The sequence below is a fragment of the Ostrinia nubilalis genome, chromosome 4 (assembly GCF_963855985.1).
Source record: "Ostrinia nubilalis chromosome 4, ilOstNubi1.1, whole genome shotgun sequence".
Taxonomy (NCBI): domain Eukaryota; kingdom Metazoa; phylum Arthropoda; class Insecta; order Lepidoptera; family Crambidae; genus Ostrinia; species Ostrinia nubilalis.
This window is the reverse complement of record NC_087091.1, coordinates 4,415,302-4,484,705: the sequence shown is the minus strand read 5'-3', so window position 1 is coordinate 4,484,705 and position 69,404 is coordinate 4,415,302. Positions and strand designations below refer to the sequence as shown.

General features: G+C 37.1%; 6 protein-coding genes across 8 annotated transcripts; 4 read left to right on the top strand and 2 right to left on the bottom strand.

The window, feature by feature from the left end:
• Positions 1–27,734: 27,734 nt before the first annotated feature.
• Positions 27,735–31,149, bottom strand: LOC135071442 (mucin-2-like). The gene is made up of 5 exons (XM_063965234.1): positions 31,038–31,149; positions 29,702–30,577; positions 28,277–29,587; positions 27,971–28,189; positions 27,735–27,886 (listed from the first exon to the last, which is right to left on the bottom strand). The coding sequence occupies exons 1-5, from the start codon at positions 31,093–31,095 to the stop codon at positions 27,834–27,836; spliced, it is 2,517 nt and encodes an 838-aa protein (XP_063821304.1). The 5' UTR covers positions 31,096–31,149; the 3' UTR covers positions 27,735–27,833.
• Positions 31,150–34,260: 3,111 nt separating this feature from the next.
• LOC135071441 (late cornified envelope-like proline-rich protein 1) lies at positions 34,261–36,554 on the top strand. The gene is made up of 3 exons (XM_063965233.1): positions 34,261–34,404; positions 35,117–35,305; positions 35,955–36,554. The coding sequence occupies exons 1-3, from the start codon at positions 34,347–34,349 to the stop codon at positions 36,170–36,172; spliced, it is 465 nt and encodes a 154-aa protein (XP_063821303.1). The 5' UTR covers positions 34,261–34,346; the 3' UTR covers positions 36,173–36,554.
• Positions 36,555–37,468: 914 nt separating this feature from the next.
• On the top strand, positions 37,469–42,003 carry LOC135071440 (SCO-spondin-like). Its single transcript, XM_063965232.1, has 5 exons — positions 37,469–37,577; positions 39,832–40,032; positions 40,347–40,550; positions 41,002–41,247; positions 41,656–42,003. The coding sequence occupies exons 1-5, from the start codon at positions 37,520–37,522 to the stop codon at positions 41,874–41,876; spliced, it is 930 nt and encodes a 309-aa protein (XP_063821302.1). The 5' UTR covers positions 37,469–37,519; the 3' UTR covers positions 41,877–42,003.
• Positions 42,004–44,995: 2,992 nt separating this feature from the next.
• Positions 44,996–49,456, top strand: LOC135071439 (uncharacterized). Its single transcript, XM_063965231.1, has 5 exons — positions 44,996–45,096; positions 46,106–46,306; positions 47,112–47,318; positions 47,792–48,003; positions 49,280–49,456. The coding sequence occupies exons 1-4, from the start codon at positions 45,003–45,005 to the stop codon at positions 47,977–47,979; spliced, it is 690 nt and encodes a 229-aa protein (XP_063821301.1). The 5' UTR covers positions 44,996–45,002; the 3' UTR covers positions 47,980–48,003; positions 49,280–49,456.
• A 757-nt stretch (positions 49,457–50,213) lies between these two features.
• On the top strand, positions 50,214–54,464 carry LOC135088528 (inducible metalloproteinase inhibitor protein-like). Of its 3 annotated transcripts, none has more exons than XM_063983368.1 (5): positions 50,214–50,320; positions 51,661–51,849; positions 52,351–52,536; positions 52,892–52,930; positions 54,193–54,464. In XM_063983368.1, the coding sequence occupies exons 1-5, from the start codon at positions 50,266–50,268 to the stop codon at positions 54,405–54,407; spliced, it is 684 nt and encodes a 227-aa protein (XP_063839438.1). In that variant the 5' UTR covers positions 50,214–50,265; the 3' UTR covers positions 54,408–54,464. The 3 variants fall into 3 exon arrangements, with proteins under 3 accessions (XP_063839438.1, XP_063839437.1, XP_063839439.1); XM_063983367.1 differs by lacking the exon at positions 54,193–54,464 and adding an exon at positions 53,488–53,782; XM_063983369.1 differs by lacking the exon at positions 52,892–52,930.
• An 81-nt stretch (positions 54,465–54,545) lies between these two features.
• On the bottom strand, positions 54,546–56,850 carry LOC135088520 (aspartate--tRNA ligase, mitochondrial). Its single transcript, XM_063983357.1, has one exon. The coding sequence runs from the start codon at positions 56,706–56,708 to the stop codon at positions 54,774–54,776; it is 1,935 nt and encodes a 644-aa protein (XP_063839427.1). The 5' UTR covers positions 56,709–56,850; the 3' UTR covers positions 54,546–54,773.
• Between the last annotated feature and the right edge of the window lie 12,554 nt (positions 56,851–69,404).

Sequence of the window (69,404 nt, the reverse complement as noted above, 5' to 3'; positions counted from 1 at the left end):
AATATGATCTTACTACTCTAGACAGATATCTTTAGCTACCACTCACGCACTCATTTCAACCATCTCCAATGACATATCAGTAAAGGCACCGTTATTTCTGGACATTTATTGACACTGAGATATCATCAATAAAAAGGCATTAGCGAAAGTACGGTTTATTGTCCAAGAGACAAAGTGCTAATACATCTCGCAAGGAGCAATAAAACTTTTTAAATGGTGACCAAGCGCCAGTATCAGACTTGCAACAATTTAAAGAAAGCCCCAAAGATAACTTTAGGTGACTGAATTTATGGCCCGATGCGGGTAAGGAGAAGAAACTGCGATTACAATGTTTGTGACAGACAGAAAAGTCTGGAAAAGACGAAGAAAATGGTTTTGGTTGAAACTAGGCGATTGAAGCGAGAAGTAAGCAGTTATTATTTAGGTCGAAGCTGTAAAAGCCTTATGAAATAATTTATTTATTTATTTTAAACTTACATGCACAAAGAACGGTGTACATAAGGTGGACTTAATGCCTTTCGACATTTTCCTCCATTCAATGTAGGTAAATTAACAGGGTGCAGGGTAGTGAACTTGCCTATGATGTTAGTCTCGAAGCTCAGGGTCACTTCATCACTTGTAAATGGATTTTTTCACCTTTTGCTAAGTTCATGCTAATGTATAAACGCTAAAGATGGAATGATAGATAGAGTTTGTCAGGTACTTTCTTAATAGCTACTGGATGGATATTGATTAAACATGCAATAGCACAGCAAACAGGCTATAATATCGACATCTAAACTGATGAAGCCGCAGGCTATAATGTGATAATTATATGTACTACCCGTTCGCGCTACCCGTTTGCCGGTCCGTGGATTGCGCGTCCCCTCCCCCAATCGCGACTAAACGCAATTAGTTAGTGATAAACGCAATTAATGTGTCTTATTTTACGCAAATACACAATTTTTATCAATAATAATAAATAAAAAAGATTTTAAATACAGTTTGTTATAGTTATAGACGCTTCCCTTCGAGTGACGTCATATCGCCAGAAGCAAACTTAAAGCATGTAAATCCACCTGAAAATTAATTAAATACGCATATTTCATCAAAATGCTTTTGCTGTCGTATTTTCCTAGTAAAAGCATTTTTAATTATGTCGCACAAATTCCGCGTATGCGTGCAGTGCAATTTATTTCTCAGGGTGACAAAATTAACCAAATTATTTATTTTCTGTCAACAAGGGGGAAGGAGGAAGGTACTCGTAAGTACCCACTCATTTTTGTCATTCTTTCCACTTCATTAACCGTTTAAATTAAATGAGATTAATTAAAATTCAGGTAGCGCCCCAAAATTGGAGGCACTTAAGATTTTTCCTTGATCCTCGTGTTATAATGCATTTGACAGTTATTCGAAGACGAGGGAATATTCTAATTAAATTCCGCCGAAATTAATTTGGGACGTTCTCTAATATTTTAATTGATTGTTAACTTGGGCTTTGGGTAATTTTAATTTGTTGAAACAAACATAGCGGAAAATAGCAGCAATATTTTTTTTATTTATCGGACTCGAGAGGATTTTTCTTACCTCGTTTGCATTTATTGTAATGAAATAAAGTAAATTTAGTAATGATTTTGAATTTACTTAATTAACCATCTGATTAGGAAAACATATTAAGATATATTTACACGTCATGCTCATTACTAGCACGATAACATGCCACTATTGAGTAATTGCTACTTAGTAGCTTGTGTATCGAAGCATTGCTAATAATAAGCATGCTCATTTCGAGCTGTTCGAGCACTCTTTTTTAAGCATGCCATTTTAAGAGCACGTTTAAGAAGACTAAAATAAAGTTGAGCATAAGGTGCCCTCTATATTCAGTTTTCCACTAACACTGTTTCCTGGAACACCCTGTATCACCTGCTTTTGTTATACCCCGTTTTACTACGGTAATCTAATAAATATATCTTCTAAAATTAACAGCACTTGTCTCCTGACTAATGCGCCAGTGTCTATTACACGTAATAAATTACGGGGTAATTAACGCCTTGGAGCCCCTTGAGGCGCTTATGCAGTAATTCGAGTGAGAGGGTGTTATTAAACATTTTTTGTTCTGTTTTGTGAGAAATGGAACGTTTACTTCTTACTCACTCTTGCCTCTTGACGTGTGTCATCTGTGATTAGCGCCAATTTTGATGGCATTAAAGATTTAATAAATAAATCATTAAAGATTTAATAAATAAATCTTTAATGCCATGAAAATTGGTACATAAGACGAACTTAATGCTGTGAGTAATTCTCTGCCAGCTATCTTTGAGCTACGTAGAAAAAAAAACAATAAAATTAAATATTGTTATGTTACATCAATCAACTGTGAGTTTTAATTGATATTAGTATATTGTATTCTAAATACTTTTCGAGCACTTAATATAGGAAGACCCATTCGAAACAACCGAATTAGCCTAAGGCTTCATAATTTAGAAGTAAAAGGATACTTTTTATTAAGTATGTGAATTAAAACACATGTTGATGAATCCCGCCTAAAACTTGCTAAACGCTTTCGTAACATGGGATTTCTTCTTCTGAAGTTTCATTCGATATGCAGATACGCAGGCAGTGTCATAACAGGGTACATTTTAAGAAGCATGTTTGGTTCCTTAACCAAGATCTGTAAAACGGTGACAAGTCACCTTATCGTGGAACAGTCTATTATTGACATTAACCTACCTCCAAGTCAGAAACGATTATTTTAATAAATCAAAATTTAGGTCATTTAAGCCCGTTAACCATCAGTCCCTAATTTTTAAGTGACCCTTACATACAAAATCTGTATTAGTTAATTACTAGAGTTTACTGGACGAACTAAGAGGAGCAGAGTGCACTACAACGCCAACTGCAGTAATTGATTTAAATCCCACTAGGGACAAAAGTTTGAACGAGCACTGCCACCTATTCGTATATTATATTTACCACCTACGTTTATTGCTTAGTGCATAATACGTTATCTACGTAGTCAGTGATGTACTTGTATAATACGTAGGTATAATTTTTTTACAAGTAGGTAGGTATATTAAAAGATAGTTCATAATATTTACTAATGTTATTCAATTATTTGTCAAAAATAGATTAATAGGTGCCTCCTATACAAACGCAAGTGGCAGGCACACAATACATTCCAACAAAAACCTTTGTCTTAAACCCAATTGCTTAATACCTAATGTGCGTAAAGGAAACGCAAACACAGATGTTTAGAAAAACAATGAGCACTTACATAGCATATTTGGGAATTAAATAAAATGTATAACACCTATTGTTTAACGTGACATAAAAACAATTTATTGACGGCAGTAATATACAGGGTGTTGATTGAAATGTACGAACGAATACTCTTCCTGCTTTGCCCACGTCAATTTCAGCCTTCAGTCTTAGAAAGACTTGCAAACGTAAACCAAACGAAATCACGCGCTCCTTCATTCTAATTTTTTCTAAAAACTCATTGTTCAGAAAACTTTTCACTGTTTTGGAAACTCCAGTTCACATTGATTGGAATTTTTAAAGCACGGCGGATTTGATGGTTTTCGGCATGGAAAATGGAAGGAAATAATCAAACCGGGGGCGGGCTAAAGCCACCTTTTAGCCTGACGAGTATGAATTTTATTACATTTTTCCCACGGTTCCGTTGCCGTGGTTATCGATTCATCAAAAAATACAACCTGTCCATCTCTCTAAGGGTCTGTGTTGAATAATTTACAGGACGTTTTTGAGAAAAAATAGACTAAACTTTGGGCGTGCTCAGAATAGTAATTTGTATGTACATTAAACTAAATACGATGGCATCTTATGCCCTTATAATAGGGCCGCCTTTGCTACAGAAAATGCAACATTCAATGTCGAGCCAAGATTGTAATCGCTTTCCAAGATTTGAAGGCTTAAAAAGCGCTTTTACGATATTATATCATCCTCGAATAAAAACCTGAAGAACCGAATTAATTGTCCAAGTTCTTACCTACCCTGTATTATGTAAATACCATAGTACTGTATTTTTGTTACGTAACAATCCAGCTGTTACATTGACTACAAACAAACCATTTCCAGTATCAACTTCATTTTAGTTATTATAACTCCTTGCATAAGCAAACTTTCTAACATACCATGCATTTCCGTAATTGATGACCCCATACAAAAGGCAAATTGCTTCCCCATGGCATATTTTCCGAACTCAGTAATACTCCATTTCGAAGAAGGACAAACTTCATATGAGTATGTCGAATTGGACCAAATATTTGACCCAATCTCCATAATATTCCTCGAAACGTACCTACTGGAGTTAAAATTTTGAATTGGAATCGGATTAAATGCAAATGGCCGTCGACGAAATTTGAAAACTTTTGGAATATTGATCAGGTTTTTTAATAGCACTGAATCACTGATTGGTCGAGTTTTTCTTACTAAAAGTTCTATTTAGCGAACTTTTAGAGATTTGAGAGGTTCAATTTAATGCCGGTAGCATACTGTCGGTGAAACGCAACATCACGTCATTTCCCCTTTGTGATCACAACATAGATACGATTTTTTACACGTAGTCGTAGGTACCTATTTACATCATAATAAGATGTCAGACTAACTCTAGCTGTTTATAAAAATTAAACACACTGAAGATTTTCTAAAACCGAATCCTTCAATATACCTAGGCTGGTGTTAAGATTTGTCATTATACATTAACTGACTCATGATCTTAAATTAGGTTCCGATTTAGTAAAACGAAGGGTAAAACAAGAGACTCTAGAAATGCTTTTTTATGGCAAAGACTAGGAACACACTACCAATTTTACTGTGTGACCTTGCATAATATAATACACTCATTAAAGAGTTCCTACGTATTAATAAAATCGACTAAAACTTTGGCCATATCAAATTGAATCTGTTAGATATTATTGTAAAAGTTTTTGAATCGATAAATAATCGAAATCGAAATGGAAAGTTGTTGCCAAATAACGATTCCGAGCCCGCCTTTATTTGATTCATTGGGTTGGATAGTGATGCCCATTAAGTAAGGTAACCTTAAGGGTCAACGTTAAAATTGTATAAAAAGATATTTGCCTCACTCAGACAAGCAGAAATATACTTTATTTCGATGGCAGTAATGGCTCATATTAGAATTTCAACCTTCTAAGCACGAGTAACTTTTTGGTATAGTAAAAAAGCAAATTAAGCCTACGCAAGTCTAGGTGCCTAGCTTTTTAATGCTTAGTGATGTGGAAAATTTATTTAATCCTTGAAAGGCGGTCTGAACCCGCACAGCTGTTAAGGTAACTGGGACCATATAAAATGATATTAAAGAAGAACCTGGATTAGTAAATAGATATTTAAAAACATATTACGTGTACAATAGAAAACACAGAAAGTTTCAGCGATTTTCAACAGTCGAGAAGTATTCGCAAAACTGAAACAAAGTTACAAGTTCCCAGGTTTCCAGTTTAACTTGATAGCTTTTGTGGATTTGGCGATATTTTTTCGTCCTTTTTCAGAACAAGTGTCACTCGTCGACGTTTTTCGCACTTTTTCCCGCTTATCCGAGAGAAACATTTCCAAAGGTGCGAAAATTTTGGTTAAAATTGTCCCACCAGTTTCCGCAACGGCTTCAGATTTGACATGTTGTTTTATATTTTTTGTATGAACTAGCACTCGTGTGCCTAGAAAGTGATTGGAGACGATGGAAATATTCCAATTATTTTACGTTTATATTGCTTATTAGTTTATTTACCTACTTACATACAAAATCTTGTAGATGTTTCTTTACGAAATCATAATACAAGGGTTTATTTTATGTTCTGGTTATACGGACTGCTCAACTTTTAAAGAGATAACTGGAGAAAATAATTTAGAACTATGTTGTCTTGTAAGTGGCATTCAATGTAAAACCAATAAAAAAATACAATAATATGTGTGACTAAACGCTTAATTTGAGAAAAGCTATTTAATATTGTTCCTGTTTGTGAGAATATATCATTACGTTGGTACATCCGGGCTCACTATAATCCGGGCGTTTTCAAGGCGAGAGTGAATAGGCACTTACAGGGCAGATATGTACCATCCTAGACTGCATCTCACTTAACACCAGCTGCGATTGCGGTGAAATACCTGCCTTGTCTAGCATAAAAAAAACATGGCTTAGATAGATAAACGTAGTAAACTAGCTACTAGGTAATAAAACCCACTGCTGGTATATTAATCTGCCTTTGTGCCGCACGAGATATTAGGTCTTATGACAACGCGTTTTGCCCCAGATTGTGACGTTTTTGCTAGAACGTCCTTTGGGCCAACCCACGGGCATGAAACACGTATTTAATATCATGGCGTTTCTTGTAAGTACCAACAATAATAGGGGAAGTCTATGGCAGGGTTGCACCAGCTTACTTTAACTTTAACAAACGTCAAATGTCTGTCAAACTCCGTATAAAACGCACCGGTTATAGTCATAGTTACCGTTAAAGTTAGGTGGTGCAACTCAGCCTAAGACTGGGTTGCACCATCTTACTTTAACAACAGTCAAAAGTCTGTCAGACTCCATTTAAAAACACTGGTTAAGGTTACGGTCACAGTTAAAATAAGATGGTGTAATCCAGCCTAAATGACAGTTCAGTAGCAATATTAATATCCCCACTCTGTCGAAATTCTGTAGAATTTTCCCCGGGATTGGCCCCGATTTTAAATTTATTTAATTAAAGTTAACAACAGATTTTAATGCGAACTGACTCATTGGAATACGCGTATTTTTGTCTTAAAATTCAGTATTGTGTATTCTATGAACGGCCATGAAACTGATTGTATTGCGATGCCACTATCTCATTAATATCTCTATGAACATCAACTCACCTGTCGGTACCTTTATGTTTCTGAGGATTGTCTAAATGCGTCATCTAATTAATTAATTAATTAATTTCGCAATTACGTTAGGTTCGTGTGAGTTCGTGTGAGTGGGATAATAATTTGGTTTAGCCAAAGAAACCAAATTATTATCCCGCTAATGACTAAGGCTGGGTTGCACCATCTTACATTGACTTTAACAAACATCAAAATCTGTCAAACTCCATACAAAATACACCGGTTATCGTTATAGTCACGGTTAAAGTTAGGTGAAGTTCATAACTGAACCGTATTAATCCTTCAAGCTCCGCGAATCTAGACCAGGGTTTCCCAATTTTTTTTTGCCAAGGAACCCTAATTGATTATACTTTTCCTAGCGGAAACCCCGTACTACTCCGCCCGCACGCCCTGCCCCTCCCTTGTGCGTAAACAAGTCGGTGCGCGCGAACAACGTCGGTCACGAAACGTGGGATAATACTTTTTACGGAACCCTTGCGGCCTTTCCACGGAACCCCAGGGTTCCGCGGACCATCTTTCGGGAACCGCTGATCTAGACACAATAGATAATCAATTGTTATGACATTAATTAATGCCGTATGGGACTCAATCGGTTAATAATATTATTGTTTTCTAACTACAACAGTAGAGACCTAGTACTTTTGCTCTATTAGATAATTTTACCATAAAATTGTTATATCACCCTGTGGGGTGCACATGCAAAACTATTTACTAAGAACTCTACACTAATGGCTCCAGAAAACTAAAGTTTTCGTTTAGACAGAAATCAGCTCTGTCGTCACGTGCAGTCGAGAGCACATCAGATTATACATTTTTGTTGCAAAATAACACTTGTTACAAAGGCATAAGACGACACTGTGTCAAGCTTGATGTGCCGTCGTCACGTACCAAAGGTAGGGTCCCGAAGTGACGGGTCCAGCATTTGTCGTGAATGTGCCAATAACCCCAGATCGGTGGCCACACGACGTTCCCCATATTGATGTAAAAAAAAACTTTTATGTCAGTTTTCGCAACAAGTTCGAGTTTGAATGCTTTTCTTTACTAACTCTGTACATATTATGAAATAGCAGTATTTATTCATAAACACGTCGTAGAAATGCATACTTATTTGAAAAATCCAAGAATGGAGAGGAAAGAAAAACAAAAGAATGACGAAATTGGTCGTCAAAAAAAAATGCCGTTTCCTTGGTGGCCAGTATCGCGCGGCCAAAGAATACTGCCTTGTGTGTGCGATAGCAACACTACAAGTTAATTTTTTAACAACTTTTTGGATTCATTTAACTGTACCTATCAAGAAATGGTATTTTTTACTGCAAAATAAATAAGTAAATTGCTATTTTTGGATAATTTCAAAAACAACTCAATTTTATACGAGGAAACGAATTCATCCTCCATTTCTCATTGACTTATCGAACGAACCGTAAAAGCTTTTATTTTGAGCAATAACATCAAACCGCGTATTCATAATAAATTCTCATTTTCTTTATCTTGACCGTTCAGTCCAATTTTCTGAATCATAAACTTTTGATATGACACGAATATGGTTTATGTTCTGTCGTATATCGTTTTTAGGCATGTAATGTGTAAAATAAATCTTTGTAAACATTGTTTTATGCTCCAGGCTTCAATCTTGAGTGTTTAGCGTCAGATAGAATACAAAAGAGATCACTTTACCAACAGATGCGGATATTGAATACATAGTGTGCCATCCACATAGACATTTTACTTAGAAGTCTTTAAAAAATAATGATGTAGAAAAACCCTATCTGACAAAAACTCTAAGCAAGAAAAACTAAATGAGAAGGTTTTACTTATCACTTACCGAAAAAGTTTTATGCAGTGATCCACCACTTTAGAGATTTCTTAACTTAGCAGTTGTGTATCTTTTTCTAGGCTTGCAGATGAAGTAAAAAAAACTGCCCAAAAACAAACCTCGCCTTGTTATACGATAGCGTAAATTATACACAGTATTATAATAATATGGACTATTCTCACCTCTCGCTCCCACCGTTGCAACTCCTGTTCTCTCGTCGATGTATTTTCTGATTTTCTACCATCATCATCATTTTTCATTCCAACATGAAGCGACAAGAAGAAAATGCTGAAAATAAAAATAACCCACTCAGCATATCGTTTCCATTTTATTTTTATTTTAGTGTTTCGCCGTCTTGCCCCACATCGTCGCACGACTGGCTCCCAAATTTGATTTATTCTAAAGCTGAGCACAATACCCTGCAGCCTTGCACCGAAGCGATTTGTCTTATAGATCCGTAAGCTAAGCCAGATAACTTTCCTACAGTAATGCCGTTGTACTGATACGAGGATCAAGCGAGGCGGCCAGCTATTTACTCTCTCCTAAGGACTCTTTCCAACGGGAATATCCAGTTTTTTGAGGTAGGTACTATTTTTTGCAAAATCCCGTTTAATAGATACGTGTTTTAATACTAAACAAACACAATAAACTGCAGCCTTGCACGGAGGCGATTTGTCTTATAGATCCGTCAGCTAACCGAGATAACTTTCCTCCAGTAATGCCGTTGTACTGATACAAGGATCAAGCGGGGCGACCAGCTATTTACTCTCTCTTAAGAGCCTTTTCCTACAGGATTTTTTTGCAGGTACTGTTTTTGCACAACGTCATATGACTAGCTCTCAAAGATTTATATTATAAAGCTGAGCACAATACCCTGTAGCCTTGCAACGAGGCGATTTGTCTTATAGATCCGCCAGCTAAGCGAGATAACTTTCCTACAGTAATACCGTTGTACTGATACAAGGATCAAGCGGGGCGACCAGCTATTTACTCTCTCTTAAGGGCCTTTTCCTCCAGGATTTTTTACAGGTACTGTTTTTGCACAACGACTAGCTCTCAAAGATTTATATTCTAAAGCTGAGCACAATACCCTGTAGCCTTGCACCGAAGCGATTTGTCTTATACCGACGGAGATAACTTTCCTACAGTAATGCCGTTGTACTGATACAAGGATCAAGCGAGGCGACCAGCTATTTACTCTCTCCTAAGGACTCTTTCAAACGGGAAAATCCAGTTTTTTGAGGTAGGTACTATTTTTTGCAAAATCCCGTTTAATAGATACGTGTTTTAATACTAAACAAACACAATAAACTGCAGCCTTGCACGGAGGCGATTAAATAATTTGTCTTATAGATCCGTCAGCTAACCGAGATAACTTCGCTCCAGTAATGCCGTTGTACTGATACAAGGATCAAGCGGGGCGACCAGCTATTCACTCTTTCCTAAGGGCTCTTTCAAACAGGAATATCCCGTTTTTGCAGGATACCATTTAGTAGTAGGTATGTGTTTTAGTACTAAAAATTCACACAACATCCCGTTTGCAGTGTCCCGCAAAAACCGATTCATTCGAATTTGCAAACCAGTAAAAACCTGATACACTTTAATTTTCCACCAGCAGCTGCAAAAAAACCATACAGTGCAAAAACGGGATACTGGCGTGTGTACACACAAGTCGAGTTTTCGGGATCCAGTAACTGGACTGCCATGGGAAAAGGCCCTAACTCCCTAACTACAGATTGTATTGGGCTGGATTATTTCGCCGCTGGGACGAGAGGAGCGATAAGCGGCCGTATATCGTACAGCTAACCGCGTCTGCAAATTAAGAGTCGAGCGTTTCGAAAAGTATTTAAATGAATGGAAGACGCCACGAGGGCGATAAGCGATCACCTCACTCTCTGGCGTTACGTAATCAAACGTGGCAAGGCTGTAAAAGGGTTTTCTGCTGGTTTCAGTATTATATTGTTTTGAATAGCTTCTAGTCACCATCATCATTATCATCATCAGAACAATAAATTTTAATTTCCATTGCAAGAGCACCGTTCTAATTTACCTACCAGAGGGTTGGTAGAGAATTTGGCCGCTGCACTGCCACGCTGGACTGATGACGGGTTGGAGAACCCTGATGTTCACATAATTTGTCCGTTAGTCGCCTTTTAGTATATCCTCTAGAAGAGTAGGAGTTGTCCTAGTCTACTCTGAAAGAAAGAAAGAAAAATAATTTATTGGTTCAAACACAGTTTATCACAATATCAGATATTTGACGGAATATGAGAACCTCCTTCTTTTTTTCAAGTCAGTTAAAAAACTGAACTAAAATGTCACCTACGCAGTGTGTGTTTCTACTAAAAGTATTTAATGTTTGTTGGGAAATTAGCCACATTTTCCTTTTCTTATTATTACCACATTACACATAAACTTATCTAGGATAAAACTACGATATTTTCCAACGAATCCTCTTAATCTGTACATCCTAATTAATTAACTTCTCAGTGAATTGTGCCTGAAGTCCGCTATTTTACGCGTATTGGAAAAATTCCAGCGAATCGAATCCATTGGAACCATATTTTTACGATGCAGAAATACGGAAACGGTAATTGGTCGATAAATTCTGACTCCAGACAAAATAATGTCTTAATTATTTTGTCTGGAGTCAGAATTAAATGTCATATTTGGAAAAAGAATTTCGTTTTTCATTCAGTACTATAAAAAATATTTTATTAGAGTGAAGACTAACGAGCCAAAATAGTCTAGACATACTTTAGTATAAACTTTAGACCTGCCACTGCTTCAGAACCATCTCAAAAGTTTATATTTCCATGCTTTCATAAGTAACTACAAACATGAAGAAAATTCCATAATAAATGATTAAGTATATCTATACTAATATTATAAAGCTGAAGAGTTTGTTTGTTTACTTGAACGCGCTAATCTCCGGAACTACTACCGGGTCCGTTTCGAAAAATTCTTTCAGTGCTAGATATCCCAAGGCTATATAGGATGTGCATGTGGATTGAGATTGTGATTGGCTATACAACATCACGCTAAGTACGATCAATAGGAGCAAAGCAACAATGAAAAAAGTTGCGAAAACGGGTTTTCACGCGTACGAAGTCGCGGGCACAGCTAGTGATTAAATAATAAGGCCAACTCTATGCACGAATTCTATAATGCATTTGCTAACATAAACTTCACTTTATCTCCCCAAAACCACGTATTTTTGTCACGCACCGAATCTATATTCTACGCTAGCGGAACCGCGAGTAAGTCAGTCTGGTTTTAAATATTCCAGCAACGTGTGCCATCATTTAAAGTCTGGTGGACCTCGGTCTTAATTGCCTGAAACTTTAAGAACGCGAAACAAAGTTTTAAAATAGTTTTATAATGGCTGCAGTGTGTCACAAGCCAGCCTAGAACATTAAGCGAGTATCATTTGGCTCAGAAATGGGATGTAATTTTATTTGCAGAGCACAGGTGGGTTCAATGGTAATGTAATTGTGCAGAGAGATGTAGCTGTTATAAGAGCTATTTTTACATGAAACTGAACTGAACTTAGGTAGTACCTACTTAGATTATGAAGTTTTCAGTTCATTTAGGACTAAAACTGTGTCAACTTTCTTGTACTTGAAACTACTTATAACGATTAAATTAAAGAGTAGGTATAAAGAGTAAATAAAAGTAAAGACAGAAAATTTAAAGAGAGATCACCAGCGCAACAATGTAATACTCTAACTATAGCTTTATGAGGAAACTCAAAGTTTTGCACAGCGTGCTATGTAGAGGGCTAAGTATCTATTTATGTTCAGTGTTTCTTTATAACCACAAAGTAACTTTACATAGCAAAGATTTCGTAAAAACATAATATGTATGTGGTGACATAGCTCTAAACACCGAACGTTAACCTACTTAGGCTTCAAATATAGTATTTTCTTGTACAATAATTTGTAAGCGACAAGGACTCATCTCGGCGATGACCAGGCAACTCCGGGTAATCCCAAGATTTATGTTCGCCGCATTACTTGCGTTTCTGCGAAGACCTCGCCCATGATTAATTGACAAAATTAATAAGCCGCTGCACAAACAGTCATAATAATTAAATATTAGTTTCTGAATTACAGCAGTAAAAAATAAGGTCAAGAGAGACTGAAGGACTGCTGAAATATGCTAGTAAATTAACTACTGCCTATCAAAGCGTGATGAAATTTCTATTAGATTTTAAACATTACAAAAGGAAGAAACATTTTTAAGTGGCAACTACGGATTGGAAAATGTGGACCGATGATCTAGTATCGACGATGCTAGGTCGCGGGAAGTACCTGAATACGAGCAAAGCCGATCCAGTCAATATGGAACTCTTTAGAGGAGGTCGAGCAGTGGACACTGGACATCATTTGGTTGAAAACACAGATCACAGATCACAGATTCTAAAGGGAGATGTAACAAGGGGGCGGGGCCGGTGTCGCAACCATATACCCAAAAACAGAACACATTGCTCGTGAAAGCAATGATGACAACAGCGACGTCATAATGTAAACAGCTTAGTACATTGCTTGCGCAGTACTAAAGATTATTCGAACGTTGAGTAATGATAATGAGCACATATTTTGATTTCTTTGTGTGTGTGAATTTCTAATGCGGCAATGAGTTTCCAACCTCGGCGCATTAGTTGGCATCTCTCTATATCTCTATGGTTGATACGAAGGAGCAAACTATAAAAGAAATTAAGAAGAAAGTAGAATCTATCCTATTGATCATCTTCTTAGTGCTACTTACCTACATTTTATTGCAAAATGTTTTCTTACAGATTTTCCTAAACTGGGTACTTTTAAATACAGGGTGGCCCAGAAGAAAGTTCACTTTTGAAAATGTAAGGAAACGAAAACTGTTCGTTTTTGTAGAACTTTAACTATTGCAATTTAAAGGAAATTTTGTGCAATTTATTTTAAAATTTACTTTCTTTCATAAATTTTATCGTACATGTGATTCCCTTGACGTTTACAACATTCGGTCAACATACATCAAAATTTTGGAAAACTTTCGTTAGAGTTACCTCGAAATGGATTCAGGATGGATGAATGCTGCAGAGTTTTTGGATTATTAGAGTATACTCTGCTCATAAGGTAACCCCACAAAAAGAAGTCTGCTGGAATGAGATTAGCGCTTCTTAGAGGCAGTGAGATTTCACCCCTGCTTAATTGGTTTGTTGCATTGAAAGGATGATTAATTTTTGAGAGCACTATACTGGTAGGCTGAAAAGCTTTTTGATTTCAAAGCTGCAAGATTCGCAAGGCTATGACCGGAGCACTTGGTTTCATCAAGATGGGGCTACGTTTCACACTTCAAATGAGAGCATTTAGATGGTAAGAGACCATGTTCCCAGAAAAAAAATAATTTTAGGCAGGGGTGACATCTCCTGGCCCCCAGGAAGCCGTGATCTCATTCCAGAAAATTCTTTTTTGTGGTGTTACATTAAGAATAGAGTGTACTTTTATAATCCAACAACCATGCAGCAACTGAAGCTGAGCATTCGGAAAAAAATTGAAAATAGGTTTCGAGGTAATTCTAACGAACGCATTTCAAGATTTTGATGTATGTTGATCGAATGTTGTAAGCGTCAAGGAAATCTCCTGGGCGATGTAATTAAATAAAGTTAAATTTAAAAATAAATTGCATAAAATTTCCTTTTTAAATTGCAATAGTAAAAGTTCTATAAAAATGTTCAGTTTTCCTTTCCTTAAATTTTCAAAAGTGAACTTTCTTCTGGGCCATCCTGTATTACTTACGTGAAAATATCACAAGGAAAGATGTAAAAACGTTTCTTTCTCTTTGCTGTAGATTTTAAGATTTTATCATCATATCTGCCAACCTCAGACGTTGCACATGAATTTAAATTTAGATTAAATTCTCAATACTGTATTCAAGAGCTCACTTGAGATAAATCAGGATGGGGCGGCCTTATTCATATGCCGGGCGTGGAGTATGATGACGGCGGATCTGCAACTCATTATGTATTATATTGGCTATGATAAAGGGTGAAACGTTGTCTATTTGAACCAAAATGGCGACTGAGCGACAATAAGAACTGAAGGTAGTTAATTATGTTTTTTGTTTAAATTAATGAAAATTCAAATTAGGTACCTATGCGAATATTTTTATATTTTTCTCCGTACCCTACTTATGTGCGAAATTAAGGAAGTACAAATCCTGAATTCCAGGAAGTATAAATAATAATAAAAGACAAAAGCCTGCAGGCAATACTTTAGTGCATGACTGGATAGTCTATTTATGTCTTACATAAGTTTTCATGAAAGTAAAATAAAACATCATTTACCATCAGGTGAAATGCAGACCAAGAGTATCCCCGGTGGTTCAAAAAACGTTAATCTGAATTTATCTCTTATTTTATCAGCAATACTATACCAAAAGCGCTTTAAACATAACTGAAAAGGTTACGCAAAACGTTAAATGAGGAGATCGCGCAAAAACGGCCCCGGATTAATAAACTCGGCTTCCTATGTAACGGCCGCAACTTGCCGCGTTGCGGGCCCAATTCATAAACCGACCCTCATAAAGCCTGCACTTTACGCGCCTCGTGAATGAATATGGGCCTGTCAAACTTTTATTATTGCATCAATAGACTTTATGCAGCATGTCAATGTAAACACTGCATCTTATGGTATTGTAATAAGGGTCATATTGCACAGAAATGTACTAAAATGAGCGTTGATGATACAATGTATTAAAATGTCAACCAACGAAAAAACAGACGTAAATACTTACACCTAAAATAAGGTTTATCTTCATTCATTCATTACTATGAGGTCTCACAGTGCGCGTGGACGCACAGAGTGACACACGAACCTATTACAGAGCTCTATTTAACGCTGTGCGTTCGTTTGCTGCTTCACTTAAGCAAGCATCGTTTGTGAATACGAGTATCGTTGACTTGAAAAGACAGTAGACCGATTTGTCTGCTAAATTCATATTTCGTTTTTTATCACAGGACTGTACCGAAATATCGATAGCTCAGTTACAAAAAGGACCATGTTAGTAATCCCGAATTTTAGTTAATAAATCCTGTAAAAGGAGATTTGCAATAACAATAACACACGCACTATTTAACACGTCATTTCCATCACTATTAAAATAAGTCAAACGTTACTAAACTTGCCACGTGTAAAATTATAGCGCCTATCAATAAAATAGTAGCTGTCTCTTTCGATCCTCTTGAGAATAAATGAAACGTCCGACCCTCATAAACCCTGTATTTACACACGCTTCTTGAAATATGTGGCTGTCAAACTTTTATTATTGCGTCAAAACGGTGTAAAGATGTTACAAGGTTAAAATGAAACGAAAATTCGGTTTGATGCTGCCGTAAAGTTGAATTAGAAGAGTCGTAAATACAAAGTACATAAGCAACTTTGTAGACCAAGATCTGAGGGTTGATAAGGAGGATAGAATCAATCTACCTACATACAGGGTAAAGTTTTAATTATTGGTATCCTTTTGATAGATTTAAGACTCTGCTCGTCGTGATACATAGTAGTATGGATGCAAACGAGACAACGATTTAGTAGGTTTTAACAATTCAATGGGTTTCTCTTCATTTTGAAAGGCTAAAGGTTTGGAAACCCTAATTTCATAAACGAACATCCTTTAGTGTTTAGAGAAAGAAAAGAAGATCATATTATTATTTTAGAAGAAGCAAATCACAGCAGAATACCAGGCTCTATCAGCTTTTTGCCAGCTGCTAGCTAACAAAAATTCAGTTTAGTGAGGAAGTTTTAAACGGGTTTTTTATAAAGATTTTTCAGGAGATTAAGTCTATTTTTCAGAAGAGAATTATTTTATTAGTGCATTTTTCTGTGATGCAGATTTCGTACTAATACCTACTGTTACCTTTACAAAACAGAATCCACAACTTCACCTCCATGAAACGAATTGCCTCGCGAAGTTGCGACCTTAAAACGATCCCATCCCGTCCCCCTCGATGCGATTGTAACAAAATATTGTTTCGGTCGGCTTCTGAAAAAATATTGTTTTGTATGGGAACGTTGCGCAGTTTATTTTGTAAAGGATGACGTCACAAACGAGCAGTGGAATCGAATCACTCGTAGGTAATAGAAGTTGACAAAGTGTACCCACCTCCCCTTACTTTTGTTTTTCTTAAGATGAAAACCTTATTCACAAATGAAAAAATACCATGACAAAAAAAGTAGTCTGCCTTATAACTGATTTTAAATCTTGTACTCAAAATCCATTGGGGAAATTGGTCATAAAATATCATGATAAGCTGATGCAGACGAACCTATCCCAAATAACAACTCCATGTATACTAGAGTTGCGTAGTAACTTCATGTAAATGAGAGAGGGTCGTGCTCTTTCAGTGAAAACCTAAATGTATTTCAAAAGTGGTATCTAGGTACGTGTAACATGTATAATATGCTTTTTTCTTTGTTTAGTCCAATTAATCGTTTTACAAAAGCATTATTCAATTTCATGAGATATAATTATAATACACACATATTATGTGTTTATCTTCATGTCCTGTCGTCGACTAGAAATTAAAAATTAAAAATTTACAAAATTAAAAATCTATTTGCGCGAACTATGTATGAACGAGTAGTACCTATGTTGACTTCCGAGTATTATCAGAATACTAAGGCTGGGTTGCACCATCTTACTTTAACTTTGACAAACGTCAAAAATCTGTCAATTTCCGTACAAAAAACGCCAGTTATCGTTATAGTTACGGTCAAAGTTAGGTGGTGCAACTCAGCCTAAGTGTGAACTGAAAAGCAATTTCAAACAAAACTAGCAAAGACACTTGACGCATATGCACAGCCCCAACTATTATTGCCGCAGGAACTGCTGATGAGTTCTGCGAGTTTTGGCCCCTGATTGCCTAACTTTGCGATCTCAAAGCTATTTTTAGGGTCCAGTAGGTACCCAAAGGTTATCTTAGCCGTTAAAGGCAAACAACTAAGGCTGAGTTGCACCACCTAACTTTGACCGTAAATATAACGATAACCGGTGCTTTTTGTATGAAGTTTGACAGATTTTTGACGTTCTTTAAAGCTTACTTTAGCTTTGATCTGTGATCTGTGGTGCAATCCAGCCTTAGACTGAGTTGCACCACCTAACTTTAACTGTAACTATAACGATAACCAGCGTTTTTTGTATGGAGTTTGACAGATTTTTGACGTTTATCAAAGTTAAAATGTGTATTTCTATTGCCGTTCTATTTCTAACAACGAATGAAACGAAAAATAAACTTTAAAGAAATGTAAAATTAAAATACTCCCTGTATTATGCTATTAACCCTACTTTCATTAACTCGTATAAGTACATTTTATATTTCATAGCAAATTCATTTTAATTCCTATCTGCCACAAGACTTGTGCAATAATTTTACAGAGCATTTCTGTATCGACGTAGAAACCTTCAAGCTTCTAACAGCTCCAACAGAAAGCTTTAACCATGCTAACTAGAACTTGAAAGCTTTATTCAGAGCGGGAAGCTTTTCCGTCGAAAGTTCTTTCGGTAGCTTTATGAAATTCTATTCAAAGGCTTTTCTACCCGGTTTTAAGTGAAGTAATGAATTGATATCAGAACAATAGTTAGGCCACATTTGCTTTGTACTGTATCGCGATTGAAAGGCCTTTGTAGAATTCTTTCCGTTTCAGCTTTACGTAACTACAGTCAGGGGAAAAAGGTTTTTATACTTCAATCCAGTGAGACTTTAAGGGGGAAAATCAAATGCTACGATGTAGCGCCAAGAGTTCTTAACCGAATTGAATTGAATATGAACTCTCATTAAGGCAGACCAAGGAAAGTTGTAACAGTGGAGAGTTGTGACATTGTCGATTTTTGGAAACCTATTAACTATCAGCTCGAAACAGCGGGTATTTGTTAGCTATAGCCTTGTTAAAACAAAGCTCGCTAGTGGATAATAAGTTACAAAAAATCGTCTATACCACAACTCTCCTCTGTTAAAAAAACTCACCTCGGTATCCCACTAACCTATAGATGCTAATATTACCTACCATTGTCACAAATGTATAAAATGACCAGTTCACTGAATTAGTTTCAATGAACTTGATGTACTGTGGCGGACAGAGTTTACCGCGTGCAAAACACTACAAAAATACGTATCTTTCTACGTAGGTAAACGTCGTGACGTAGACGTCGGATGACGCAAGATTATACGTTTGAAAGATATTTCACCGAAGATGATTAGAGTTGAAAAGAATTTGAATTGCGAATAACTTTTGTTGTCGACTGTACGAGCAGTCTGTAATTGAAAAGAGCTCGTTAATGGAATTTACGTGTCTTTTATTTTATTGGAGCCATAAAAGCTTTTATTTTGACACGAAATATGTTTATTGGTGCAATAAAAGAAAATTAAGATTGAAGTTATTTGCAACTTTATGAATAAAGTCAGCAATAATTGATATACTTGGCAATTTTGTAGAAACATAATTAAATCTATTATCTTCTAAAGAACAGTGAAGCTAAATTTTTCCACCTTACGCCCACCCAAATGACAATAGCGAAACGACCATGACGCATATTTTACTAAGAGTTTGACAGTTAGAGCTTATGTATACAGGGTGGAAACGTTAAGTGATCTCACTCGATTATTTCTTAACTATACAAGATATTAAAAAACTGGTTACTGATCCTGAAAGTGCTTAATGAGCTCTTTCAAACGGTACCAACAATAAGTTACAGAATAAACTGGATCTATCTGAAAATTCAATGTTTCCAGCTTCCATACTAAATGTATGCCAGACACACAATATTAGAAGTGTAATTTTTTTAATTTAATAATAAATACTTAAAATAAACTCGTAAATTGTATTCTTATTTTAAATTATTAATGAAAAACATTGGTTTTAGGCTTTACTTGCTATAATATTGTCAAGAGATGAGTGTCATGACTGTGGTAGTACTAAATGTATGGAAGAAGGAAACATTGAATTTTTGGTTAGATCTAGTTTATTCTGTAACCTATTATTGATACCATTGGATAGAGCTTGTGAAGCACTTTTAGAATCAGTAATCAGTTTTACGATATCATATGTAGTTTTTAAAATAATGTGACTTTACCAAATGTATGGAAGCTGGAAACATTGAAGTTTCGGATAGATCCAGTTTATTCTGTAACCTACTATTAATACCGTTTGATAGAGCTCATGAAGCACTTTCAGGATCAATAACTGGTTTATTGATATCTTGTATAGTTTAGAAATAATCGAGTGAGATCACTTATCGTTTCCACCCTGTAGAGTTAGAAGCTTGGCTGGCTCTACTTATAGGTCTGATAATACTTTTTCAAAATGTAATCCATGATTGATGGTCTTGACAACATTTTTTACATGAAAATGATGTTTTTGGTGGATATCTTTAAAAATTAACGTATACCGGGTGAAATTGAAATCGTTGGTATCATTTTAAAATAAGACTACTCATGATACATTATAGTACATTACATTGAATTTGTCTCATATTTGGATATGATACAAATTCAACGTAATCAATTAACTGTAGTTATTTTAATTAGCTACCAAAATAAGCTATAATTATCGGTTTAAATTCAATGAAATGCTTTTACTGCCCGCTGAATAGTTTTGTAATAACCAATACAATGGCATTTATACTGTTATCATCATCAAATTGATAATTAAATATTATGGTACTTTATTATGATTTGCAAATTAGTGTCTCGTTTGTTCCCCGCGGACAATATTTTAATGCAACGTGGTTCTAAAATTTGCATCGAAACCTACTCCTAAATTGAATCAGAATAATAATATTATGAAAATTATTATTAATAAAATATGATTAATAAGATGTCGCAGTCCTGGCAGCGTCCTAGGGGCGGCAGATTTCAGATGACGCTTACTCGATTTCAGAAGATAAAAGTTAAATAAAGATCCAACCCCACCCTAGCCTACGGGCGGCAAAACTGTAAATCCTTCTCTGAGATGTCGTCGGTCTATCTTGTGGGTGTGGACGTCCCACGCTGCGTTTTCCGGTACGCGGGCATTGGGAGAGGCCTATGTTCAGCATTGGACGTCCTATGGCTGAGATGATGATGATGATTTGTCATCTGAATTCTCTAGGTTTTCCCTAGTAAGTGACATTATTTTAATAAACATAGTTTCAACTAAACACTGATTCTCTTTTCATGAAGTCAAGCAAAAAACGAGTGACAAAACGTTTAAAAGAGTACTTTTAAAACTTTTTATGAATTAGAGGGTTGTAAAGAACCCTCGGATGGGACTTCTTAACCTTCGCCTTAAAAAGTTCTTTGTATATTGAAATGAGGGCTGTAGGAGGGCTTTCACTCTGCCTCTCGGCCTGAGGCTAGTCCCGAATTTAGCTGGAACTAAAACATGAATAAGTTATTCTACCCACTTGTTACTAGCATTCTTTTAAAAGAACGCTAGTTTTTACATAAATAATTTTACTAATAGTAAAATTAAGGTAGTGTAAACAATTTTTATATGCAACATTTGAAAGATGAGGTGTGTCGCAGTACTGTCCAAGTCTTATAAGTACACTGACGTAAATAACTATAAAGTTTTGAAGCGATTGTTTTGAGATAAATTTATCATGACTGATTTAAGGTAAGTGATAGAAAAAGTGAATTCCGTAACAAGTGGGTTAAAGAAAGGATGAAAGAAAAAAATGTCTGTAAAATTGCACATTGCAGTTTAGTGAATTAATTATTATTGTTAGAACGAAAAGAACATAATAACGCTGGTATTCAAATGGAAGCCATAGTTGGAAAGACAGTTTACAGGATGCAGGCCACAATAACTCAGTATAAAACATAGGCTGGGTTACTTTAACTTTAACAAACGTAAAAAATCTGTCAAATCCATACATTAAACACGGGTTATCATTAAAGTTGCTGTTAAAGTTAGGTGGTGCAACTGAGCCTAGGCACATTGATATTACCATCTGCTTTTGAAAGAACTTCCGGGACTTTTTTCGTTGTAATTCACTAAAGCTACTTTAAATGAACTAGTTCCATGTACAAAACTGTATAGTTCTGTAGTTAATGAAACGTACAATATATTAGAACTAAAGCAAGTTAGTTTCCCACTAAAAATATTTGCCACCGAATGCGGCGTATGGCCAACATTTTCTCGGAGCGACGTGTATTAAACGCTTCAATTAAACCTGCATAGCAGGTGCAATGCGGATTTGATGCCACTCGATCCGACACTGAATTATGGGGTCAAAAATAATAGGTACACAGCGTTTTTATTACTCAATCATGGAAATGGAATCATGGACTAATTAGCAAGCTGAAGTGGCAATGGGCAGGGCACATAGTACAGAACTGACGGCCGATGGGGCAGGAAGTCTGAGGCCGCATACCGGAAAACGCAGCATGTGACGTCCACCCCAAAGTCTGAAGACATCGTAAAGGTAGCAGGAATGCGCTGGACGCAGGCCGCCACCAACCGGGCAGCATGGAAAGCATTGGGGAAGGCCTTTGCTCAGCAGTGGACATCCTATAGCTGAGATGATGATGATGAATCATTGAAAAATCCTGCATCTAACTTGCCTGATGGAAAATGATGATAATCAAGAATAGTATAATAGTATTTATGTCATCTTCACTAGATATGACTCTAGGTCTAATCTGTCTCTACCTACTTATAGCTAAATTAATCAAATTAATCTCATCATTCCTGATTCAGCGGCTTAGGGATGACCCCACGGAGACATCCCTAATATTACTTTCACTCACACAAACATCCCGTTTGCAGTGTCCCGCAAAAAATCAATCCATTCGGATTTGGAATTCGAATTACAAACATACACTTGTGTTCACGCTATAGTCCAGTTTAGTCCAGTAATGCAGGATATTGTCGTGGGGAAGGGCCCTTCAAAACAAACTTTTCAGGGACACATAATACGCTAAGTATATCGCCGCTACGTCACAATTCGTCCTGTCCGATCCTGCAACATTGGACAGTGTATTATCATTTGGGAGAGTTATTATGATTGGATACGTTTGGGTCTAGAGGGTAGCCAAAGCGTTTGTTCATTAGGTCCGCAGACATTGAGGGTAGAGACGTTTCGTCCGTTTCGTGATCTCTGCACATTTTTCACTATGTTTATGGGACACACGCCCGTATTCACAAACATTACTATGATGTCTCACAGTGCGCGTGGACGCACACGAACCAATCACAGAGCTCTATTCAACGCTGTGTTTCGATTTGCTGCTTCACTTAAGCAAGCATCGTTTGTGAATACGGGTGACAGCGTGTCCTGTTTGCAAAAAGATAGAACTACTCTTTTATAATTTTAACATAAATTAAATTATATTGTAGCTATAGAACCATAGAATACATCTAGAACTTTATTCAGTTGGCTACTTATTACTAATATCAATTGCGAAAACTATTTACCTACATTTATTTGAGGTTAAAATAATACTTAATGTTGTTACTGTTACTGTATAAATATCTATTATTCAAGGAAATACACAAGATCTATTTACCCTTAATAGTATTTCCAAATACTTACATTTTTCGTTGTATTTTCCTTATTTGGTTGTAGAGGTTTTTGGGATTGAATAGTTGTGTGTGCCTTGAGTGCCTTCACGTCAAAACTACTGGATGGGTCTCGATGAAACTGCACTTAGCAAGCAAATCTAAAGCCCGGTCTGTGAGCACGTAGAATTTTGGCACGCGCACCAACGATCGCCAAACGGCTAGAGTACCTTCTGTACTCGCCACTCTGCCCGGTGAAGCTGGAAAAGCTCCTCAAGCTTCCCTTAAAAAAAAAGGATGGGTAGCTTGGGGTCATTGGACAAAATTCTGCGTGCTCACAGACCAGACTATAACTTGTATGGCTACTTTTATGAAATCTACGCAAATGAGTCAACGGTAGAGCTATCTATACTTATAATAAATCTGTAGAGAGGTCAATTCTGTACATGAAATATATTTTCAAAATAACTATCAGGGGGTGATTAGTGATCGATACTGATGCCAAAAATGCAATCAGTACAATTTTTGTCCGTCTGTCTGTCTGTATGTTCCTTATAGAAACAAAAACTACTCGACGGATTTTAACGAAACTTGGTACAATTATTCTTCATACTCCTGGGCAGGTTACAGTATACTTAGGAATTCCCACGGGAACAGGAATTAGCGGGAAAATCCTTTTTTATGAAATATGTAAACCGCTTAAGTTAGACGCTTGAAATTTGGCATGCAGGTACCTAAGTAAACTTAAAGCTTAGTTACAACAAGGAATTCCCGAAATTCCCACGGGAACGAGAATTAGCGGGAAAATCCTTTTGTATGAAAAATCTAAACCGCTTAAGTTAGACGCTTGAAATTTGGCATGCAGGTACCTTAGTAAACTTAAAGCTTAGTTACAACAGGATATTGCAAAATTCCCACGGGAACGGGAGTTAGCGGGAAAAAACATTTGTATGAAAAAATCTAAACCGCGTAAGATAGATGAAGGGAGTAAAACGGGATCCACGCGTACGAAGTCGCGGGCGGCCGCTAGTTAATAATAAAGACTGAAGTTGGCGTCGAGAGCGCGGTCACCAAACTAATTCAAAGTTCCTATAATTAACCAACTGCCCCAACTGCGGTAGCAGGTTCTGACCCCGCAAGGGACAAATAGAAGAGTGATTATCTCAAGCACTTATAATCAGCATAGTCACAACCTTTGACTTGTTTAAGGGGAAGGTTATAAGTGAGATTTCCTAATCTATAATATGTTAATTATGATTAAGTTTTAAGTTGAATTTATGACCCAATGTACACTTGATAATGATTTTGAATTTCATATGAGCTGGGCTCATAACACTCGACGAATTAGCAAACTGAAGTGGTAATCGGCAGGGCAGGTATGATGTACGCAGAACTGACGGCCGATGGGGCAGCAAGGTTCTGGAGAGGAGTTCACATATCGGAAAGCGCAGCGAAGGACGTCCACCCACAAGGTGGACCGACGACCTCATAAAGGTAGCAGGAAGGCGCTGGATGCAAGGCGCTGCCAACCAGTCATTGTGGAAGTCATTGGAGGAGGCCTATGTTCAGCAGTGGACGTCCCTGAGAGTTTTTTTTCACGTCAGCTGAAATGATGATGATTCAAAAATTGCTTGCTCAATAACTACCCTTCCACATTTTATCATTATTGAAAAATACAATAAGACTTACCTCCGCTGATTGGCCCGAAGAACACGAGCCTTAATTAAATCCCCAAAAACATCACTCGTCAGACATATTGCGCAATTAATAATACAAAAGCCATTACTGTCATCAAACCACGACGAATTAAGAACAATACACAAATTAATTAATTCAGAGAATTAACCGATTGCTTGGTAATGAACCTGGTATTAACGGACGTCAACTTTATGTTTGACTTTGATGACAAACAGATATGATTATTTCAGTAATGGTAACTTCGATTGACGTGGAAAATAATTAGTATTAACGAGTTCATGTTAAATTGGCGTAAGAACTTTTCCAAATACAGTAACCACAGTCAAAACTTTAAATAGAATTTTCAGATTTGTTTCAAAATAAAACCCTTTTGCGTTTTAATCGGCTTAAAAAATCTACGTCTCATTTAAAAAAGGTTAGTAGGTGTGTCTTTGAGAAACGGAAGGCCAATTTGAGAGAATTATCAAAAACTTTATCTGCCTTCATTATAAGGCCTTCATACTATAATAACTACATAAAGTCTGAAAACGAGTATAGAACCTTCTTTTTAAATATTCATGTCTGCTTAGCGATGTTCGTATTTGGGACTAACTTGTTTCACCAATTATAGAGACATTTATTATACACTTAATTATATTGATCCCTTAAGGATGAATTCGACCAAACAAGAGTAAAACTAAATATTAATCTCAGAATAAATCGTCAGTTTTGACATATTTCCCATATTGAAACTGTCAATGTGCCAGTTATATTCTCGGATAAGTTTGGTCGAATCGGACCTTAGTCGAGTAAAGATAAAACAACAGCCAATTAAATAGGAATTTCCACTTTTCGATTTAATTAAAAGTGTAAAAACCAACAGAAATCCCAAATCATTATTGGGTCAAAATGAAAATTAGACTATACCACGAAACAAAGAACCATACGTGAAATAAATTATGACACCCATATTTGGATAGCCGTAGCAATCACACGAATACACAAAGGCGCTTTTGTGCTAGAACAATTTGTGTATGCACTTAACGAATTCTTTTGTCTCTATTAAACAAACTACGTTTGTAGCAATCTGTTTTCTTTGTGTGAAACAAGATATAGGTGATTAAGTGACGTTATTACTGTGCTAACAAACGAAAGAGTGGCCTCTTTCAATCGCCAGGCAGTGTAAATAAGCCATGCTAAGTTTTTGTAAAGATTTTCGGTAACAACACAAGTAAAAGTTTTTAAAATCATAATAATTGTAAATTGATAAATAATAATAAGGGCAGCTTTGTGGCGAGCTGTTGGTGAGTAGCGACACCACGGGGCCAGTTGTTAATCCGAGTGCTCCCGAGAGTCGGTCAAGACCCTCGTCTTCGGCTTGCCGAAGTGGAATCCGAGAGGGTCTGCAGGACTTTCACCTCTGGCTTGCCTTAACCGGCCGGCCAGAGTGGAGTCGCTAGAGCTATATGCTCCAGGGGTGGAAGTGTTAAAGGGCATAACGCCGCGAGTAACCTCGGAGAAAGCGCAGCACACCTCTCTACACCCCTGAGCTGGCAGACGCCAATGTTGCCCCTCAGTCCGGTCTATACGACTCATGACGCCAGGGGGGGCCCATTTAGTCGCTGGCTAGTCACCGCCTGCCATTTTTTCAGTCAGAGACTATGAACCAGGCAGGTGTCCCGTAGTCTCCATCTATAGCCCAGTAACCAGTCCCTCCATCCTTCATCCATAACCCTAGTCCATTCTTCAATAACTGCAATAGCTCCTGTGCACAGGCTGGGGATGGTCTCTGGCTACATCCCATGATATAGTCAGAGACTAGATCCAGCATGTGCACCACTTTCACTTTTGTCGATTATTTTGCGCTTAAAACGGCCTCTACGTGTTGGATCTGTATCCCCACGCAAGCCTTATAAAGGACCGGGCCACTTTTGACCCGTGAGCTCCAAAGCGTACAAACATAATAATAATAATAAATAATAAATCTTTGGACAATTTCACACAAATATGTAATTACTTTACAAGATTAGTTCTAAAAAATATGATATCGCGTGGTTTAAAAAGGGAATAGAGTGTGATTGTAGTTTTGATACGGTAAATACAATTTATCAAACTGGATAATAAACTTTTTGATGGTTCGAGACTATATTGATGACAAGGATGCGTGGCCAGTTCAGTCTGCACATATTTTATGTACTTGAATTTGGTTATTCTTCTTACCGTTAGATAATTCCTGGCAATTAGTGGTGACTGAGTTTGTTCCGGCGTTTCTTCTCAGCACTTGCCATATGTTTGTCTCGAAGCGCTGGTAGGGCCCAAAAGATAAGGAGACATGTAAAGTGCCCCATAAGGGCTACCTTTTCTTTTTTCTTTTTTACTACATTTTGACGTTCATAAGTGCCACTTGTGGTCTAAACTGAATAAATATTTTTGATTTTTGATTTTGATTTTATTCGAAGGTGAATGCAGATATTCTGAACAATCCTATGTGCCTTTTATTTTCAGCGTGAAACAATCGACATTCGTAAAAAGTGCCCTGGATTTTTAGCAACGTCATCAACATTAAAACAACCCTTATTGACGATTCTACAAAAGCGTATTTCCATCCTGGGAAATTTATCGAAGCAATTGCGAATTTGCGAGTTCGCAAATCTACATATTTACTTAATTTTCGTAAACGTTTCCAGTTGTTGTTACGCAGTATGAATAGTGTTTGTTTTATACCATTTTGTGGGAAATGCTTATGTTGCCACGAAGTCGGTTACAAAATTGGAAAAGTAAATAGAATTTTAGATTGTTTACATTTTCTAAATTCGCCATCGTGAATTTTAAGGTAGCGCTTAGTAAGTCTCAAGTAAAATGTTTTATTTATAAAATATAATGAGGCACTGAATCTTAGGTAATATTAATATTAATTAATAAATACGATAAAGGATAACATCTTTGAATTCCTGTCAAGGCTGCTCAGGATTTTTCAGTGTGGTGGTTTTCTTTACTTTGGGGTCAGCTGTAACAAACAAAATCATCTTCATACACTTGATCCATATGAAAAATTAATTTCTTATTTTACAAAAGTTTCAAGTCAACTTACCGCCTTCATAGTCGTACGAGGTTTCAGTAATCTCTTCCAAAACAGTTCCGTTTGCGAACACCGTTTTTTTGGTGTCGTGAAGAACCTTCGGTTTGTTATGGATTTGGAAGAAGTATACTATGTCAAATCCGGGATGTTTGTCAGATATTTTACGCCAAAAGTTTGGATCCGAGGTGCGGAACCAAACAACTGGGTCGTGAGGTACTTTAGCCACGATATCTGTGAAGAAAAAAAAAACAAAATTAAATAACAATTTCTGTTTTTATGTGACGTATGAATCTTTTGGAACCAATTAATATTACTTACTTGAACCACCTAAATCAGGAACATTCTCACCGGGATTTGGTGTAACGTTGTCGCTAGCAGTATCCAGGATATATTGATCTATGCTAGGTTCTTCTACCTCTTCAGTCGGATCGTATAGAACTGGCACTACAAGTGGCGCCTGAGTACTATTATTAGAATCTTCTGGATCCACAATTTCCAAAACTTTCACTGGCGTACTTTGCTCAACATTAGGTTGTGGAGTTGAAACAATGATTGGTGCAGGAGTTGGAGTAACTTGTTCCTTATTTCCAGCAGAAGTTTGAGCAGGTGTACTTTCTGTAGTAGGTTTAGGAGTACTACCTGAAGTTGGTTTTGGAGGACTATTAGTTGGAGCCAGCGCTTTTAACATAGCAAAAGTAAAACTCATTAAATCAGGAGTTGTTGGAGTAACTCCAATTGTTTTATTTGGTACAGTCTTTTGCGGATTGTTAGGAACTAGTTCCGTGTTATTGTTTACACCTGATGGTAAGACTTCTTTTTTAATTTCTAAGTCGGATGGTTTAATATTTTTCGGAGTTGATGTTGGCACTGTTGTACTATTTTTTGGAGATGCAGATGTACTAGTTTGAGGTATAGAGGCAGGCACAGTGGCTTTAGGTGAAGAGACAGGAGCAGTGGATACAACCACGCTAGCTGCTGCTTGAGGGGCAGGTACAGAAGGCGCAGGTGTAGTAGTTGTTACGTTGGAAGCAGAGACAGTCGTTGGTGCGTTTTTACTAGGAACAGTTGTTGGTGCATTTGTAGTAGGAGCAGCAATTGGTGCATTTGTAGTAGGAGCAGCAATTGGTGCATTTGTAGTAGGAGCAGCAATTGATGCATTTGTAGCAGGGCCAACTGTTGCAACAACTATAGCAGGGGTACTTGTAGGTGCTGATGATGCAGTAGATGATGGTAGAGGAGCTGGTGTAGTCGTAGAAACAGCCTCAGGTGCTGATGGTGGTTGAATTATTGCCTCGGCTTTTACCGTAGATGGTTTGTTAATGGGTGTGACTTCTACTGTTTTATTCTTTGGCACTGATTGTGCATTTGTAGGCAGAGTTTTTTCTTCAACAGGTTTAGAAGGTGAAGGTACAGCATTATTTTCTACGGTTCCATTTTTGCCAGTAGTTGGTACGATGTCCCCAGCGTTGACTAAAATGTAATTTGGATGGTCCTTTGCCACAGTTTCCAATTTATCCACATGCTCTATTCTCCCATCTGGATGAATAACTAAATAACGTTTTATATGTTTAGTGTTAGATAAAACGTTTTGAATTCTGGGGTCAGAAAATACTTTTTCAGCATTTGGTTCTGAAACAAAAAAATAAATGAGTCATGTCATGGCATAAAATGAAGCGTAAATATATCTTTATGCACGGTCATCATTGACAGCTGTTTTATCAAATAAAACATGATTCTACTCACTTTTTTGTGTTTCAGGAACTGGTGTTTGCTCCACAGGGTTACCTGCCGTTGCCAATTGCCGTTCACTGGCGCTTAATGGAGTTCCATTTTCAATTTGAGGGGGTGTAGGGGGAGGGGGTATTACCGGGATTTCGTGTTCTTGGACCGGTTCTGCTCGAAGAAGATTATTATCAACTGGTTTTACGCCATCGTTATTTGAATTAACGCTATGGGCTGGAAATGAAGGCATAGGCGGTGAAAACAACTGAGCCAGTATCTCAGAAAGACCGTGTGGTTTTTGTAAATGTTCGACAGGCGACAATTGGTTGCCATGTACTTTCTTGGGTGGAATTTGTACTGGAATTTTTTCTTCGTACGGTAAGTTACCTCCACTTGGTAGATAATAAGAATGTTCCACAGGACTTGGCAGTACTCTGTCGTCGTGCCTTACACTTTCTGGGTATCTGTGTTGGATAACTGGTTGCGGATAGTTATGATGCTGTTGGCCCTCAGAAACTTCTGGATAAACGACATTAAGGTGCTGGTTTTCGTTGACTTGATGGTTTGGTCCCCTCCAATTATTGTCTTGGTAGTGTTGTTGTGGAACATTATGAGCATAGTATGGGTTTGGTAGTTTTTGTTGGTTAACGTATCTTTCATTAGTTATTTCAGGCTGGATCTGTGGAGGGGCGTTGTTCAAGTAATGTTGTTCGTTCGCAAATACATGATCCTGGTGGATTCTTGGTAGTTCTTGTTCTTGGGGTAGTTGGTAATGATTGTTATACCCATCATAGTGGCGTTGACCTACATTTTGGTACTGCGGCTGGGGCAGGTAAGATGACCTCGATTGGTAAGGATGTGAGTATCTTTGCAAATCTGCGGCGTAAGGTAAAGAAGCTGAAAGAAAACAGCAACATTAAATCAGGAAAAAGGAAACTAAAAATATAACTCTGTGCTTCACTATAAAAATGCTAAAAAAAACTATTTTATAGATTACTAAGGCTGGGTTGCATCATATCTTACTTTAACTTTAACAAAAGTCAAAATCTGACAAACTCCATACAAAAATCAACCGGTTATAGTTATAGTTGCGGTTAAAGTTAGGTAGTGCATCTCAGCCTAAGTGTAATCGTACAAATATGCGAAGAAAAAATTATAAAATAGAAAAAATACTCGTAACTACGCTCGTATAAAAGACACACTTGTGTAGAATTCTGCGCAAAAAAATAAAGAGGCCTCATGTTTGTTTCAAGGGACAATAAATTAAAGTAACAATCACTGCTAAATTCTACACAAACATTTTAAATTTTTAACTAGATATTTCCCAAAATCAGGAATTAAAATGCACTTAACTCACCTACAAGATCCAAAAAAGACGCTATTAGAGCGCTATAAAATATCACTTGAGCCTTCATGGTGACATCTACACCGGTTTACACTATACTGTTCCCGCAAACACCTACATTATTATAAAAGCGTGTTTTAAAGTAAACAATACGAAAAAGCTGTTCATACAAACCGCTATTGTTTTCGACATTATTCACTTTGATCAACGAATATACGCAGAAAATGACGACATGAAAAATTAGGACCTATTTGTATGAGACAACGTTGCGAAATGTGCGTAGTATTAACGTACAAAGTGTAACAAAGGAATTAAGTGGTATGGTATTTCCACAGTAATTTTTAATTTTAAAGGAAAAGATAGAGCAGAACAGTGTTAAGTTGAAACATGCAAAGGACTAAATACTTTCTAGTAGTTGTAGGTTCAGAGCCCCGATTACGCTTATTTTTAACGTCTCTAATACAGACGCGCTTCTTCGATTCTGCGATACGATTGGTCAAAACAGCTGACGTCAACTGTTCTGAAGTAATCGGGGCTCTTGGTTCGAGTCCTTGAGGTAACTGCCTATCGGCTTCTTCAATTTTTTTAAGATACATAATTGGCAACAAACACACTTTTATGGGCTATGCCTGAAATAAATACCTTTTATTTTATTTATAATGATTTTATTTCGTGTTTATAAGTGACTTGTCTTGAAACTTTTGTAGTTTCACTGTGGCATATTTTTTATTCTGAACAACATGTACCTATGTCTTAGAAGCTTTTCATATTATTCTGATAGGCATTGACAAAACAAAATTCATGCGAGCAAAAGAGTCAGGCTAAGCAAAGTACAAAACATTTGTTAGAAGAATTTTCTTCAATTTTCGCCTTAACATAAGCTTGTATGAACACAATCTGGGCCGAATTACAATGAATACGTAGGTACGTCTTCTTTATCAGTTTTTCAAACTGACTTATTCTGAGATGAAATGTGCTCTCATGTGTTTCTGTTTATTTACGGTTCAATAAATATAAGGTTTTTTTCGTTTTCATCATGCTAAGGCGTATTTACATACAGGGTGCAAAGTTTTTCGGAAGAACTCTGCTGGTCCACCAGCTCCACTAGACAATAGGTGACCTGACCTTCAAGGCTTTCTACATAATTTAAGCAACGGGCGCTCATTATTGAGTCATAAAAGTTTAGATAGAAGATTAGACCGTATGTCAGTTTCTTAACCATAAGTAGTTGGCTAGATGCAGGCCGCTCCCAACCGGTAAATCTGGGAAACATTGGGGGAGGCCTATGTTCAGAAGTGGACGTGTTATGGCTGAAATGATCATGATGAAGTACATAGTTGGCTATGACAAAATCTGATCTTTATTTCTTTTTTTCTACAATTTCTTTTCCTATGAAATTGTCATTATTCGTAATCAAGTTTTGTTTCTACGAGTAAATGATGATTTCTGCTCTGATAAATTAAGTAAAAAAACAAACTAAAATATAAGTCTGGATTTTACACATTTTCCCTTTGTAACTTTGTGGCCTTTTAAACACCCTGTATACATTACGGCCTTTGAAATTCTACCTGAAAGAATAACTCACAGGTGACAGGCGTATCATAAAGCTTTGGTTTATTTCAGCTTTTTTTCTTTCAGGCAATTTTGTATGTTTATACTTAGTATGGTTTGTTATGGCGAGGGGAGCATACCTACACTTTATATAAAATTAAAATTTTTGATGTAATGTTTAAATTAGTCCCATCAACCCCTCGTGGTAAGCTAAAATAAATAATAATAATAATAATAATAATAAAATCATATTTATTTCTCTCACATACAAAAGTTACATTCTTACAATGAGTATTACATATTTGACGCATCTTGTGTGTGAGAGACTGGTGCCTGATATAGGTTTCAGAGAAACCCGTATTTCAGGTCACCAGTGCTCCACCCCCCGGTTGTTTGCATAGTACCTATCTTAGGTACATAAGGTGATGTGCTAGCAGACAAACAATAAAATATTAAATACAATAAAATCATAGGTACATTGGATAAATTACAATCCTAAGTGAAAAGCCAAACATGCGAGTGTATGTATAATTATAAAATATAAAATAAATTGGTTGAGAGTAAAATTTGTTTAAAATAATAAAAATTTCAATAATTAAAACAAACATCATTCCTATTTTAAGTAATTCTTGCGTTACGAGTGGGTTCACCACAAAGTCCAGCGGCGACAGGGAACGAACCTGCGTTCCTCGAATCTGACCCGACACCGATACCATCCGGCTTTTGTCGCTGTTTCTTATTGATTAATGGTGATAATTTGTATCGAAAACTTTGTTTTCTCTTAGGGAAAATAGTTGCATTTGGAGATAGAATCAAAACTTTTATTATCCATACTTACAACTGATACTCTGTATAATTGTCACTGACTCAATACAAACAAAATGCAATTAAATGGATTTCAATTCACTTTTCAGTACAAGGATACACAAATATTAATATAACCCACTTGTAGAAAGTTTTGTTGACTCCATTTGTTATGCCTGTTTCGATAGGAAGCTAAACTCATAGTCAAATAACTTTATTTTTTACTAGCTTTCCGCCCGCGGCTTCGCGCGCGTGGACTACATTATCTACATAATTTACGGAACCCTATTTTTTTCCAAAATAAAATTTTGCCTATGTTACTCGTGGATAATGTAGCTTTCGAATGGTGAAAGAATTTTTAAAAACGGTCCAGTAGTTTTTGAGCCTATTCATTACAACCAAACAAACAAACAAAGTTTTCCTCTTTATAATATTAGTTTAGATGAAAAAAAAACATAGATAGCTTAGTTCATAAAACTTATAGCCGTTGGAGCAGAAAAGTTCTCGAGTGGCAGAAGAAGAGTGTGGAAATCCTTGGGGGAGGCATTTTGTCCAGCAGTGGGCGTCTAAAATTAACTTTATAATTAATATCTAAAAAAAATCATAAGAAACCTCAACAGTCCAACTTCGTCCTCGACCTCAAAGTCGAAAAACATGAACAGTTGTTTTTAACGACATCTATGTGATACGTGATAAACTGCGTACAAAGTGAGAATTCGTAGAACCTTGCGTTATTGTCCTTGGTTTTTAATTATTTTATCACGACAAACTACAAGCATTAAGATCCTCTGTCACCCGCTAGATGGCGTTAAATAGGGAAAATCTATTAGTACAGAAAAAACCTTCAAATTATTTTTGTAAATAAATCGAGTAACTTGTAACACTGTTTTCATTTTTGTTCTTGAACTGTAGAATTTCTTTTTATAAGGCTAGTAGTTTCTAAGACTGTAAACAGCCTGCACGAAGATGACGCATCTGAACATTGTTTTTGAGACTGGAATATTACTCATCTTGTGTGCAACTTGTGAGTACCTATTTACTTTTATTTAAAACATATGTTAGAACATACAATATCAAGGATTGCTTGCTAGCAATATTTATTTTGTTACGTTGCCTAATGTATTATTCATTATTTGGATGGGCCTACGAAAGTAAATAAGTGTAATGCTTCGTGTAAGTTAATGTAGGTAGGTAAAGGCATTATAATTTAGAAATTGACATTTATTTGTACTTGTTGCATCCGACATGCATTTTCAATTAGCATTAAATGCAAGTGGGTTTTGACCATGATGGCCCAGTTTTATGTTGATAGGTGTAGATATAGTCACCACCTCAGTTCTGATTTTAGAGGCGACAAGAACTTTATTTAGAGGTGACAAGAACTTTATTTAGAGGCGACAAGGGAAATGAGTATTGAGTATGGTACAGAAGGCACAGACTGACAGACCTGAAGAATATTGTGCTGATTCCAGCCAACTCCGCCTAATCTCTATGGGCGTAATGTCCGCTCCACAACTCCTCAATCCAAACAGTTCTTCTAATATCAATACTTTCAATTATAAATTCATTTTACCTATTTTGCAAATAGGTAAAATAGGCCTTTAGGACGCTTTTTTACACGTCTCAGTATTACTATAACCTTACAACTGCTTCGGGACAATAAATGGGCCAGTGCTAAGAAGAAGCAGTGCAATAAAATCAGTCACTATTGTCAGCCTCTTTTCATTATCTTACAGCGCAGCAAGCATGTGGCCCAAATGAAATTACGGTTGACTGCGCGGCCGTTTGCGAAGCGGACTTTTGCCCCAAGAGTGCGAAGCCCCAGACTTGCCCCCAGCCTGTTACCTGCCCCCCAGCTGGATGCAAGTGCCAATTCAACTACCGTCGAGCTGACAACGGTACTTGCATACCAACAGAACAATGCCGTAAGTTTGATCTTTTAAGGTTGACAGCTATCATGGAATCGAATATCATGCAGTCAAAATCAGGTATAACACCCGCATATTATACGCAACGCGATAACCTCATAATAAAGGTAGCAGGAAGGCGCTGGATGCGGCAATTGTGTAAATCATTAGGGAAGGCCTATGTTCAGCAGTGGACGTCCTTTGGCTGAAATGATGATGATGATGAATACCCGCATAGAAGTCATTATCTAAAGATTACTTATTCACTTTTACATAATTTGTTTTGGATCTTACCCTACTATTTAAGCTGCGGTTAATCGTTATTGTGGGAACAATAAGCATTTTGTTTCATTTCTATTTGTGTTTGTTACTGTATCTCATGTTGATAACCCATGCATCTAAATAAATAAAACCCCCTGTAGGTGACATTCAGTAGTAGAAATTGATACATAGTACCTAATATAAAAAGAAAACGCAGCGTAGGACGTCCACCCACCCACAAGGTGGACCGACGACATCATAAAGGTAGCAGGAAGGCGCTGGACACAGGCCGCTACCAACCGAGCAGCATGGAAAGCATTGGAGGAGGCCTATGTTCAGCAGTGGACTTCCTATGGCTGATGATGATGATGATGAATATAAAATTATCTTACTTTTAACATTCCAGCGCCGTTCCAGTGCGGCCCCAATGAAGTCTACGCCCCCTGCCCGCCCCTGTGCTCCGACGACTGCTCCCTGGCCCCCTGGGGGAACGGCCAGTGTCCCCCGACCTTCGGTTTTATCGGCATAGTCGTGTCTTGCACCCCACAATGCCGCTGCCGAACTGGATTCTGGAGAAAGAACGGAACCTGCGTGACTCTTTCGGAATGTAAATTAAACCGCTGATCGCATCAAGAGAAAAATACCCAAGAATAAGTAACCAATATAAAGGGTTTTTTTTTATATTTTCCTCTGACTCAACTTCATAATGGCTCTATTATTATACGTAAGGTGTGAAGAATGTGTGTGTAATAGATAAGAAACTTTTAGGACAGAAAAATCCTAAGTGTTCTGTCAATTTAAACAGGGTGATGGGCACAAAATAAAGAGGAAGAATCTATGGATTATCGTTTGGGTCATTAACTCATAAAATCTACAATCACAATGTATGTAGATACTGTAGTTACTTTTCGATTTAAGCCTAATTAGAAAAATCACAATTCGGATTCATAAATTTATTTCATTTCCTTGAAAATAATTATGATAAGAACAAATTATGACGCACTAAATAAACCCCAATTAAAGTGACGTGTTTTCTTTTATTGCTTAGATATCCACACCAATTTTTTGACAAAACGAATACTAGGATACGATACGATCTGGTGAAGGTCGCGGGAAGAACCTGGATGCGGACAGCGCAGGACCGCAGAATAAGTAATAGTACCATGGCAGGACCGGCCGTTAAGGAAATCCTTTTCCAGCAGTGGACGTCATTTGGCTGAAACGAACGAACGACGAATAATAAAGTTAGTAAGTAGTTACTATTCCTCATCAAGTAACTTAGCTACGTCCTAATGTGTGTATTCAGTCACCTATATTAGGTAGGCATTTCAAGGTCAGTCATTTAACATTGTATTGCCAATAAGTTGACAACTTACTTAGGTATTTTCTTGAAAATTAGGTAGATATAATCATGACATTTATCTATTTATACAGGCATAGTAGCACATACAAAACCTTACTACGTTTTAGTTATTGTAGGTACGTAATTTAAAATTATCCAGAATCAAACAAAAAGTGCTAAAGTAGTACCCATACCACACGTGTACACGTGACATGATGGCTGTGATCTACCTATAATATTGTGGGGGTAATTTTATAATACCAATGCGTGGACCCCTGCATTTGTATTTTCTATGCTCCTACCTACTTACATGCTTGTTCCTTTGGACAAGGAGTGTTTCGTGTAAATTGATTTCCTGGCATAACAACACTGAATTTCTTACGTCAATTTTTCATAGCACCAACCTAGATGTTCTTCCTAAGCTATTTGACTATTATAAATATTTTTGAAGTACTGTAACTAAATTATAATCCAGAGTTTGACTTCATAACTTTCACAAAATAGGTGGTAGGTAATTAATTCTTAATCCCTAACTTCAAGATGTAGCAAATAAAATATTAATAGCTCCGTAGACAATGTTTTACAGTTACATAGAATACTGCCACTACAGCTGTGGCCGCGGAGCAAGGATGGCGCGTTGGATCATCATTTTTCTCTGCGCGTGCGTCGCCGGTTGTTTAGCAGAAGGTGAGATCTTCTTTTGTTTTTTGCGTTTACTTTTTAACCGCTTTATTCTTTTTTTTTATTATAGGAAAATGATTTCAAAAGGATAGAATTTTCGGTCGAGTTTTCATCTCGGATTCGATTTTAGAATAACTTGATCAAAATACATTCATTTACCTACGTTATTATCATTATTTTCGAGCGCTAAATTTTAGGTTTTGTGTTTTGGGTAGACAGTGTAAAAAATTTATCTAATAAGTAATTTAGTGGTAATAAGATTTATTAAAATGATAACTACTTCCTTAAAAATATTCCAAACTACCTATCGACTCTCGAATCGGCAGTCCAACTGATACCTTTGCAAATCACATTTTGTTGCAGTCACCCCTATCACAGCCACGTAAGATACCACAGTGTTTACCTTGATGTATGTAATATGTATGATGTTTGTCTGTAGGTACCATAAAATGTATTTTGTACCTCGACTTTCATCACAATTGTCCCTTTTGCAATTTCTTCAAACATGACTAACTAATTATTATTCATGTAGGTAAGCAAATGTTACATTTTTATTGCAATGTTTGCGCTAAGTATTTTTATGTTTAATTAAATTAAACTGTTTTTCTGTAATGCTGTAGGTTTTGCGTCATCTTTCTTAGTTAGTTGCCATCACTAATTAAAACCACCTGGGCTAATATAGGTACTTTAACAATAAGTAACCGTTGAAAGATAGAATGAATAAAACAGTTGATGATAAAATAAGTATCAAAGAATGAACAACTGTTAACCAAAAGTTATAATACAAAAGTCTTCAAATATCTTTACATAACATAGGTACCTACTTGCCATTATGGTGATATCCACAATAATCATGGACGTCTCGGTCAAATGACTTTACATGTCGACTATGATTTAGATCCAATTGAAGATAAGACCATAAAGTAGATTTGACTATAAATATCTTGAAAAAATCGAACTGCCTAAGGCGGGAATCGAACCCACGACCTTTCGCTTGCCGGGCGACTGCTCTACCATCTGAAATAGAGACATCTGAACTACTTAGACACTAGATGAACCAGATTTGACTTAGGGCTTATTACCCCTGGGACAAAGTTAAATTGGACTTACACTAGTTACAGTCAGCGGTAGTTCCTGGCTCCACAGGAGTTGAAGACTTGCAGAGGTGGAAACGAGAGGTGGAAATAGTCCTGTTTAGGTTAGGTACCTACTAACTATTTTTTTTATGCATAATAAGGCAGGTATTTAACCGCAATCGCACCGGGTGTTAAGTGAGATGCTGTCTATTCACTCTCGCCTTGAAAAGACCCGGATTATAGTGTTCGGGAACGACAGCAGCAAGCAGCGAATTCCAGTCCCTAGCTGTTCGCATTATAAAAGAGTCATCAAAACGCTTAGTGCGAGCTGGTGGAATGTTGACATAGGGATGGTACGCTAACCTGCGCCTGGTTCACCGGTGATGGAAGGGGCTAGTGGAATTCGTTCAAGTAATTCCTTCGCACATTCTTCGAAGTATAGCCTGTAGATCGCAGCTGCGCTACGGTATTGCTTTGTGGGGCAACAGCACAGATGCGCCAAAACTTTTGGTTCTACAAAAAAAATGTATAAGGATACTTGCTAATATAGGGCCTATGGAAAGCTGTAAACCATATTTTAGAGAATATAAAATATTAACTGTCCCATCTCTTTATATATTGGAAATATGCAAAATAGTTAGGCAAAATGGGGAAATATTTGATAAGACAGACGAAAAGTACACTGGGACTATGACACTGAGAAAGAGAAACAAGCTTGTGTTGCCAGATAGTAAATTAGAATTACATGGATCCGGACCATACTCCATGGCAATAAGGCTATATAATACCCTTCCTAAATATTTAAGACAGATAGATAATTATGATAAATTTGTGGCGTCCTTAAATGTTTTTCTATGTGATAAGTGTTTCTACAAAATTGATGAATATTATACTAGGCTGCAATAAATTTAAAATTGAATAAATATATTATTAAATGAAATATAATTAAATAACATAATTAATAATTGTTACTACTGATCTAAAATTGTAACTTCTTCTTTTATTTTGTAAAATGTATACTTAATGCTTGCTATGCCCTTGCAGGGTGCATGTGATGTGCTGCCCTACCATGCATACCATTCACCAACTATCAAACCACATGTAATGCAATGCAATAAATGATTTGATTTGATTTAGAAAACCATTTGTGTACCTAACTACGATCTACGTACGGTGCATTTCAGATCCAGTATGCAGCGACAATGAGATCCTAGACAACTGCCCTGTGGACTGCGCAGACGACTATTGTCCGTCGAGCGAAGCACAAGCACTGCAGGCGTGTCCCCCCAGTCCCAAACCATGTAACCCACCCGCCTGCAAATGCGGCTTCAACTATCGCTATGCCAGTGCCAAGAACAAGACTTGCATCCCTACTAGAGAATGCCGTAAGTTAAAATTCTGGATACATAGCCTCCCAGGTCTGCTATTCAGTAGAAGAATATTGTCAGACGACAGAAGAGAAAGCAGTCGTATCTTTATTTAAGACCGAGGACATTCATAACAAAATAACCCTTATTCTGGCGCAGTCAGGCAAAAATAGAAGCTGTACCTTCATTACCGCTGTCTTTACGTACCTACCACAATCAAAAAAAAATCTGAGAAAGTCACTTCTGGCGGTACCCTACGGCAGAACTCTGAGAACATTTAGCCAAAACACTTGAAAGACCTTCAGCTTAATAAAAAATCGTTCTTATTACAGGACCCTTCAAATGCAGCCGTCCTAACGAAGAATTCAACCCGTGCCCTCCATATTGTCCAACCGACAGCTGTGACGAGGCTACCCCTGACGGTAGATGCCCGCGGCCAGGCCGCATCCTTATCGTGCTGCAGTGCACACCAAGGTGCCGTTGCATCGATAACTACTGGAGACAAGATGGTGTTTGCATACCCTATGCGGAATGTCGTAAGTAATAGAATTGACTACTCGTGAATATTTGAGAAAGTGTAATCAAACTCCTTAAATTTGTACACACTATCTACCTACTTATGATGGGTATGTAGGTATACCGCATTAGGTATAATTTTTGTGGAGCAACTACTGCTGCTGCTAATGGAATGTTATTTCGTTAGTTTGGAAGCACCATACATGTTAACGAAACTATTCCCACCTCTCGTTTCCACCGCTGCAACTCCTGTATAGCCAGGATCTACCTTCTATACCTACATGTTAATTTAAAGGTTTTCTGAGAAATGAAATGAGTCTCTATAATCTAATGCAAAAGTTCGTTCGTTCGTTTTAGCCAAGCCTCCCAAGTATTCCACAACGACCGGTCCTGCGCCGCTCGCATCCAGGCCCGCAACCCTCGCCAGATCGTCAGAATGCAAAAGTATATTGTATTAACTTACTTTTATAGCCCAAAACAAGAACTCCACATCTGACTACCCTGACTACGACGAAGCATCGGAGTACTTGACGTCTTTCGCAACAGCTTCTGCGTCAGCTGTCGCGTTTTCCAACGATTCTCCAAACGCATCAGCGGCTGCATCAGCTGTCGCTTCAACTGACCCGTCAGGTGGTGCGTCTGCTGGTGCATCTAGCGCCGCTTCTGGTGGATCTAGCGCTGCTACCGCTAGCGCTGCAGTAAAACATGGTAAAAAAGGTAAAGGATAAATAAAATTATATTCTTAACTATACAAATACCAACAGTTCCATCAGCCCCTCGTACTAAGCTAAATCTGCTTGTGTCTCAGCTTACCGCATTAGTCCGGTGACGGTCACAGGCTCAGTCGGCCAGTTTAACCCCTTCACCGTTCGGCTATCGTGGCTTCTTTCATCTGTTGTCTGGATGAGATTGTTGCAAATAGCAGACGACAAAGTTTATGGAATAGGTTTAATTCCAAGGTCAGATTTGATTTTACCTGACAGTAGCAGACCCTATCTGATTACCTGCAGGCAGACTTATTAAATCATTATTTGAACCATACCTTATCATTATGGTTTTTCACTAAATCACTGAAATATCAGTGGGTAGGTACATTGAAATTTAATCTAATATTTTTGTCGACAGCACCAACCTGCAGCGGACCTAACGAAGAGTACGTCTTGGAGAAGAAGTCCTGTCCCTCCGAGCTTTGTTCTTCAATGGTGGAACGCAGAGACTGCAGAAACGCGCCTCCTCCTCAACCAGGATGCGCTTGCAAGTCGGGATTCCTCCGAGTCAACAAAACTTCACACTGTGTACCCATATGCAAATGCCCCCAGATGTTACATTCCCCTGATTGCTTATAAGTTATTTTTTTCTGATTGTATTGTATAATTAGCACATTCAATTTTGAGTCCTTTTTAAGAAAATCCTAAACAAGTGACAGACAAAGCAGATTCTAAATACAAATAAAGAATAATGAGGTAACAAGAAGTGAATGTTTCATTTAATTTTTTTAAGACAGGGAAAGGAGAGAATCTTAAGGCTTGGTATTTCTGCTAAAGTAGGTATTTCGCGCTGTCAAAATCTGCGCGCGCAATACTTCGCCGAAAACAGCGCGCCAAAGAGCTCTCGCAGCTACACAGTATAGAAATACGCAGTTTAGAAATACGCAGTTGGTTAGGTTAGGTTGACTTCCATCCGTTCAAGCGTCACACTCACAGCACTTTCTAATACAAATCATATCCAAGTGATACAAATTAAAACAACTTTCAAAATTTTTGGGAATATATTTTAGAATCGAATAAATATAGAATATAACTGCCAAACTAAACACGGTTCAAAGAGGCGTGGCGTCACCCGACCTTCCGGAAGTTCCACGCCGGCTAAAATAATTTCAAGATTACGTCACCCGACCTATAGGTAGATCCTCGGGAGCTTGAGCGATTGGAAAAACATTTTATGATCAGTTACTCGTAGTAGCGATTATTTAGAGCTTGGATAATAAATTATAGTTGTTGCAATTCACAAAGCTTTGCATGTGGTTAATTACATTAATCAGTATACGCATCAATTTTGTTCAGTCTTTTTGTTTATTAATAAATAAAAATATCATACTAAAATTGCATACATATTTGTTTGTATTGGTCTGGGTGTTTTCTTTCCATAATTTATGTATAACGTATGTACGGGGCTCTGTATCGAAAATCACTATGAGCAATGAGCATCACACACTGTTACCTGGAGTGCATTACCGCAGCAAAATTTTTATAAATGTTGTGCTTTAGAGAGTCGAGAGTATAGCAGATAATTAGTCCATCGTGAGCAGTCCACTAATAGCAAAATTCGTTCAAATTATAGTTTTAAAGTTATTGGCTAGAAGATTATTTTATCTTGCAGCTTAGACCTTTAGCTACAGACCTTAGACAGTATTTTTGTGAAAATTCTTACGCATGGTGGAGGAAGGGACGCTCTAGACACTCAAGTCTACAAGGAGTCATATGAACTCCAGTTTTAAATCCGTTGACATCTGCTGCATCTGCCATCTTTTTGGGTAGAAGATTCTTCCATCTTGCAGCTTAGACCTTTAGCTACAGACCTTAGACAGTATTTTTGAAACATTCTTACGCATGGTGGAGGAAGGGACGCTCTAGACACTCAAGTCTACAAGGAGTCATATGAACTCCAGTTTTAAATCCGTTGACATCTGCTGCATCTGCCATCTTTTTGGGTAGAAGATTCTTCCATCTTGCAGCTTAGACCTTTAGCTACAGACCTTAGACAGTATTTTTGAAACATTCTTACGCATGGTGGAGGAAGGGACGCTCTAGAGACTCAAGTCTACAAGGAGTCATATGAACTCCAGTTTTAAATCCGTTAACATCTGCTGCATCTGCCATCTTTTTGGCTAGAAAATTCTTCTATCTTACAGCTTAGACCTTTAGCTACAGACCTTAGACAGTATTTTTTATTATTTATTTGTGTCAGTGTGCTCTTCTAAAGAGTAAGACGATTGTATGTAAGTACCTACTATTAAAATGTAATTTTAACTCATTGGTTTTGTCTCATATTTGAGGAATGTATCATGAGTAGAGTCTTCGTTTAAAAGGATGCGAACGATTTAAATTTCAATAGGTAGAGAAAATTGATAATTCTTAATTATCAAAAATTTAAGCCTTCTCCAGTAACACTGATATTATTATACTGTGACTCATCAAAGTCATCATTGTCAAAAATATTGACAAATCGCGAACTGTCACGGCCATAAAACTGACACGCGTCCGTCCTCCGTAAGCGCCACCGCGCGACTGATTGAGATTATCCAAGCCGTCATGGACGATTTTTTCCACATTTTTTAACATAGTAACTAAATAAGACGCAATATAAAAATTTCATCCGTTAAAAGCCCTCAAGTTATTTCTGAACTTTAGTTTAGTAAAAGATTTAGAATCTCAAATCGCTTATTTTAAAAATAAAACCATAAATAGAAAACGAATAGAGGTAACTTTGGGAATATATTCTATCGAGTCAACTTCATCAAATCGTGTTTCCATCCGTTAATAGCCCTAGAAAATATCCTCAACTATGCCCAATAAAAATCTTAGCCTTTAATTTTACTGTTTAGTACCTCAAAAATGAAAAATGAAAACCTCATTTTCGCCATTTTCTCTGCTACCCGGCCTTAAGTGTTGGTTGAGATTTACCAGCTACAGTACTTCGTCTTTTTGTTTACATTTTAAGTCAAAAAACATGGATGACATAAAAAGAAATCTTAAAGAGGGTATACTTAATGGGGGATTTAAATGGAAAATTTATAATTTCTCGAGTACGTCTTAGAATAGTCCATTGTTCATAGGACGACATTAAAATTTAGACTTTAACACCCGTATTCACAAACGATGCTTGCTTAAGTGAAGCAGCAAATCGAACGCACAGCGTTGAATAGAGCTCTGTGATTGGTTCGTGCGTGATTCTGTGCGTCCACGCGCACTTTGAGACCTCATAGTAACGTTTGTAAATACGGGCGTAAGTACCTTAATTACCTAAGAAGTTAGGTAGCTATGTAGGTATACCTATACCTACATAGCTATCTCATATTTAACGTGTTTTTCGTGACTTAAATAACCGAATCATGAATCGTTTTTGCCGATAACTTTTAAAAGTATCCAAATCAAAACCATCATAAAAAATATTTTATGCAACACTGTCCAAAGTAAACATGCGTAAATGTAGCATGTAGCAAGAAGGCGCCGCTACCAACCGGGCAGCATGGAAAGCTTGGGGGAGGCCTATGTTCAGCAGTGGACGTCCTATAGCTACACATACCTACTAGTACGAGTAGATACCTAAATAGTAATTAGCTCTAGACAAATTACTGCTGTCTATGCCCAAAGCTGAAAACGTGACATCTGACCTCACCTGTGCTAATAATGTAAAAATATCATTTCTTGTGACTTTTTCCGGTACAAAAATATTTATAGTCGAACCGACCTATGGAATCTGATCATTTGGAGAGCAGTCACGGAAGAAGCATGGCGCCTTGGCTGGTAATTTTGCTCTGCGCGTTCATCGGTTGTCTGGCTGATGGTAAGGTCTTCTTTGTTTAAAAAATTGAATAACTAGTCTTTTAAAATCTTGCCTTTTAGTATAGGACATGTTTAATTGTTCGGAATAATGCTGAGCAAGAAACACGGTCACTAATCATTCAAACCATCGCGATGCATCGCGGTATTTGTGAAAAATACCTTTGGAAGCCTCGGGTTGTGGGTAGCAATAGCAACAATATGTTATTTTATAATTTAATCAGGTGTTTTTTGTAATAAAACATTAATTTCTTTGGTGGCATAAACTTCAGTGAATTAAGTTATGTTCACAGATACAGATGCAGTGTGAAAGTAGGTAATGTGTATTACTTATTCATATTCTCTCTTTTTACTTTGTCTTTTTTTTATATAATTATGTACCTATCAAAAACAAAAATAAAGTTCTGATTCAAATTAATCTCCAAAGGGTTTTTTAAACTTCTCAATAAAATATTAATGTACTGTTGCACGTGTTGAGTCTTTGCGTGCGTCACAGCGTTAGTTAAATAAATGTAGGTAGAAATAACACCTGGACTAAGTTTACCAAATCATCGCTCTGAATTTAAACATAAGCAATTTTAATAATATTAATTAATATTATACATACAGGTAGGTCCCTACCTACGTTTCGAAGTGACTAACAATATAGGCTAGTTTCCTAAAAAAATTTTTTACGTTACGTTTCAAAGTTACTTTCCTGAAAAAAAAATTTAGACCGTCAATTTTATTATCAAAAGATATTGGACACGTATATTTTGAAATGTCAATCAAACAATTAACTATGGTGCGTTGAAGTTCGGCGCGACGCGGTGACGTCACAAAGTGCTACACTTTTAAGCATTCATTGACGTCACGGGCCTTTTCTTTTCAACTATGGCGAGCTTTATCTCTTTAAATTTTCATTAGTTTGAAAACGTGAAAAATACGTGTCGAATATTTTTGTTAAGTTAATTAACGGACTAATAAAACTCTTGCCTTTTTTTACCCAGGAGACATCTCTATTTGCGTTTCAGATCCTGTATGCAGCAATTTTGAATACCTAGACAAATGTCCTGTGGACTGCGCTAAGGACTATTGTCCAACGAGCGAAGAAGAATCCAAGCAGGGCTGTCCACCCAGCCCCGACCCCTGCCCCGCGCCCGCCTGCAAGTGCGGCTTCAACCACCGCTACGCCAGCCGCGACAATAAGACTTGCATCCCTACTAGAAATTGCCGTAAGTAAAAGTTGTCTACACTGAGAGTTTGGTTACACATAGGCTGGGTTGTACCTGTTAACACCATATAAAAACATCGGTTATCGTGAAAGTTACGGTCAAAGTTAGATGGTGCAACTCAGCCTTAGAATTCCAACTTAAGATTTTGTTGTAAAATTATTACTTTTAAATGACACAATGAAAGCTATCATCATACTAGTTGGTACAACTGTAGGTTGAGCCTCGATTGCGGTAATTTGTAATGTTTCTAATTCATTCGCGCTTCTTTTATCTTCGCGTTCCAGTTGCATTCCAGTTGATGCTCAATTGTTCACGCAAGACTCACCAGTGGCGCCAACTAGTGAGACCTTTATTGCACCAACATAATTCGCAGGTTTAACCCGTCCTATAATAATAAAGGACTCAAATACCTACTCAGCTTAGAATCAATACTACGTACGCATGCGACTTTACTTACATTACAACGAGCTTTATGTACTTAGTCGTTAGATATGGCGCTGGTTTGCACAGTGCGTTGTTGTTAACTATTTCATTTACCTACTTAAAAGTCAAGGATATTCTCAAGAAAATAATCACCTCTGACCGGAAAGCGTAGCGTAGGACGTCCATACACGTCATGTGGACCGACGACCTCATAAAGGTAGCGGGAAGGCGCTGGATGCTGCAGGCCGCTGTCAACCGGTCATTGTGGAGTCATTGGGCCTATGTTCAGCAGTGGAAGTCCTATAATGATAAATTGCCTCTGTATAAGACCGAGAAAATCTTAGGTCTTAAATTCATTCAAAAATCATTCTTTACTCGACAGCTCCCTTCGAATGCAACCGACCCTTCGAAGAATACGTTTCGTGTCCCCCTATGTGCCCAAACGGCAGCTGCCAACAGGCGACCCCTAACGGGAACTGCCCTCCGCTGCTGGGTAGAATCGGCATCATACTGATATGCAACCCACAGTGCCGCTGCATCAAAAACTACTGGAGACAGGATGGTGTTTGCATACCTTATTCCGAATGTCGTAAGTTGTATTTTTGTAGATCCGTAGTTGATGTAGGCCCAGGATGTGCGCCGCGATAAGCTTTTATCGCGCTTTTCTGTTGATTTAACGAAAAAGCCCATACATTTTGTCGTCTAAAATCATCGATAAGATTTTATCACGGCGCACATTTAAGTCTGGAAAGTCATTAAGTAAATGTAAGCCTAGGCGCAGACCATTGATTTTTCGTCGGCCCGATTCTTCATACAAATTAAAATCGGGCCCAAGTATCAGCCAACTGAAAATCGGTGATCTGCGCCTAGACTAAATGTGAAACAGTTTGGTAGTCAAAGATCTGGGACACATATTACACTTTTTGTGGAGATACTAGATTGTAAAAGAACCTGGAGACATTGATAATGATGACAGAATTAAATACAAAATGTTGGATGGAGCAGATATTAAAAAGTAAATAGGATATAAGTAGGTATAATATCATAAAACATTTTTTTCAGCTCAAAACAAAAATACAACGCCAGCAACTCCAGCGGCAGAAGACCAAGCAAATTCAGAAGACCCACAAAACCCAGTAGACTCAGAAAACCCACAAAACCCAGGAGACTCAGAAAACCCTGAAAACTCAGAAGACCAAAACTGTAGTGGAGAGCAAGATGACACAAATTCCGTGACTGCTACTTTATAGTGGACCCCGGGAGCGATGAAACAGGTGAGCACGTTCTATTGGCTCCGTGCACGATTACAGCGCCAACTAGCGTCCACAACTTTGTGGGTTCTGTCACATTGACATTTAGGTCGTATATTTGTGAAAAAATATCGAAATGAAAAAATAACAAATATTTTCAACTAATAAATTGTTGTGATACCACCATTTGGGTGGAAAAAAGGTTTTGAAATCATTTTGGTCATTCAAATCAAATGAGGTAAGTCCAAAAAGTGTGTTTAATTTTGATTGTGTCAGGGTTTGTTTACTTCATTTATAGTTGTAGTTTTACAGTAAAACAAAAAGAAAAAGCTACTTTAACGGTTTCATTATATAACAGTAAATATATTTAAATGTTTCTGTATCGCTAGTAATAAATTAAATATCGTTTTCAGATCGAAATGAGTATCGTTTTGAAGACCGGGTTTGTGAGAGTTACAATATCAAATTCCAACCACAAACCGTATTTAAAGGAAAGTTGTTGGTATTGGCTGGACAAGTCCGAGATGTAGAAGAATTAAGAACAAAACAAGGGCAGAGTTCAATAATTCACGCTCTCATCATAAGGCAAACATCTGTGCACAACAACTACTGTGACTCATTTTTGTACTACCACGTTGTATAGTTTAGTTATTTCCAAATTGTAAACGGCTATTAAAACAGCCCTATCGAAATACAGTCCACTCTTTTATTTAAGTTCCCAGTAGGACCCTTTTCATGCGATTAATTAATGATATTAAAATGTATTATGTAGAATCGCTTTGCCATTGACAGATACATCTGATGACAGAGCTTACATTATTTCTACTTTTGACCACCATGAGCGCTGCGATAGATTATGTCCCCCCCACCTAGTACTTCGCACCCAGCGAATAGGGATGACAACACGATGGCACTTAAAACTTTAAGTCTAGTGCTTAACTCAAGTGAGTGCCTGAGGTATGGGAGCACAGAGGGGTGACAATATGACAGAGCATACATCTGAAGCCTAACTGAAGTCTCACTGACGGTTGACGTTTCAAACACACCCTCCCACCCGTGCCGCTACCATGTATCAAGCACTGACCGAGTCAAAGTAGCTACGCTAGACATATAGAAGCTACTATAGCACAATGATGTTGGTGTTGTCAAATGCGAGGAACGCGGGTTCGAACCCTGTCGCTCCTGGACTCTTGTGGTGAACCTACTCGTACAAAAATCATATTTAGGTCACCACAAGCTTTAACGGGATTAGCAATATGTATTTACAAATAACTGTTAATCTTTAAACCTTTGTTGCCAGATCCAGTTTCCGGTCACCAGGAAGAAATTAACAGCACCACAAACAGCACCCTGTAGCTCCCTCAGCGAGTGCCCAGAGATTTTCAGTTTCAGCTTAAGACCTACTAATTCTTAACGTGCCCGAGAACATCAGTCAGTTTTAAATATGATTTTGGAAATATATTGAAATTATTATAAAGCGTTTTTTTTAATTTATTTTTTAAGCAACGAGTTAAACGAAAGATAAGTTGTCACGGCTGATGCTATAGATCAGGGGTGGCCAACCCATTCATCCAGTCGATCGTGGCAAGGCAAAAAATACTATACCTACATGATTGTGTACTATGCTGTTCTATTTAAGATTTCAGGAAGTATGTTAGTGTTAGATCGCCCAGGGTTTTGTTAGTAAACAATAGATCTTATGTCTAATCAAGTTGGCCACCCCTGCTATAGATAGTATTACAGCTGCTTATGAGCCTACCTATTAATCAGAAAAATGCAAGGAAGGAAAAAAAAAATCTTCATTAGTATTACAAAAATACCAATGGCGTAAATTGCATTCAAGTTAGCCAAGTCCAACCTCAGATTTTGTTGCAAAAATAATAAGAAACCGTGAACTTTTAAATGACTCTCATTGCACTTGAACCTTATACTTACGCTTTGATAAGTCTTCTTTTAGGCTGAGTTGCATCACCTTATTTTAACCGTAACTTTAACAATAACCGGTGTTTTTGTATGGAGTTTGATAGTCTTTTGACATTTGATAAAGTTAAAAAAAGATGGTACGTGCAACCCAATGTTATATGATTTTTATTTTACGATATGTGTCAGTTTTCCAGTCCGTTTATCTTTTTCAAATGATACAAGTCACACTTACTTCTTTTGTTGTGGGGCTAACGCTTTGTATACTAAGTAAATTACCTGCAACGTCCATCGACAGTATTTATACAATACATTGTGCGTTTTTTCCGCATACCGGCACAGAGCACTGGCCAGTCAACAGTCAACATGCGTACTTTTTTCGTGATCTCCTGTCTAATCGTGGTGTGTTCAGCACAGACTGGTAAGTACGAGTGTTAATTAATTAATTAATAAGTACTAATTTAAAATTCAAAAGTTTATCAAGAATTATGTAGTACTAGCTTTCCGCCCGCGGCTTCGCCCGCGTGGAATTTTGTCTGTCACAGAAAAACTTTATCGCGCGCGTCCCTGTTTCAAAAACCGGGATAAAAACTATCCTATGTTCTTTCCCGGGACTCAAACTATCTCTATGCCAAATTTCATCAAAATCGGTTGCGAGGTTTAAGCGGGAAAGCGTAACAGACAGACAGACAGACAGACAGACAGACAGACAGACAGACAGAGTTACTTTCGCATTTATAATATTAGTTGGGATTTTTAAAGTTGCGTTTTGTCAAGTTCCGATAATTTTCTATAACTTTCATAATTATCAAAACTATTTCCTATCAAAATTGTCTATAGTGTCTATTTATTTATCTAGTTTATTCAGAACCTAATTACATAATTTTTAGACTTGATAAAGTTACTTTTTTATTTTGTTCCAAATAAACTCATCTTACCTACCTACCTACTTACTCGTTTAAATTAAAATGCATCGCTGTTAGTTTGCTCGAGAAAGACTGATTTTAGTTTTGCAATGTTTGTGTACCTAGTTTGTTTTTAAGAAAAAAATAAGGCGGTACAAAGTTCGCCGATTAAGCTAGTTCAAAATAAAATTAGTACCTAGCCTTCAAAGTTGACTATAAAAAAGGATGTTACTTTAACCGACGCTAATATTTTTTTATAAACTTCAAACAGCTGTTTTTGTGCGTAGTAAACAAGGAAAACAATTGGCGAAACCTCACATCCGCACCTAACAAATTGTCCGCGATAAGAACCAGTAGAACCGGGCCTGGGGGCATACCCTCAAGTTTAAAGCTACGAGGATGACATCATAATTTTAATTAATAGATTTTAATTAACACCAAATAATACTCATACATTAACATTCACTGTTGCTGTTTGCTTCGCATGGGTTTCGATTTGTTGTCAGTTTTTATCTCGCGTCACACCATCAAAAACACTATTTATAATAGCTTTTGGTGATTGGCATAAATTGATGGATTCAGTGTAACTGGTATGGAACATAATTTTCAATATAATAATGGGCAGGTTGTTTGCTCAATTGGCTGGTTCTGAGTCATAATACAAGACAGGACCACTTAATTTTCTTTTTAAATCTGTGGCGGTTAGGCGTGGAATCAGAATGGAATAAAATACTTTGCACGAAAACTGTACTTTAAACTTTAACTATTATTTCTCAACAAAAATGTGAAGTTCAATGTATTGGCTTATAAGTAGGTCAAGAAAATATGGCACTATAATGGGTTATGGAAATTACAGATAAATTACAATGTGGGTCCCACGAAGTGGAGGCGTGCGTCAAAGACTGTCCACCGGAGAAGTCTTGCAGGAACCGGGGCATTAAGTTCAACTGCTTAAATGACGATAGCCCGTGCACTCCCAAATGCATCTGTGCCGAGGGATACTATAGGAATGCTATTGGAACCTGCATTACTGGGGAGGAATGTGGTAAGTAAATTAGACTGTATCTTTTAACTTCTTCATCTCTATCACCTTAAATTAGCCACGATAGCCGAATGGTGAAGGAGTGTCTTCCAGTGACTTGGTCCACTTTTAGCTTGGTCCACGGGCCAAGTCGCTGGATTGAATCTTTAAATATTAAGGATTTTTTCCTTCATCCAGTACTTAACTGGACCCACTCTAGGATTTTAAAAAATTGAAGATGGGCCCAGTTATAGAAGAAAAAGTATTTAAAAATTTAGACCAAGCTAAAAGTGAATTCTCGTGAAGAAGTCGAACCGCCATCCGAGGAACACGGGTAAGCGGGTTCGAACCTCGCTAAGGCTGACACTCGACTATTGTGGTGAGCCCACACGTGACAAGCATTTTAGCTTAGTACCTACAAGGGGCTAACGGGACTATTATGTAGTAATTTGTGTAAAAATATGTTTCTATTAAAATATAAGTAGGTAAGTCTAATTTATATTAATTTACTTCCACCATTTAAAGACAAATGCCAAGGCAAGAACGAGTTTTATGCCTGTGACAGCGCATGCGACAATGTCTGTGCCGACATCGCCACCCAGAATCGGACCAAATGCCCCATACTGAACATCAAGTGCAACGAATGGTGCTACTGCGATGATGGGTACGCGAGAGACGCAAACGGAAACTGCGTGCCTGTTAGTGAATGTCGTAAGTATTTTTTGTCATCTGGCTGCCATAAAATTAGGCTAAGCTAATAAGGTTTTCCACATTACACGGTTAAAAGCGACCTGCATGCAGCGCCTTCCTGCTACCTTTATCAGGTCGTCGTTACCAACCGTGCGATGTGGAAGTCATTGGGGGAGGTCTATGTTCAGCAGTGGCTGAAATAATGATAATAAGTTTTAGCATTAATTTCGCCTTTTGTATTCTAAGAGGATAATAATAATAAGGTACGTGCGTAATGTCTGGCCAGCGTGGGAAGTGTAGGCTAAATCCTTCATCTGCCTAAGTAAATCCTCCATTTGGTAAATTAGAAATATATTTTTTATTGTTTTACTTTCAGCGAAGCCAGCTGCCACTTCTGGAAGATACGCTAGAGCAGGTAAGAAAAGCGTTTAACTGGTTTAACTTCATTATTTAATACTAATTAGGTAATTATCACGGCATGACAATACATGAGTAAGGAATATGGCACATTCAAACTGCTTTTTATCTGGTTGTGAAAATAATATTTTAGAATAATCACGCTAAACATCCCTTCCCTTTCTACCTTGATAACAACTAGCGCCCTCTGGTATCATTTGGGTCCTTCAAACCTGTCTTCAGTGTGGCGCGAATTTTCACAACTTTTAATTTAATTTAACTATAAGTTTGTTTTGTGTTGTAAAATACCTAGGTACTTGCGACAGAGAATACCTAACTTATGTATCGTGGCTAGTAGAAGATCCTCACTACAAAAAGTTTGCAATTTCTTTGTTATTGTGCTATTTACTTAATTAACAACTCTTGTAAGTACTCTGTATGATAAACTGTGGCGCATGTAACTTTTATTACAAATCTAATCAATTTTATTGCTCACTTTTGCTGGCGTGACTGCAATAACACATAAAAATTAAAACCATACCACTTTGGTTTTATATTCTGTATTTTTATTGACAGGTCCCAGGTGTGGGCCCAACGAACACTTCACATGTCGGCTTCCCTGTCCTCCCGAGACTTGCATCTCATTGGTTGCGAAATTCCGGTGTGACGGCCAGCAGAAATGTAGACCTCAATGTGCCTGCAAGTCTGGCTTCTTGAGAAAAGAGGAAGGGTCGCCCTGTGTGCCGATCTGCGAATGCCCCGAGATGGCCAGCTCTGTAGATTGCCAAAGATCATAATTTATAGCCACTTTTAAGTCATAATGTAATCCAAAGAACAAAATTACCTAATTAAATGCACAGTTATAATTGAATCGGACTTTTATTTAAAATATCCTTGGTTCTAGCCTATTCACAGTAAAACAGAATTTTACAACCTGGGTGAAAAAAGTGGATTTTTTACTGCCTTCATTTCACCTCCTCGGAACCATTTACACCAGGTGAATCTATTTGACTAAGCATTTCCCTTTGTTCACCTAGAACCGCTTTAGTCGACTCAATTCACCTGTAAAAGTTTGGTGAAATGTGGACACTAAAAATTCCACTTCCTTCACCCAGGTGAACAAAGTGAAATAATCCATCAATACGATTGTTCAACTAATCCATATTCGCCACACATAGACACACTTTGGTTGGATGGACCACATGGACCATGGACCACTGGTACCTATCACTAAACCACACAACCTAAAACCCTTTTTCTACTGAATTCTCTTCGTTACAGGCCCACAATGCTCCGACCCAAATGAAGTTCACACGTGTGCAAAGAGCTGTCCTCCAGAGACCTGTATGTCTCTCGTGGCAAAGTTCAAATGCAACGGCAACGAAGTCTGTCAAGAACGTTGCGCCTGCAAACCAGGTTATTTGAGGCTCGAACCAGGATCACCCTGTATACCGCAGTGTGAATGCCCCGAGTTGGCAAACTCGCCGGATTGTTAAAACTTAAAGTTAAAACCATGAGCTGAACTACGAAATAAATTATTTTGAACAGTTTAACTGTTTATTGATCTCTATAAAATTTCCTTACCCTACCTAGCCAAACTTAAAAAGCGTGGCTGAGCTTGTAATTCACGTGACTTCCATGAAAAATTTATGAAAAGTATGGAAGAAAGTCGTCATATAAAACCTGCCATGAAATCGCAGCAATTTTATAGTTTGTCATCATAGTAATTTTGCTACCAATAAGTAACTCCTGTCGTGAATTTTTCGCCCAGCTACTTTTCAACTTACAATTAAAGTATCACAATTTATTAACATTTTAATACATAATAATATAATAACAAAATATAAAATTCTAGCTTACAGCTATGTACTTTCCACAGTAGCTATGTGATAATACTTTTTGTCCTCTTCTGTTATTGGATTGGGAGCCCCTGATAATGGATCTTTTCCTTCATGAGACTTAGGAAACGCTATGACATCTCTTATTGACTCAGCATCACATGCGACTGAGACTAGGCGGTCTATTCCTATTGCCAACCCACCATGTGGGGGGCAACCACTCTTCAAAGCATTCAGAAAATGTGACAAACTCTCCGGGCTTATATTTAACATTTTTAATATCTTCTCCTGCAGTTCAACGTTATGTATACGGACTGATCCACCTCCGATTTCATTGCCGTTCATAACAATGTCATAAGCTAGTGACCTTACTTTATAAGGTTGAGTATCCAACAAATGAATGTCGTCTGGATGAGGAGCAGTAAATGGGTGATGACAGGTTTCCAAACCATGTTCTCCTTTTTCAAATAACGGGAAGTCCACAACCCATAAGGGACATACATTCTTTTCAACTTCTAGTAGATTTTTAGACAGAAGCAGTGTTGCCACCATTTCTCTTATTTCACCTAAGCATAGACATGCATTCCGATTATCTCCCATAGAAATTATACATGAATTCTCATTTTGCAACTGCAATTTTTCAGTAAATTCAGTACCAAATTCATTAGATATTTTTTCATTTAAAACTACTTTTACTTGATATTTTTCACTCAATTTCTTAATTGCATTTTTTGTTGTTGTCGTTAGTTTTCCTAATTTACTGGAATATGGTAGTGCATATGCTCCAAAATCATCACTCGATGATTTTTCATTAAATAAATGCTTTATATTTACAAACTTCAAGTCGTAAGTTAAATTAGGCTTATCTGTACCATAATTTTGTAAAGCATATTCATAAGTCATCCTCCTAAATGGGGGTTTTGGGAGATCTTTGAGAAACGTTTCATAAAGTAAGTTTTCTATTAAACTGATAACTCCTTCTCGGTCCGTAAAAGACATTTCAATATCAAGCTGTGTAAATTCTGGTTGTCGGTCAGGTCGCGTGGTTTCATCACGGTAACATCTGGCGATCTGAAAGTATCTGTCAATGCCTCCAACCATTAACATCTGTTTGAACTGTTGAGGACTTTGGACTAACGAGTAGAATAATCCGGAATGATGTGTAGGCACTACGAACTCCCTTGCACCACCAGGGGTTCGGCAAAACAATGTAGGTGTTTCCACTTCCACAAAGGCATGGTTTTCAACAAGAAATTTTCTAATATTGTGCAGCATTTGTGATCGCTTCCTCAAGTTGCTTTGCATTTCTGGAAACCGTAGATCAATGTACCGATGTTGTAATCTGAGCTGCTCCTTAGGTTTTTGATAATTTCGCAAATTGAATGGAAGTTTATCATTTGTATTTAGTATTTCCAAATTGTCAATAACAACTTCAACTTCTCCAGTAGCCATGTTAGTATTGATTGTGTCTTTGGGTCGTAATTGTAGAATTCCTTCTATTTTCACCACTGTCTCCAAGGGAACATCAGGTAGAGAGCTATGGTCACTCACTACGCACTGTGTGATACCGTAAGAGTCCCGTAACAGTATGAATTTGGATAACCTATAATATTGTACCCATCCACATAAAGTGACCTTTTGTCCAGCATTTGAGGGTCGCAGTTCTCCACAGTTGTGCGTCCTGAACGTAAAAGTGTTGCAGTGTGGTTCACAATCATGATTCTGGATACGAATTTCTTTTTGTTCATGTAAGCTTCTGGTTAGAAATAAAGTCTGAACTTTTGAGGTTAGGTTCCGATATTGACAATAACTTGCTGCTGGGACCTTCCATCGGACTGCTGTACCATTCAGTACAGGTTTGTATAATGTTGGAATATTTGATATTGAATAGGCTTGCCGCAAAATTGTTTTATTGAGTTTCCACATTCTTGCACCGATATCGCTGTAAATTATACTCATAATACTATGATCATTGAGTATTTGAGTACGATGTCGAGTACTTCGTTTCGCTCTTTAAATTATTACAAATTATTCACACCATATCACCATTATCCTTTGTATTTTTTTAAATTAAATATTTGTTTACATTCAGATCAGCACAGAAAACAGCCAGCTGACAGATATTGACGTTTATTTTTTTTAATGTTTCACGGCCTTGGCCTTGGATCTTAAACATTTTAGACCAAAACATGCCGCTGCGGCAGTGTTGCCAACTCGGATTTTGAAAAAGTCGTAGGACAGATTAGAAAATTACGTAGAAATGGTACAATTTCCATATAGAAAATACGTAGATCTACGTACTTTTTTTTCTGAGTGAAATGAAGAGAGTAGGGGTAGGTAAAAGTAATAAAACGACAATTTATATTACCCTAAAAGTAGTAAAGTACACTTTTATTGTGTATCATTTTCAGACAAATTAAATTTAGACATAATTATATTTGTTGGAAAGAAGGAAGGAAGTTGAAAAATATCGAAATACAACAACACCTTCGAAATCTTAGCACAATCTTAGTTCGAAATATTTTTATAGCGTCAGTGACATTTACAGGGGGGCGCTGTACAGCATTTTTTCTATGGGGAAATGTCAAAATAACATTAGTTCCGACTTTTGCCACATGCCAAATAACCGTGATCGGAACCATGATCGAACTTTTTCGCGAAAGTAAAGGAAACGATGCCCATTCAGCCTATTTTGCAAATTTGATAGAAAATACGTAGATTCTGGGACTAAAGTTCGTAGGTTTGCAAGGAAGGCTTAAAATACGTAGATCTACGTAAAAATACGTAGAGTTGGCAACCCTGCGCTGCGGTAACGTGGTAACGTTTTCAAGCGTTACCCCAGCGGCCATCTTTTTCAACCGACTTCAAAAAAAGGAGGATTCTCAATTAGAGCGTGTTTTTTGTATGTTATGTTACCGCAGAACTCCGTCAATTATGAACTGATTTCCAAATTATATTTTAGGGTAGGTATACCTACTCCTGAGGTTGTCACCAAGTCAGGGTCTGATGGGATCCTACTAGGAAAATCTAGTGCAACCCTCAACTTTTTAGGTTGTAACCTGCATTTTGTAGGGAATATTATTTTACACTTATGAACAACTAGCTTTCCGCCCGCGGCTTCGCCCGCGTGGAATTTTGTCTGTCACAGAAAAACTTTATCGCGCGCGTCCCTGTTTCAAAAACCGGGATAAAAACTATCCTATGTTCTTTCCCGGGACTCAAACTATCTCTATGCCAAAGGACATTGTCAGAAACGGCCTTAGATTCCTGGGCACAGCAGTAAAGTATCAAAATTAATCTCTTACTTTTTGAATACATGAATATTAATTAGATTGTAATGGACACTTGAGGATTAGAAAATGAAATAATAAAAGTCTTTTATATGTATTCCATAATACTATGACGACATCCGGACATTTTAGGGCGTGGCCTGCTCCATATCCTATGAAGTTCCATAATTTGTGTCGATAAAATCTATGTAAAATCGGCACAAAGCAATGCGGTACTTCATGGTTAGGAATCCACGTAATAGTGATGTTGACTGCGGTCATCATAGACAATAAGATACCGATCTTGTAAATAAAATAAATCGTCCAAATTGCTACAGTATGACTAGATTTTAATTAAAAGTTAAAAATATATTGCACGATACTACAAGAAGCTATCTAATGTGTCCAACTGGTCTAAAAGGTCATGAATAAAATAAAAAGAATTGTGATCATAATACTGATTGACAACAATATGGGATCATCTTTAATATATCTGTAACAGTTTCAAAATCCGATGAAAAATCCAATGCCGCTTAAAGTGAGAGAAATGTCTAAAGTTTTAATAGAATTGAAAGTTTTATTCGCTCAAAATGCTTATAACAATAATTAGTAATACATTTCAAATATTAAGTACCATTATGATGTATCGATAGAGCAAAAATGATGTCCTCTCAGGTTGAAAAGGGAAAACCCAGGATTTTGGGAGCGCTCCAGGCAATTTTCAGAACATTTCATAGGTGGTAGTAAATAATATTTATTTTATTATTAAAATTGAATATTTTGATATTGATAAAATTGAATATACCTTTGATTCAAATACCGAATATTTTTCAATCGATAAAAATTATCGAGAATTGTTAATAATATTCAATTAAAAGTTGTTCAATCCCTAGTCATGCATAGACTAAGACGGTAACCATGGAGATAGTTAGTTTGGTAAGTCACGTGTTAAATGTCAAGAGTGGAAAGTAAACATAGGATTCATGTTATTTATTTACGTGCAAAATGTAAGTAAGTAAATCATAAAAGTGGAACGCCGAGCTATTTCCAAAACCCGTCCAATATTATAATACAATTTGGCTGCGACAACTACAATACAGAACATCTCCCAAATCGATGTGCATACAATATTATAATACAATACTAGTAAGTAAGAGGTTATGATAACAATTTTGCTATCAATAAGTTTATAGAATTGGTCCGCCAGGAATAATTGTTCTTACATAAAGATTTGTGTCATTTAGAACCTAGAAAGTATTTTTTGGGCACTGTTGATCTAACGGCGAACAATGTATGGAGAACGAACATTGTCCTTTCATCAAAATCGGTTGCGAGGTTTAAGCGGGAAAGCGTAACAGACAGACAGACAGACAGACAGACAGACAGACAGACAGAGTTACTTTCGCATTTATAATATTAGTTGGGAAAGAAGCGCTCCTGCACACGACGCCGCCGCCGCGCCTTTGCACTGCTATACGCGCCGCGTGAAGCCCGCTGCCGCGCCGCCGCTGGCGAAATTATGCTTTGATGGCGCGGTGGCGGCGCGGCGGCGGGCTTTTACTCGGTGCGTATGAACAGTGTAGGGGCGCGGCGACGCCGGCGCGACAACCGAGGAAGAGGTGCAGTAACCGCAGTTAAGGAACGGCTAGGACGAACAAGGATAGGTGCATCCAGCTCTTAAGCCTTGACAGGGTTAAACTGGTTGAGTCGGCCCTTTACAAGGCTTGGGAGCCTGCGAGTGACGAGTCATTGGACGTAGAGAGGGTCAATAATTATACGTACATTTTGTACTTTTACGAAGATAAGCACGAGAACGGTTTGTCCAATACATAATATGTATTATGAATTATTATTTATTTATTATTTATTAGTTTTCGATAGGGTAAGTCCTTTACGCGATATAACCGTAAAACCAAAAAACGCCCCTTTCAGGGGCCCCCACCACTTAAGCACAACTCCGTCGAAGTCGAAAATTTAGGATAGTCTTAATGGGTAACTAATGAAGCTACCTATTAAAACAATAAAATCTTTTGTAGGAATTATTTCCGATTTCAAATGTAATTCTACTGGCCTATTAGGCCTAATTCACACGAGAGCTTTTTTAACGTCCGTTAAAAAAGCGTTCAAATAGAACATATGCATACCCAAGTACGTGTTCACACGTCGGCGCTTTTAAAACGCGACGCTTTTTTATCGAGCAGTGTTGCATTTTCAACGCAGAGCGTTGGAAATAGGCCGTATGAAACTTTATATTATTATTCACACGAGCGTTAAAAAAGCGCCGGCGCTGCGATCAGTACGCCACAGTAGATATATGAGCTAAAGCAGTACGGAAACTTAGCCCTTTCGGCGAGTTTTAAATACCTACACTTCAACTGAGTGTTAGGGTTGGCACTCTTAATCTTTATAAAATTAATAAGGTTCTGACTTACTTATTTATTAAAACGTTTATTTAGGTTTTTTAATTATCAAATACCTAATGGAATAAATTAATTGACTAAGTAGTTAACAAAAAAATAAAACGTTAATTAGGTTCTATAATGATCGAATACATAATCGAATAAATTGATTAAGTACTATTTAGAGGCCGGTAGAAGATATTCTATTCTCATAAATAAAATACCGGATACTTACTTTCACATAGCTATTGCCTCATTTTAAATACAGTTCATCACTTAGTACAAAAGCGTGCGGAGCAAATTACTTTATCAAATAGAACACATAAATTGTTAAAAAGCGTAATTACGTAATTTAAAAAGAACCATTACAAAATCAGATGTAAGCACTTTATTTCAGTCGTCGTCAGACATCGTAAAAGACAGACGTGTGTCAAGTTCTGCGGCGTCGCCTCAAGCAATTTTAAACCGTCACCGACAACGCATTAAGTTCAAATTACCCCAAGAAAAATAGTCGCGTTACGACATTCTCGGTGCTCGCTGCGTTTGCGCATCGGTTATCCTCGGTTCAACTCGGCGCTGTCGACAGTAACCGCTACTCACTCACTGGTTTGGTAACGACATAGTATAAAGAAGATAAGCCATGTCACTAATACGGTCGCCCCCGAACAGACTATTTTCATCTCAACCAAACCTGGACACAAGCGAAGACATAGACGATGAGACGAGAATAAATACCAGAAAAAGAAAACATCCGGAAGGTGAACAGCTTAACGATTTCAGAATGGAGATTAAAGGAATGTTTGAAGAATTCCAAAAACGTCAAGAAGGGAAACTCGATAGCGTAACTAAGGCGATGGAAGCTTTGATTGAGCAGAACGCTAAATTGATACAAAGTAACAATGATATAGAACAAATGCTGCAGGAAAATAAGGTGCAGCAAGCAAAACTATCAGATAGGGTGAAAACACTTGAGTCAGATTGCGCTAATGCCCGCAACAGGATTACCGTACTAGAAGACCAACTGAATGATATGCAAAGGAATCAAATCAAGAAAGCGATCGAAATAAGGAATGTCCCCAAATTGGAAAATGAAGATCTTCACGAGATTGTAACAAACATGATGAAGACACTCGATATCAGCAGCAATAACGACACTGTTAAGGAAGTATATCGCAGAGGCAGCGACAATGCGCCGATTACCGTGGAACTAGCGGAATTTGAGCAAAAAATAAAGATATTGAAAGCTGTTAAGACATTTAATAATAAAAATAATGATAATAAACTGAATACCAACCACCTGGGTCTCAGCACATTGAGAGTGCCAATCTATGTCTCTGAAATGCTAACACCAAGAACAAAAATTCTACTGAGCTCGGCTAAGAAACTCGTCAAGGATGGTTTGTTCAAGTTCTGCTGGATCTCTAAAGGGGTTGTGCTCTTAAGAAAATCAGAAGGTGAACCTGCAATTGTGGTAACTAGACAGGAAGACCTGGAAGAAGCCAAGCTGCAAGCTGCAGGCAAAGGCAAACAGGACTGACTATGCCCGGTGGCAAGTGAAGGACTTATTCTACTTAATTATTGTGTTTTGTTATTTGGTTTTTATGTATCGTTAAGTTTTGCTACGCTGAAAATTGTGTCAACTAATGCTGTAAATGCATGTGCAGTAAGTATCATCAATAATATAATATTTATCCTATTTTATCATTCATATTATATATCATATTATTATTTGCTATTTAATTTATCTCTGTATATTGCCTCTTATGAACCTCGAAATCTTAGTGCTGATAACTATTGCCTCTTTTGCTTAATCAGTGGTTTTGGTTTCTTATGTGCTCATTTATTAATGTCATATTATCATGGATTGTCAGACCGGGTCGCTTTACGCATACCACACAAAGTTACCGTTTATTTAGTATCTCGCAGGTACAATGGCAAATGATATAAATTTTATCAGCACTGACATTGATACCAATGTCGGTGTTGGTCGAGCGATTCCTGTCGACAATCCTGATATGTGTAGAAACCTGCTAGACCCGAACTCTGGAGCGCTTAACGTAGTGGTTCAAAATATTCGTAGCATAGCATGTAATTTTGATGGCTTCATAACTTATATAACAAGACTTAATATAAAATTCGATATTATCGTTCTGACGGAGTGTTGGCTACCTCATGCGCCTAACTTGCCCAGTCTTCCGCACTATACTCGTTTTGCATCATCTAAATACATAAACCAAAATAGTGGAGTTGTAATATATATAAGCGAAACTATACAGGCGTCTGTATATGAACCTAAATTTGCTGATGCCGATGGACTTGTTGTGAGGATTGGTGACATTTGCGCATTGGTAGCTATTTACAGATCCCCATCTGTACATAATGTTGATAATTTTGTACAGTCATTACATGAGACACTATATGAACTTAAAAATATCAAAACGCTGGCTGTGACCGGCGATCTTAATGTGGACATAAAAGATGGAAGTGATGATCCAAGATCTTCTAATTTCCTCACTGAGATGTCTATACATGGTCTTTTACCGGGTCATACACTGCCAACACGTGGATTGAACTGTCTTGATCATTTCTTTCTATCTGTTGGTAACGAAGCTGTAACACTTGTATGTGAACCCACCATAACTGACCACTCTCCTGTAATAGTTTCACTAAAGTGCAAAATAAAAGCAAATGATAGGTGCAAAACAAAAATCAAAACTGATTATGGTAAGGTACCAATTCTGCTGTCTGGATGTGACTGGGGGGAGGTTATGCGGGGGTCGGATCCTGAGGAGGCCACTTGTAAATTTCTAAAGATTTTGTCAACTGTCTTAGCCCGTTGCACGACAAAATGTGTAATAAGAAATAGGAAGACTATTATCAGGCCTTGGATTACACCTGGCTTGCTCAGATGTATTAAATGGAGAGACAAACTACACCTTAAAGCAAATAAAGACCCTGACAATCTTATTTTAAAAGTAACATATACAAGATACAGGAACTTTTGCAATCGTCTGTTACACAACATAAAAACTGAATACGAAAGGTCTCAAATAAATAAATTCAAAAATAATGCTAAAAAAACATGGGAAGTCATACGACAAATTTCTAACACTGTTAGTGACACAAAGTCTCCCAAAGAATTGCTATCTATAGAGGGGACCCCTTTAGACTCGGTTAATCACGTAAATGGATACTTTAGAGATGTTGGAAGGACCCTTGCTGATAAAATAATCTCAAAATTGAACAAAAGTCAAACCGAATTAGCGGCTTCGATCACAGATACTTCTAGCCCACTGAAATCGTTTATGTTGCTTCCAACCGATGATTATGAGATTATAAAAATCATTCGAACTCTAAAGTCTACTGCATCGACGGGCTGGGATGGGATATCATCGATCTTTTTCAAGATGGGAGCTGAACACCTAGCGACACCGATATGCCACATCTGTAACTTATGCTTCTCTACCGGGACTTTTCCCAGACTGCTTAAGAGATCAGTTGTTGTACCTGTCCATAAGTCCGGAGATAGAGACAGTGCCAAGAACTATAGGCCGATTTCACTTCTCCCAACCCTAGCAAAAATATTGGAGAAAGCAATTAACACTAGACTGGTCAATTACCTGGAAATCAACAAATTGCTTTCCCCAAACCAATTCGGGTTTAGAGAAAAGATGTCAACCACAGATGCAATTGAAAACGTAATTAAACACATTGTTAATAAACTGGACACAAAAAATAAGTGTATAGCTATTTTCCTAGATTTAGCTAAGGCGTTCGACACTGTCTCTATTCCCATCCTGACTCGCAAATTGGAATGTATAGGCGTACGAGGGATTCCGCTTAATTTATTTCAATCGTATCTTCGTGAGAGGACTCAGTGTGTCTGCATTGATGGTGTGCGGAGTGATAATTTGACTGTTGACTATGGCGTACCTCAAGGTTCAGTACTTGGTCCTACGCTATTTTTGATATATTTGAATGATCTTAGTCAAACAGTCCTAAAAAACTCGAACATAGTATCTTTTGCTGATGACACTGTGCTTCTGTTCCACGGATCAACGTGGGATGAGGTTAGGGAATCGAGTGAGAGCGGCTTTGAGATGGTCTTGAAATGGCTTGAAAACAATATTCTAACTTTGAATTTAGACAAGACAAAATATATGACTTTTAGTATCTATGCCAATACTCAACCAACGAATCTCTCTATAACTGCACATAGTTGTACCGACCGCACTTCATGTCACTGTGGGAAACTTTCTCCGGTGTCATCAATAAAATACCTTGGCATAACTATAGACAGTAATCTCAATTGGAAAAGCCATATTGACACGCTCGGGAAAAGAATTCGAAAATTAATCTGTATCTTTAAAAAAATTAGACATATAAAAGACCCAAACACTATCAAAACCGTATATTACTCATTGTGCCAATCACTGTTAACCTATGGTATAGTGGCATGGGGCGGAGCCAAAAAATCTAATCTCATCAACATAGAGCGTGCACAGAGGGCCGTTATTAAAGTTCTACATTTTAAACCTTTCCGTTATCCTACGGCTAAACTTTATCAGGAATTCGAGGTACTTACGGTAAGGCAGTTGTTCATAAAGGCTGCGATCCTACACCAACATCGTTTACCACAACCTACAATTATATCAAGGAGACGTGTGCCTCCTGTTTTTAAGGTACCGGAATTCAAAACTTTGTTCGCACGCGATTTTTTACCCTATCTGGGCCCTTGGCTGTATAACAAAATTAATTCTGCTTTTACTTCTATTCGGGATGTAACGTACATAACATGCAAAAAAATTATAACAACCCTACTATTAAAACTAGATTATGAAGCTACAGAGAAATTATTGAAAATATGAGGCATATTACTGACTATATATTTTATATTATCTACATTATATAAAACTTTATTAATTATTCTATGTACGCTATGATATAAAATGGCGATTTTGTAGGTAGGTATATTATTACGTTATCATATTATTAAGTATTAAAATATCATACTAAAAAAAAGTATTTTACTTTGGCGTACTCAAATATAATAAATAATATGCATTTATTTCGTCTTATTAATATTTTAATTAGATAAAAATACTATACATAGACCCTAAATTATATTATCATTATATCCTTTTGCTCATAAACTGCATCATTTGGTTGACGCAATATTTTATTTTATCACAATAACTAATTTGTTTATAAATATTACACATTCGAGTAAACCTAGCGAATGTGTACTGTCTGTTTTGATTGTGCTATGTGGCTATCATGGACGACGTGCTGTCACTACTCTGCCGCAACACAGTTTTATTACTAGCGCGGAGGGTAGTTGTCAATCTCGCCTACCAATGTACTACATAAATTTTTAACATGTACCTTATTTAACATCACGATTGTGTTTTGGACAAATAAAGTTATTATTATTATTATTATTATTATTATTTATTTAAAAAGTAATATTTAATCATTTTTACAATTCAGAATTATTACGAAGTTTAAAAAATGAAAGTTCTGGTTTTGAAGATGCCGAGTTCAAGCAGCCGTATACTACGCAATACCACAGAATAAGTAATAGTACAGGTACAGAAGGATTACTCCGCAAGACGATTTAAATAAATGCGAGTCTTGCTACGACGCGATACAGTGGAATTCAGCTCGCACAGCACTACGTAGGGTCAGATGTTCAACAATGAAACAATGGTACACAATAAAACACTGCAATATTTCTTAAATGCTGCGTTGCCATATCGTGCACTATATCGCGTAAGGATACTTTCGACAATACCCCGCCGCACCTCAGTTCGTGTCGGCGCCACGTGTGAGAAGACGTGTCTGTGGAGCATTATTTATTTTTTTCACCAAAATGTAAAATTTTTGTCGTTATTAAAAGATTTTTGATAAAAATATGGTTAATAAATTTATATTTTTCATGATTACCTAGCATTACACATATATCATAGACTAAGTGGAACTAAATTATATGTTAAAAGTGTTACAAATTAGTGATTATTTTTTTAGTTATTAAAATAAACCCTATGTAGTCAACAATGAAACAGTTGCATGATGGACACAATGAAACATTGTTTCATTGTATAATACCATATACCAAACAAAATCTACTGTCCGTGCAAATAATCATTTTTAAGGCTATAAATTACTAGGTTATCCTAAAATTTGATGTTTATTTTTCATTTAAGATGGCGCGAACTAAATCTCTAAAGAGGAAGAAAAGTGATCATTTAGGAGATAATATAAAAAAATATAATAGTAAATAGTAAGGAGTTATCTTAACTAGTTATAGGTAATCTGATGAGTCTGATTAAATTTCAATTATTAATAAAACCTTTTGATTGGACTCGGGCATTTTTTTTTTATTCACTTACTTCATATTAAATTCAATAAATATGATTCAATCACTCAATTATAATGTCCCATTGTTGAAATTGTAGTGTTTCATTGTGCACATCAGAACGGACACAATGAAACATTTCCAATATGTTTGTTTTTATTGTTTTGCTAATTGATTACAAATTTATTAAAAAAAACCTAAATGACATCCGATACCTACCCAACTAAGTTAACTATGTAGCTTCAAAAAATTAGACTTGTATCTGTAAAAACAAAAGGTGTACGAGATATTGAATTGTTAGTGTTTCATTGTTGACACACAATTAATTATTATGTTTCATTGTTGAATTTGAGGTGTTTCATTGTGTACACAACAGTGGACACAATGAAACATTTCCAATTTATGTGAATTTATTTTTTTGCTGATTGATTAAACATCAATTAAAAAAAACATTAATGCCATCCTATACCCAATAAAATTGCCTACATACCTGTCAAAAATTAGACTTCTATCTATGAAAGTAAGAGTTTTATGAGACTTTGAAATTTTAGTGTTTCATTGTTGAACACATGACCCTACCTACAATTTTATTCACCTACAAGTTTTGTCTCTTTCTATCGCGTGCCTCTGAACTGTTCGTACGCTGTTAGGGTTGCTGTCTAGTGAAAAAATAATTAATATACTTATTAGGGTGGTCCTTATTCCTACGAAAAAAAATTTTTTTCTTATATTTTGCGGGGCACCACGTAATTTGAATATATACCATATGAAAGTCTTTCTTTATTTATTTTTTAATTTTTAAAAGACATTTAGGTGTCGCTACCAAGGTTTGAATTTTAAGTAAAAACACAAAATCTGTATTTGTTAGATTCATTTATTTTTAGCCAAAGCCAAATAAAAATATTACTAAATTATTGTTGTTGCTATGAACTAAGATATTATGTACAATGTACATATTTGAATCAATTATTTTTAAGATATAAGAGTTTACTTGTTAGTAGGTATCTCGACGCGTCGGTACCATGGTCGGTACAGAAGAGGGGTTGAGGGGAAAAGGGGACAAGAAGCGATTGTCTATTCTATCTATGCGATGTTAATTTGCACCTAAAATGTGATATAAACACTTAAATAAAATATTTATGAAACCATGATTTAAGATCTTCAAAGCTTTTTGTAAATATTTTGACAGCTGGTAGCGACCTCTAAATCTTAACCAAAAAAAAAAACAAAAAAAGCTTATTTCATATTTAGAGGTATATAATCGAATGAGAGAGAATTCAAAAGTCGAAAACTAAGGACCACCCTAATACTTATTTGTAATGAGGTACGTACGTAGGTAAGTATTACTGTTATTTTACCTTTGTAAAAATAACATTTCAAATATACCTACTTAGGATTAAAAAAAACTTATTTTATTACAATGTCTTCATTGATACCTATTTTATTAACACATGACGAATAAATTAAACATACTATTACAGAAAAAAATTATTGATTACCGACATGGCCAACATACCTTTCATCATCATTCTTTGGGAAGCGAAAAAAAAGATAAATCCGGTAGATTTCTTTTCGAATTTAAACACCCGAACGCCGCACACACAATATTTCTTTCTCTTTATGTCCATTTTTAAATAATACTTCGATCATAGAATTATAATCATACTACAACGCACGTCAGCGTCCTGACGGGCGCGCGCGTGACACTCGACTGATATAATACCCGCCGGCGGGGCGCTTCGCTGTAGGTAATTATCGGATGTACCGCGCGGAGTGAGCCAGGCCTGGCAATACACTCGTGGAATGTTTTTTTTTAAATACAGCGGACAGTGCATGCCGCGACACTCGCGACGGATGGACTGCGAGGTTCGCTTAGAGCTCGTGTAAAGCGTGCGTCTGTGTGCGTGAGTCTGATTTCGAGCGTTTGTATGAAGCTTCCGTACTGTTTGATTTATCTACTGTGAGTACGCCCCGCGCTCTCTTAGTGGTCGGACGTACCGTGTTTGTTCTGTTTTGTTTTTTGGGCGTGCTTGTCGAGAACGTCAATACGATGTCGTGGGTGGGATCCTGAAGTCCTTATTTTAGAAGTTGAATCTCGGCCACTTCTATACGCAAAAACCATAGCTGGGCATTAACTCGTTAATCCGTTAATCGTTAACTAACGAAGTTAACATTTCTATTAACGGATTAACTTTTAAGTTAACTTTCAAAAATGTTAACGGACTCGTTAACTTCCGTTAAATTATCCTTAATCCGTTAATCCAGTACCTACTATTTACCAAAAAGATACAGCAGGCACGCTGAAAAACGCGTTCTGATGTCATTCGGGTTTCCAGAACTTCCAGAACCCAAAACAACAGTTTTTGTAACCAGAGGTGGAATTGTGTAAAGCAATCGTAATCATTTGACAGTTCATAACGTACGATAAAGTCAGTTAAACAAAGAGTTTGACAGAATAATCGTAGATTCGAGATATTCTTGGAGTCGGTGCCAGCCTGCTCAGTGCCAAGCTCAAGAAATGTTCTAAATTTACCGGCACCGACTCCAAAAATATCAATCATGGTATACATTTGTCTTAAGTATCTCTGTTCATTCAGAGGATGTATGAATGTCCTTTGTTTCTTTCTTC

What these genes read in the sequence shown, in the direction of transcription:
- LOC135071442 (XM_063965234.1), bottom strand. Translation starts at nt 31,095, where the DNA reads ATGAAGGCTCAAGTGATATTTTATAGCGCTCTAATAGCGTCTTTTTTG. An exon ending in AGTTCCTGAAACACAAAAAA is followed by an intron (nt 29,588 to 29,701) that starts GTGAGTAGAATC and finishes TTTTTGTTTCAG; the next exon opens with AACCAAATGCTGAAAAAGTA. An exon ending in TCCTGATTTAGGTGGTTCAA is followed by an intron (nt 28,190 to 28,276) that starts GTAAGTAATATT and finishes TTTTCTTCACAG; the next exon opens with ATATCGTGGCTAAAGTACCT.
- LOC135071441 (XM_063965233.1), top strand. Translation starts at nt 34,347, where the DNA reads ATGACGCATCTGAACATTGTTTTTGAGACTGGAATATTACTCATCTTG. An exon ending in ACTCATCTTGTGTGCAACTT is followed by an intron (nt 34,405 to 35,116) that starts GTGAGTACCTAT and finishes ATTATCTTACAG; the next exon opens with CGCAGCAAGCATGTGGCCCA. An exon ending in CATACCAACAGAACAATGCC is followed by an intron (nt 35,306 to 35,954) that starts GTAAGTTTGATC and finishes TTAACATTCCAG; the next exon opens with CGCCGTTCCAGTGCGGCCCC.
- LOC135071440 (XM_063965232.1), top strand. Translation starts at nt 37,520, where the DNA reads ATGGCGCGTTGGATCATCATTTTTCTCTGCGCGTGCGTCGCCGGTTGT. An exon ending in CATACCCTATGCGGAATGTC is followed by an intron (nt 40,551 to 41,001) that starts GTAAGTAATAGA and finishes TTACTTTTATAG; the next exon opens with CCCAAAACAAGAACTCCACA. An exon ending in AGTAAAACATGGTAAAAAAG is followed by an intron (nt 41,248 to 41,655) that starts GTAAAGGATAAA and finishes TTTTGTCGACAG; the next exon opens with CACCAACCTGCAGCGGACCT.
- LOC135071439 (XM_063965231.1), top strand. Translation starts at nt 45,003, where the DNA reads ATGGAATCTGATCATTTGGAGAGCAGTCACGGAAGAAGCATGGCGCCT. An exon ending in CATCGGTTGTCTGGCTGATG is followed by an intron (nt 45,097 to 46,105) that starts GTAAGGTCTTCT and finishes TTTGCGTTTCAG; the next exon opens with ATCCTGTATGCAGCAATTTT. An exon ending in CATCCCTACTAGAAATTGCC is followed by an intron (nt 46,307 to 47,111) that starts GTAAGTAAAAGT and finishes TTTACTCGACAG; the next exon opens with CTCCCTTCGAATGCAACCGA.
- LOC135088528 (XM_063983367.1), top strand. Translation starts at nt 50,266, where the DNA reads ATGCGTACTTTTTTCGTGATCTCCTGTCTAATCGTGGTGTGTTCAGCA. An exon ending in GGTGTGTTCAGCACAGACTG is followed by an intron (nt 50,321 to 51,660) that starts GTAAGTACGAGT and finishes TGGAAATTACAG; the next exon opens with ATAAATTACAATGTGGGTCC. An exon ending in CATTACTGGGGAGGAATGTG is followed by an intron (nt 51,850 to 52,350) that starts GTAAGTAAATTA and finishes CACCATTTAAAG; the next exon opens with ACAAATGCCAAGGCAAGAAC.
- LOC135088520 (XM_063983357.1), bottom strand. Translation starts at nt 56,708, where the DNA reads ATGAGTATAATTTACAGCGATATCGGTGCAAGAATGTGGAAACTCAAT.